This window comes from Cetorhinus maximus, chromosome 1 (genome assembly GCF_964194155.1).
Source record: "Cetorhinus maximus chromosome 1, sCetMax3.hap1.1, whole genome shotgun sequence".
Taxonomy (NCBI): Eukaryota; Metazoa; Chordata; class Chondrichthyes; order Lamniformes; family Cetorhinidae; genus Cetorhinus; species Cetorhinus maximus.
This window is the reverse complement of record NC_135879.1, coordinates 170,080,884-170,152,972: the sequence shown is the minus strand read 5'-3', so window position 1 is coordinate 170,152,972 and position 72,089 is coordinate 170,080,884. Positions and strand designations below refer to the sequence as shown.

The 72,089-nt window shown below is 43.9% G+C and overlaps 1 protein-coding gene across 1 annotated transcript; it reads left to right on the top strand.

The window, feature by feature from the left end:
• Positions 1 to 27,768: 27,768 nt before the first annotated feature.
• On the top strand, positions 27,769 to 71,871 carry LOC144675316 (transmembrane protease serine 9-like). Its single transcript, XM_078536353.1, has 10 exons — positions 27,769 to 27,888; positions 27,970 to 28,114; positions 34,481 to 34,628; positions 38,897 to 39,172; positions 41,931 to 42,126; positions 49,289 to 49,348; positions 65,585 to 65,729; positions 67,180 to 67,330; positions 68,666 to 68,941; positions 71,569 to 71,871. Exons 1-10 carry the CDS (start codon positions 27,825 to 27,827, stop codon positions 71,764 to 71,766), a joined length of 1,659 nt encoding a protein of 552 aa, XP_078392479.1. The 5' UTR covers positions 27,769 to 27,824; the 3' UTR covers positions 71,767 to 71,871.
• Positions 71,872 to 72,089: the final 218 nt, after the last annotated feature.

Sequence of the window (72,089 nt, the reverse complement as noted above, 5' to 3'; positions counted from 1 at the left end):
AAAAATCAAACATGTCTTTTGCCCAAAAACTGCTTCCTTTCAACTCAGTTTATGTCCACAGTCTGGGCTATAACTCATAGGAGATGGGTTCTGCTGAAATGGCAATCAGCCTTCATTATCCCCACAACCACAGGAGATTACAGTTCAGTTTTTGCATTGCATCTTTTCCTTTGAAGTGTCTCTGCCTGAAGTAGGCTTGACACCTTTTTTAGGTGTGACATTCCATTCTCTGGATTAGTTGGTCAAGTGTAATCCACATAGGAATTTTCCAGCAAATGGTTACGTTACCCTCTCAGCCAGCTTTTGCTTGTATGTCCTTTTTTAAAAAAAAACACATGTCTTACTTCTAAGTTCAATAATGAATTCCATAAGTATTTTGGGGCTATGATCCATGGTCATGACAATGGCGAAGAAGATGTGAAGAGATGATTCTGAAACCAAAGCACTAAATATGATCCAGAGTGGAATCTTTATGATGATGCCATTGCCAAAGTGACTCAGGGTGAATTTGATGAGCTCCTTGCATTGGATGCCAAAGGCAATGAATTTGACGGTTTTGAAATCATTGTGATCGAAGGTATTCTTGTAGGATTAATTCGTGTAACATTGATTTAATTTGAATTAGTGGTGTTATGTTTTATTAAACTTTCAAAATGGCAACTGTCTATACTTGGCCTATATGTGGAGTCCTGTTTTTGGAAGGATTTTTTGAGGCTTCAAAGGTCGATTTATACGCCATGATCTATGATACCATCATAATCATGATTAATATGTTAAAGAAATCCATCAATTAAGGGTACAGTAGCTTAGTGGTTATGTTAGGATTCAGAGATGTAGACTTCTAGACAATTTGAGTTCAAACCCACCAAGGCAGTTTGAGAATTTAAATTCAGTTTAAAGGAAATCTTGAAATATAAAGCTGGTTTCAGTATAACTGGCTATGGCATTGTAGGATTGTCATAAAAACCCAACTAATTCACTAGTGTCCTTCAGGGAAGGAAACCTACTGTTCCGTCTTAGATTTGACCTGTATACAACTCTAATCCAAACCTATATGGTTGACTCTTAACTGCCTTCTGAAGTGGCCTAACAGTTCAGGGCAACTCAGGATGGACAATGAACTCTGGCCTTGGCAGTGAGGCCCACATCCCGTACCAGAATAAAAGAATGAAGGAATATCTAGTGTGTTTCCTGTTCCTCTTGGTTCCCCTCTTTGTAAATTATAACGCAAACAGATCTGAACCTGTAATGCCCAAGATCAATACAACTGAACAATAGGAAGCCCGATAACAACTAACGTATAAATAAGGCTGAAGTTACACTGGCACAACTAGGTATTTCCCAATAACATTAAAACTGAAGGAACCCTGAATCCTGGAACAACATAGCAAGGACTGAGTAGACTTGCGACTTGATCAAGTGAACACCGCTTGGTGGAAAGTGTGAGGTTTATATTCCATTAAACCTTGTCTTGTAATTTCCCATTTTGGAATAAAGAACTTCTGCAGTTAATTTGTTGTACAGTTCAATTGCACAACTGTTTTAAAGATCAGTCAGAAGACATGTCTGACATTAACAAGTTCACCATGGACAGGGCCAGTAAGAAACTCAGTAAAACAACAGTGGAAATCAACAGAAGTGAATATTACAAACAAAGATTTAGGGCAGAAATTTTCACTTGGTGGGTGGGCGTGCACCCGACCCGCTCGAGCGTGAAATGATGTGCGTTGATGTCCGCTAAGCGTGACGATGTCAATGCGCAATTGCGCGATAGTTCGGTCAGTGGGCATGCCCGCCAACAATTAGAAGGCCTGTTAAGGCCATTAAACAATCAGTTAACCTAAATTTTTCACTGCCCGCCCAATCTAATGGTTGGCAAGCAGGTGAAAAGGCCAGGCGGCCTTTGCACTTTTTTGGAAACCTCATCCGTGGACTGGATGAGATTTCCAAAAGCAAATAAAAATAAAATCAAAGTTTTACAATTGAATAAATAACATGTCCCTGATCATTTGACCGAGTCACATGAGGGGACATGTTTCATGACATTTTTATTTCTTTATTTTCTTTTTCAAACAGCGCTTCTCTCTGAGGCAGCTGTGTGTTCAGGGAGACTATGAAGCGCTCACTGGCGCGCATGCGCAAAGGTTGTGCTCAGCCCACTTGCCCTCCTGTCCCCCCCCCACCACACAGGCAGCAGTGAGCGCTGCCATTTGCGTTTTACGCTGGGCGGGCCTTAATTGGCCCGCCAGCATGAAATTGCAGCCCAGTGCCGATCGCGGGCAGTGGTCGGCTTCTTGACCGCCCCCGCTGAGCCCACCCACTAAAGGCAAAATCCTGCCCTTAGGAATCTAGAAGAAAAATCAAAATTCAACTATAAAAATTGGTTTAATGTTTCCTAAAGCAAACAAATATATATGCAAGGAAAGTAATAGAAATGAACTAAATACAAAATGAATATGAAGGAGAAATATACAAAACAATGAAGCAAAGATTGAGGAATATATTAGCGTTTCTTTCACTAGGGCTAAGAGAGATTAAAGATGGCCTGATAGAGATATTCAAGACTCTGAAGACTGCGAAGGTTATGATGAGACAAATAGTGATAAATTGTTTCCACTTGTCAGGGAATCTATAACAAGAGGACACAAGTCACAATAATAATTAAAAGGGAGGATGGCAAAAACACCCTTTGTACAGAATGAAGTAACTAGGAGATATGTTAAAAGTAGAGTTCACAGAGACATGTGGAAAATCATTGGGGCTTACAAAGGTCATCCTGATTGTCAGATATTTTTGAGTTACTTAACTTGCATGAGCTACAAATACTAGGCATTGCTTCTTTTTACAATTAGGACTTGCAACCATTCTTTTAGAAATAAGATAACTGATTGTAAGTATGATACATTTACTACAAAAAGTGATGACTAGTGTCTATATCACCTCCAAGTTAAACAGCTTAAAACTACCCAACAATCAGAAACAAGAACAAAAATTGCTGGAAAAACTCAGCAGGCCTGACAGCATCTGTGGAGAGGAAGACAGAGTTAACGTTACGAGTCTGTATGACTCTTCATCAAAACTAAAGAGAAATAGAAATGTGGTCTTCTTCTTATCGTGTCCATGGACAGTCTATACATGGCCCAGCCAGAACTGGACACATTTTTTGCGTCTTGTGTTGAATTCGGCAAGATCTGCAACAGTTCTTCTAGCGATAGGCATTGCAGGAGATGTTGCATAATCTGTGGCTCAGTTCCACATTCACAAGTTGTCGAGCTGGTTGTATATCCCCATTTGCTTAGTGACACCTTTGAACGACCTACACCAGTACTAAGTCTGTTAAGGCACTTCCAGGTTGCCCAGTTGCAATTAGCTCCTGGGAGAAGGCTTTCATCCAGTAGAATTTCCATCGCTGGGGGTTGTTCGAGACTAGCGAGCCGGTCTTTCCACAAGGTGATGCGGGCTTCAGATGGGGTTGATTGTAATGGAACAACACTGTTCATGAAGCTCTTCCTTGACTTTAGGCGGCTGAGTGTAGGTGTATGACCATCTAGAGGGTGCTTCTCATCTGATGTTTGACGGAGTCGCTCTTTCTTGCTGGCTGTCGTACTTCTTATATCAAGGGGAGTGATACCCGCCAGGATATATAGGCTGTTGGTGTTTGTTAGTTTTAAACAACCTGTGATAAGTTGGCAGCTTGCATTCAGAGCAGCATCCATCTTCTTAGCATGAGTAGATCTTTCCCACGCAGGGCAGGTGTATTCGGCAGTGGAATAGCAAAGAGAAAGTGCACTGGTTCGCAATGTTTTCTAGTTTGCTCCCCTTTTTGTGTTAGTGAGCTTATTCAGGATGTTGTTTCGTGCGCTCACTTTTGCCTTTGTCTTTTCAATGTGGTTCTTGAAGGTGAGGCATCTGTCAAGGGTGACTCCTAAGTAGATAGGGTGCTCACCATGCGTCAGTGTTGCTCCACACCAGGTTACTTTAAGCTGGCGTTTGGCTTCACGGTTTCTGAGGTTGAATGCACAAACTTGCATCTTTGATGGGTTTGCGCGAGGGTGGTTTTCTTCCACCTAGAAAGTAGGATGTTAGTCCCTCCAAGGCCTCAGAAAGCATTTTCTCCACGGTGTTAAAATCAGTGCTTTGGGCAGTGACGCATAAGTCCTCAGCATATATAAAATGGCATGTGACACCGTCTATAGGTTGGTCATTCGTGTAGATGTTGTACAGCAGCGGTGCAAGAAATGTGGTGAAATGTAAGCTGTTTAAGCGGGGTGGGACAGGTGGAGCTGGATAGAGGGCCAGTGATAGGTGGAGGCAAAGGAGAGATTGTCAAAGATGTTATAAACAAAAGATCAAAGGGGTGTTGATGGCGGTGATATTAGCTAAAGGATGTGTTAATGGTGACATTAGGGGTAAAAAGCAGGATGAGCAATCGGAATTGCCTTCCTGACACTTTAACATCCTAGTAACTTCATCATCAACATACATCGAGGCCCAGGTCCATCCAATGCGGAGGCAGAAGGAACTCACAGAACATTGTCCCTATAAGAACTTAACATGTTGCAGCCTTATAAGAACTATATCATTATAAAAACTCTTGTTTTGGCAGCAGTGTCATACTGTTGTTCTCTATTATGAATTTTTTTCTTTTTAAATTCGATCCTTGGAAAAGTAATAAAAATGCCACCTCCTATCTTTTGAATTAGTTATTATTTTGATTAGTTGCTAAAACTTTGTTGCTTTTTGTCAATGTCATCTCCTTGTTGTTATGGTCAAGTAAGTTTAGTATCGATTTTCCTCGAACATGCTTTCTTGTTTTGCTCAGAAAGGTTTCTTGCTATGTTGAAGCATGGATTGGTCGTTGTCTGCTCTGATTTCTAAGCTGTACATTCTTCAGATGAACAAGAGTCATTTTCAATTTCAAACAATTAGCTCTATAACTATCTCCACCGATGCTGCTAGATCTGCTGAGTATTTCCAGCATTTTCTGTTTTTATAACTATTTACCATCACCCAACTCACGGCTTAAAGCTTCAAAATTTGATAAAATGGGGTGAACTTTAACACTCCAGCCCACAGGCAGTGGAGGAGACTGGCAGCTGGTCGGGAAACCCCGTTAGCATGCATTTATTAGTGCCTCTTTGACTGAGCCACGCCATTTGCATCTGACTTCCCAGTTGCCTGACCAATTGGAGTGGGTGGGTGTGATGATGACCTGCTGCCATTGTTTTATCGCCTCTATTTAAAGGGATGCAGCGAGGGTCTTAATGGAATCATTCTAGAAGTGCCAGAACAGATCCAACAAGCGGATAAATTGTGGGTAAACATGGGAAGGCTGCACCAATGTTCTCAGGTGCACCCCTGGACATCATATGGTCAGCTGTAAGCAGCTTACTGACCTGCTCAGGGCAGGAAAGGTGAGGAACATGCCACATTCAGGTACAAACCCCTCACTCTGCCTTCCCCAGCCTTCACCTCCACACCATTCCTCAAACTAGCACACCTTGCAGGTGAATCTATCACTCCCTCTTGAGCTATCTGTTCAAATCCCCTTCTGATCAGCTATCATCGACACTCACCCACAGCTTAATACAATGTCACATCCATTCCTCACAGTGAGTTGCCACAAATGCTGTCTTTCCATCCTTTCTGAACATTCCACAGCTCACACTCATAGGTCTCTTTTTTCACCCCTTGCAGGAGAGGACAGTATGGAACACCAGGGAGAGGCAGGGAAATAGGGGTGGCCCTCCGGTCAAAGCCCCATGACAACGGCAGAGGAGGCAGCCTGTCTCGAGCTTTGCTGAAGCTTCAGGAGAAGCAATAGGTCAGAGAGAGAGGAAAAGAAAGAAAAAGGATTTGTAGTTGCACATGCATGTTCAGTTGAGTGTTTAAGACAGCTAAAATGACACATAACAAAAACAGAATTACCTGGAAAAACTCAGCAGATCTGGCAGCATTGGCGGAGAAGAAAAGAGTTGACGTTTCGAGTCCTCATGACCCTTCAACAGAACTGAGTAATATTAGGAGAGGGATGAAATATAAGCTGGTTTAAGGTGGGGGTGGCGTGGGGGGAGAGAAATTGAGGGTGGGGGGTGGTTGTAGGGACAAGCAAGCAGTGATAGGAGCAGATAATCAAAAGATGTCACAGACAAAGGAACAAAGAGGTGTTGAAGGTGGTGATATTATCTAAGAGAATGTGCTAATTAAGAATGGATGGCAGGACAATCAAGGTACAGCTCCAGTGGGGGTGGGGTGGAAAGACTGACCGGGCATTAAAGGTATAGATTTAAAAATAATGGAAATAGGTGGGAAAAGAAAAATCTATATAAATTTTTTGAAAAAACAAAAGAGAGGGGGAAGAAACGGAAAGGGGGTGGGGATGGAGGAGGGAGTTCAAGATCTAAAGTTGTTGAATTCAATATTCAGTCCGGAAGGCTGTAAAGTGCCTAGTCGGAAGATGAGGTGCTGTTCCTCCAGCTTGCGTTGGGCTTCACTGGAACAATGCAGCAAGCCAAGGACAGACATGTGGGCAAGAGAGCAGGGTGGAGTGTTAAAATGGCAAGCGACAGGGAGGTTTGGGACCCCTCTCCTAATATTACTCAGTTCTGTTGGAGGGTCATGAGGACTCAAAACATGTCAACTCTTTTCTTCTCCGCCGATGCTACCAGACCTGCTGAGTTTTTCCAGGTAATTCTGTTTTTGTTTTGGATTTCCAGCATCCGCAGTAGTTTTTTGTTTTTATCTCTAAAATGACACATTTCTGTTCAAAGTTAATCAAACATATGCTTTATTTCAAAGCATGATTGTCTGCCAACTGCCAAGTGGCCTTCTACTTGGTAAAAAGCAGACAAGAGTGAAAAAACAAGCACATGGGTGTCCTTGAGAGGGATGGATTATTGGCTGGGGCACTGCTATGTGCTGGGGCAGGGAGTGCATACTCAGTTCAGAATTGTTGTGCCTGGTGGCTGCATTGCCTCAGATTATCTCTCCCCGGCATCCCAGGCAGTTAAGTGAGTGGTTACAGTTGTCCTCACCACATCAGGCTCCTCCTCCTCCTGCTGCTGCTCTTCCTGTTGTTGCTCTTCCTTTTGCTCTTCCTCCTCTGTAAAATGCAGAGCAGTCATCACTTTCTTCACCCTGCAGTTCCAGTCCACTCTGCTGTAGAATATAGTTCGAAGTGCAACATGCCACTATCATTCCAGACACCCTTGATGGTGCATACTGAGGGGAATCCCCAGATCTGTCCACAGGCAGTGCAATTGCAGCAACATTCCCTGCCAAATTCAGGAACTCACCACAACACGCCACAGTACTTCCAGAGACTTTGCAATAACAGAAGTTTTTCTAAATACTTTATCAGCAAATTAGGTGCCTGGCCCTTTAAATAATGTTCATGCAGGACTTCTCTTGCAGTTGAATGCATTCTTTGGTGAGTGACAAGCAAATACATAGGATGAAGCCTGTGTGATCTAAGTTTGTAAATTGAGCATTAGTTCAATAGATCCAGCTGTCTGATATCATGATGCCAGCACATGCATGGGACACCCATTCAAGTGCCTTTCCAAGCATGGGATGCCACGCAGGCTGATCTGAAATTGGCTGGAATTCCTGTGTGCGCTGCTCAGGCATCTTCAGTGGTGCTCTGGATCAAAATTCCACACTCATAGAATTCTATTTTGTCCTTGTGCAAGACCTTGGAAAGGCTTCAGTAAGAACACTGTGTCCAATTCTGGATAATGAGGCTTTGGAAAGGGTGCAAAGAAGGGTCACTTAATTAATTCCCAGTTTGAAGCATCTTAATTAACAGGATGGGCTAAAAGAACTGTGAGTCTATATTTGCGAAAAGCATAGACTTAAAGGTGATCTGATTGAGGTTAATAAGAAACAAAGGGAGCAAGTTGTGTTCCAGCTGACAGTTTGTTCCAGTTAAGTGAGTTAGGGAGGACTAAGGCCACAATTTTAAGTTGTATGAGGCTAGGCCGAGGTTAGATGTCAGGGGCAATCTTTTCCCAGAGAATAATGGGCTCGGAAACAAGTTGCCAGCTCAAGTGATGGATGCTGATTTGCTAAATTTCTTCAGTTCAGCACTGAATCTGATTCCAGCTGGAATTGCAACTGCTTCTTACATAAGGTACGTGTGCGTAGAATTATCAGGGTCAGTGTGATCGCCTGATCTTGTTTTGCTCGCCTAGAGGAATCAGAAAGGAGTTTGTTAATAGGGTCCAAACCAGTTGGTGAAGCCAAAACCAAGACAGAAACTTTTCTCTTATTGACAGTATTTATTGACTTTTTCAGCCACACATCCAATGTCCCAGCGATCCTCTATTTGTATATGCTGAAAAACAATTAATGCCCATCACCCATTTCTATTAACCTTGACAATGTAATTGACAAGACAATAACAGAATTTCTCAATTTTTTTTCAACTAAATTGATCTGGGTTGTTAATCTGATCTCTCTCAGGAGAGCACATGGTTTCAGGTAGAAAAAGGAGTGTATATGTTGTGATTTATAACTGTATCACAATTGTGTGGGATGCATCAGAGGGACTTTACCCTCTGACTTTTACATCATTGCTTATATGTTTGTAAATTTAACTTATTCAAAGTCCTGCTTTGGCAGCCATTTTGGTGTACCGATTCAATAAGTTCCAGCCCCCCAGCAATAAGCTCAGCTGGACATGATCCCAACCAACATGCCTTAACCACGGCATCTGCCCGCTCCTCCCCCACACACTGCCACCCCTCAGACTCAACTCTCAAGCTGACACAATTCTCAGAAACCAATACCAAACAAGTTGTCTCAATCCCCTGGTAGATAGCAACACAGGAAAAGCAAATGACATGTGGTTTATGTTGCCGTTCTGCCTGCAAGTTATCTTCAATGCAAAGATACAACCTTTGCTAGGGTACTTCAACACTAAATTCAGCCAATGCCATAAGAATGAGGGCTTTCCATAGCTTTGATGCCTTCTATGTTTTTATTAGGATTAAAATGTTATAGCGGTTTCTACGACTGCAACTTGTTTGTGCTTCATTTTATTCTAAAATAATTTTTCTTTTATTCATTGTTGGAATGTGAGCATCGCTGGCAAGGCCAGCATTTGTTGCCCATCCCTAATTGCCCTCAAGAGGTGGTGGTGAGCCGACTTCTTGAACAACTGCAGTCCATGTTTTGTAGGAGCACCCACAGTGCTGTTAGGGAGGGAGTTCCAGGATTTTGGATCAGTGACAGTGAAGGAACGGCGATATATTTCCAAGCCAGGATGCTGTGTAGTTTGGCAGGGACCTTGCAGTTGGTGCATCTGCTTCTTGCTCTTCTAGGTGGTAAAGGCAGAAGAGTTTGGAAGGTGCTGTACAGGAGGCTTGATGTAGCCATTGTGTGCCAGTGTTGGAAGGAGTGAATGTTTAAGGTGGTGCATGGGCTTTCGGTCTTGTGGGCTGTTTTTCGTGTTATAGTTATCACATTTAGAAGGTGTAGTCAGTTACTGAGTTTACTAATGACACAAATTGCTATCTCAGGCTGCAGGTGTGAAAACAAGTCTTACTTTGTGAAAGTTGTGTTTTTTAAATTGAGCTGCTGTATCCTTTAATTGTGTTTTGGTATTATAAGCTGTGAAAAGAAGTGTTAAATAAAAAGTTTCTCAAACACACATAGTGCATAAGGGTCTCACATGACTTCCACATCATTCTGTAAGAACTTGTTATAACTACAATTATCCCTAATGCTAAAAATATTAAGCTTGTGAAACAGGAAAAAAATAGTTTTCTGTAGGTAGTAGTGTTTCTAATCCTTTTCTTAAATCCACCAACGGTAAGTATGTAAGTGATCTCTTTTTCCCATGAGAGTAACAAGCCCTCACAAAAACCAGGATTCCTCATTTTCTGTTACAGTTGTCTGACTGGAGATAAACCGGGTCAAAATATTAAACCTCATTCAAGATCTTACATGGTATTTTATGCATTATGTGTGTTTGAAAAACTTTTTTATTAAACACTTCTTTTTACAGCTTATAATACTGAAACAGTTAAAGGAAAGCAAAACTCGCTTTAAGGGAAGTGCACCATGTGATTTAGCCTGTTTCACTTTGGCCTGGAACAGAACACAGATCCACTGCTCTGCAGCTCTGATGTCTTCAAGCTTTTGTTCATGTATATCTGTTCACTTGTGCCTAGAATTAATAGAGAAACTCACAACATGCTTGAACAATCCGTTATGAGTGTTTGGTGCCTTCATATCATTACAACAGTGTATAGCAGTGGTTCCTCCTAAACGACATGGTGCTTAGCCTGGCAGCAAGATTCAGTATAGGCACAACTTGGTGAACAGTTTAGGATCATGCTACATGGCATGAAATGATCCTTTACGCTCTGGTCAGACTGTAACAAAGCCACAGCTTCATTGAGTGTTGCAGTCGCAGTGTGGTGACTGCACAGAAAAGCTTTGAAGACACAGTGCAGAGATAATGCTGAAATAAAAAGCCAGTCAGCAGATGGTACCCTCACGGTGAGTGGGACAGTGCGTTGAGAGGATCAGCACCGGATTAGCTCAGCTGGGAAAAGCGAGTGGCCAAGGTGTGGGCTGGATCGATAGCAGGCGAGGGAGAGTCAAACAAAAAAATAACCAAACAAAGCCGTCATAAAAATCGGGCCAGAGAAGGTTACGATTATGAAGGGCTGAGCTTCGGAAAAGCGCATGAAAGCGGCTACAGCAAAATTCAACCCAGGTACTATAGGAGAAGAAAGGTCAAAGGGATATTATCAAAATGTCCACAGAATTCCCCAGTCTGAATTGGGAAGCAGCTGTCCTACAATTGGAATTCAAAATTTTAAACAGCGTACAGAGTTATCGTTTCTTGATTCAGGTGTATCTTGAGCCAGAAAAGCAAGCCATAAGGAGCTGCCTAGCAATTGGGAATGAAAGTCTACACAGGCTGAACACATCAGGATTAGCAGCAGAAGACATGAAGGATCCCCAAAAGATATGAACTACATTGGAAGACCAGTTCAGAATCGGCCTAAACTTCCATATTCATCGACTAGAATTCATGTCATTTTGACAACAGCCTACAGAATCCATAGACCACTTCATCAGCAGATGCAGAGAAAACCATGTACTGTGGTTTTTCAAATTAGGGCTAGCAGACAGAATTATTGAGTTGGTGACCACATCCACTCCCATGGAAGGATTCCAGAAAGATCTGCTAGCATAGCATCAGGGAGCTTCTCAAGGATGGATGTAAGTATAAGTGATCTTCGCAGGTTGATGAAGCTTACAAGTCCTAGGCACAATCCCAATTGTTGACACACTTACTACAACACCTAAACCTAGCAAGCCATGTGGAAGGTGTGGCCTTCTGCATGAACCAAGGAAATGCCCAGCTTTCCACCAATTTTGCAAGGCATGCGGCAGATAAAACCATTGGCAGCAGCAGTGCACTAGAGCAAAGGCTGATGCAACTATGAAGAGGCGTGTCCTGATCCAAACAGACAGTACACGATGGGTATCTTCAAGCAGTAAGAATAATTGTCCACTGTCTCATCAGAAACATATACATGAGGCGATTGACAAACCATGAAAATGACAATGATGTGCATGACGAAACGAAGAACGGTGAACACAGGTTTCGTGCCATCAAACTCATGGAAAGAATAGTCTCCACCACATCATCCAAAGTGTTTGCCAAGATTCGAATTATTTGTCCTAAAGAAAGTTGGTAACTATTCGTTTTTGGCCAAGATTGACACAGGGGCAAGTGCCAACATATTACGTCTGTGAATTCTAAAAGACATGTATCCACAGACATGGAAGGCCATAGTGAGACCTACTGCATAAAATGGTTCACTAATTCCATGCGCAGGATCCTTAGTCCTAGAGTGCAATGACAATCAGTCTTCCTGGGTGCCACATATGTTCTACATCATGGAGACTAAAGGCCCAGTAAGCGCAGGCCTACTGGCATGCCATGACCTCATACTAGTGACAACTCATGGAATTAGTCAGACATTACAAGGCAGGTCAACCTCAGAAACTACTCTTATCACCTCAGTTCATGTTCATAAAGAACACGAGAGGGAGAGAGCAGCGAGACTTTAAAAAGAGCACGAGAGATAGAGAGCAGTGAGACTTCATAAAGACCATGAGAGGGAGAGAGCAGCGAGACTTCATGAAGAGCATGAGAGGGAGAGAGTAGTGAGACTTCATGAAGAGCGCTAGAGGAAGAGAGCAACGAGACTTCATAAAGAGTGTGAGAGGGAGAGGAGGAGACAATTGGTGAGTGACAGGTGAGTAAATACTTTATATAAAGTTTAAGGTATGTCAGTGCAACTCGGCCATGTGAATGTGCATTTTGCAGGATGGGAGATGTCAAGGAGGCACAAAGTGCCCTCGATGATGACACCTGCAGGAAGTGTCACCAGCTGCAGAAACTTGAGCTTCAGGTTGTGGAACCTGAGTGGTGGCTGGCGTCACTGTGATGCATCCGCAAGGCTGAGGATTATATTGATAGCACATTTAGCGAGGTGGCCACACTGCAGCTAAGAAGAACACAGGCAGTGAGGAAATGGATGATCGCTAAAGTATCTAAGAGAAACAGGCAGGTACTGCAGGAATCCCCTGAGGCTATCTTGCCCTCTAACCGCTTTTCCATTTTGGATACTGGCGAGCGAGATGGTTCCTCAGAGGACTGTAGCAAGATCCAAGTTCATGGCACCATGGGTTGCTCAACTGCACAGGAGGGGAAGAGGAAGAGTGGAAGTGCTGAAGTGGTAGGGGATTCCATAGTTAAAGGAGCAGACAGGCGTTTCTACAGCCATAGGTGTGACTCCAGGATGGTGTGTTGCCTCCCTGGTGCCAGGGTCAAGGATGTCACGAGCAGCTGCAGGACATTCTACTGGTGGAGGACGAGTAGCCAGAGGTCGTGGTCCACATTGGGTCCAATGACATAGGCAGGAAAAGGGACGAGGTCCTGAAAGCAGATTTTAGGTAGTTAGGAAGGAAATTGAAAAGCAGGACCTCAGAGCAGTAATCTGAGCAGTGTCATGTGCTGGTGAGCGTAAGATTAGGAAGATTGAGCAGAGCTCTGAAGAAGAGTCATAAGGACTCGAAACGTTAACTCTGTTTTTTCTCTCTACACAGATGCTGTTAGACCTGCTGAGTTTTTCCAGCATTTTCTGTTTTTGTTTCTGTAATCAATAGTTCAGGACAAAGTCAATTGTCACTTAGACAGGTGTGAGATAATTAAGGAAAGCCAGCATGGATCCATTAAGGGAAAATCATGTATAACTCACTTGCTGGAGTTCTATGAGGTGATAACAGAGAAGGTTGATAAGGGCAATGTTGTTGATATGGTGTATATGGATTTTCAAAAGGCATTTGATACAGTGCCACACAACAGACTTATGAGCAAAATTCTAGCTCATGAAATAAAAGGGAAAGTAGGCACTTGGATAAGAAATTGGCTGAGTGATAGGAAACAGAGAGTTGTGATAAATGGTTGTTTTTCAGATTGGAGGAGGGCCTGTAGTGGAGTTCCCCAGGGATCAGTGTTGGGACCCTTGCTCTTCTTGATATATATTAATGACTTGGACTGTTGTGTGCAAGGCATGATTTCAAAATATGCAGATGATACGAAGATTGGAAGCTTTGTCAACTGTGATGAGGATAGCCTTGAATTTCAAAAGGACATAGAAATATTGGTGGATTAGGCAGACCAATGGCAGATGAAGTTCAATGCAGAGAAGTGTGAGGTAGTACATTTTGGCAGGAAGAATGTGGAGGGACAGTATAAAATAAAGGGAGAAACTCTAAAGGAGAAGCAGGAACCAAGGGACCTTGGGTGTATATGTACATAAGTCATTGAAGATGGCAGGACATGTGGAGAGAACAGTTAATAAAGCATATGGTATCTTAGGTTTTATTGACAGGGGCATTGAGTACAAGAGCAAGGGGGTCATGTTGAACTTGTAAAAGACACTAGTTAGGCCTCATCTGAAGTACTACGCCCAGTTCTGGACACCATACTTGAGGAAGGATGTGAAGGCATTGGAGAGAGTACAGAGGAAATTCACCAGAATGATTCCTGGGATGAGAAGAACTGTACCTATGAGGATAGATTGAAGAGGTTGGGTCTGTTTTTCTTGGCGAAAAGAAGGCTGAAAGGAGACCTAATGGAGGCATTCAAGATCCTGAGGGGTATGGACAGGGTAAATAGTGAGAAACTGTTCCCTCTCAAGAACAATGGGGTACAGATTCAAAATAATGGGCAAAAAGAGTAGAAGTAATGGGAGGAGAAACTTTCTCACCCAGAAGGTGGTTGGAGTCAGGAATGAACTTCCTGAGAGGGTGGTGGAGGCAGGTTCAATCGAGGTATTCAAAAGGGAATTGGAATGCTACCTGAAAAGAAAGAATGTGCAAGATTAAAGGGATAAGGTGGGAAGGTGGGACTAGGTAAATTGCGCTTTTAGTGAGTTAGTGCAGACTGGATGGGCCAAGTGACCCCCTTCTGCACAGTAAAGATTCCGTGAAAGTCAGCTTAAAGGAAGCTCAAACATTACACTTGCAGGAGAATGGAAGTCCCTCAACTGATCTAGTACATTTTGCATAATGCAAATGCTAAGAGCTACAAGGAGAAATGGCAAAAGATTCCACATGAGAGCATTTTGGCCTTACTGGGACGAGCTGGGCATCTCTAGGGGAATCATTTTTAAAGGCAGGCAGGTAATCATACCAAAATCTTTGTGACCTGATATTCTTCAGCAACTTCATCGCTCACATATGGGCATTGATCGGATAAGAAGACTCACAAGAGAGACAGTCTATTGGCTTGGTATGAACAATGACATTGAAATTATCATCAAGAAGTGCAAGAATGTCAAGAGCATTGTGCCAAGTCAGCACAAAAAAAACCATTGATTCTACATGAAGACCCATCCTTGGTCCAAAATCGCACCTGACCTCTTTCATATCCATGGCACTGACTTCATCGTCATCGCCAACTACTTTACCAAGTGCCCCATTATTCAACAATTGCACAATATGTCAAACACAACTGTCGCGCACACGCCACATGCTGTTTTCAGTTTATTTGGTGTGCCTAGAGAGATCGTTACAGATAAGGGTCTACAATTTATTGGCAAGCCATTTCAGGATATGTGTGAGAAGTGGAATATCGATCACACTACGTCTTCTTCTCATTACCCTAGACTTAGTGCCCAGCTGGATGAATAATTCGCATGGTGAAATCCTTAATTCTCAAATGTAGACAGACCAAGCAAGACCTACAAGTTGCAATGTTACATCTGGGAGCGACACCTTTAAGTGCAACTATCCCATCGCCAGCAGAGCTCATGTTTCACAGACCAGTGCATACCAATTTACCTACTCTTACCCGTTCTACTCTCTCAGAAACTAGAGAGCAACTTTTAAAACTGCAAGAGAAGATGATGAACGTGCACAATAGAAATTCGGGTAAAGAATTTTCAACTTTACAGTTGGAACAACAGTTTCGCACCAGGATCCCAAAGAATGTACATGGCAACCACCACCAACCAGGTGACAAGGATTTGTTTGGAACTAAGGTCCTATGAAGTCATTACGCACAAAGGCGCAATAGTGTGGCTTAACCAAGGACAAATCAGACCCACTCCAGCTCCTCAACCACCATATAAACCTATTGCACCGAGAACTAGATCCCAAATGTGACCAGGAACAATATCCAAGAATGACAATCCCATAGATCACTGTGAGCAATTAAAGACACCTCCAGCAGATTACTTTTATGCTTTAGAGATTCATAGATTCATCAGTCGTATACACTTAAGTAATGTAACTAAACATAAACATGTACTGTAAATAGTTATATTCATTAGAAGAAGGGATGTATCTTTAAAAAGAAAGGGGGATGTTGTAATATGGATTTAAGGGACAACAGCATGCCATCACTTTAAGGGATGCCATGTGATGTAGCTTCAGTTTCACTTTGGCCTGGAGCAGAACACAGATCCACAGCTCTGATGTTTTCAAGCTTTCTGTCCATGTATATCTGTTCACATGTGCCTAGAATTTATAAATGAAGGCACAACATGTTTGCACAATCCTTTATGAGCGATTGGTGCATTACAATAAGCATGGCAGTATCTATTCAGATTAATGACTAGCCTATGTGCATAAGAACTTAATTTGGGTCCTCATTGAAACTCACTGTGAAACATAAATTAAGTGCATCCACTTAAATTTGTTCTAGTGAAGGAATCATTTCCAGATTTGGTCTGAAGTTACTTTTTTTTGGAGCTTTTAAAAACCAATAAATGCTTCTTTGAAAAAACAATGAGCAGCAAAGTAATAGTTGATAATTAGACAGGGCGCATGGCGTGATACTGAGTAATAAAGACCAAAAATGTCTCATAGTCAACCTCCGTTTTGTAGTGAGCCAGTTGGTCTCAACCAATTGTTAACATTGTCCTCTGTACCTTATGTTAGAAAGAGGAAAAACAGCCAGGGTTTCCACTCTTGATAGTCACCCAGTGATTCCTGCTGAGTACCTGTGTGTGTGTGTTTAGATGTTTGGTGAGGATAGGACTCAGCTGAGATACCCTTGTGGTGAACAACCTGCTAATAATTCCCTCCCTATTAGCACTGTGGGTGTACCTACACCTCATGGACTGTAGCGGTTCAAGAAGACGGCTCACCACCAGCTTCTCAAGGGCAACTAGGAATGGGGAATACATGCTGCCCTAACCAGTGACACCTACATTCTGTGAAATAATAAAAAAAATTCCCTCTGTCAGGTTATGCATGCAGAATGTTCACTTGGGCGGGGCACCAAACAGCTGATGGTGACAGCTCTACTGTATCCTAACAAGGGAAAGGAAGGGGTTGTTGAGGGAAACAGACCCAAAACCTGGTAGCAAACAAAAAAATCTGGAAGTACTTTTCTGTTTGTTCTAAAATGGGCCACACTTGGTGAAGTATATGCACTAGTATGTGAATGCTTTGAGAATGCTTCACCTAATGAATTGACAAGGTGCTGCAACAAGCACTGCAAAGCCAGTAGAGATCCATTGGATCATTAGAAACCATGTCAATATTTAAGAAGGGGTTAGGTAGGTGTTTGAAAAGAAAGGCAGTAGAGGGTTATGGGAAAAGAATTGACAAATAAGGTTAGAATTCCTGCTCCTGTGGAGAATAAACATCAACATGGACTAGTTGGGCTAGATGCTTGTTTCAGTGTTGTTGTTTCTATGTAATATGTAAATAGGATATATTCTTTGTTCCATAAATAAAGGAAACTTGGTAGTTCACAAGAAAAATTGCAGTGAATACTGAGGCTGCTGATCTCATTATGTTTGTGCTGCTTGTCTGTCCAGTTAAATACTCTGTGACAGGCACCTTTAAAAAAAATGGAGATAAGCATTTTAGAGCCTAGATTACAATTTCCAAACAATAAACTTACAACTAGTAGTTTGATAGTACAGAACTTGACTGTTGCTGAAAAAAGACACATTTTGTTGAAGCTTTTCTTCTTGCACTCATCAGGTCAGTTCACAAGAACACCAATTGCAAAGGGAACAACAGTTTATACTGCATGAGAAGAGAGTGATGATTGGTTGGCAACTAGGCTCTGATTGATAGAGGGGTTGCTATGAAGAATGCAATGGGGAACAATTAACTGCCAAGCTTTTGTTTAAATTCAATTTTGTTTAAATTGTTTAAATTAAATTTGTTTAAACTCTACTAATCAGATTCTAGTTTTCAATTAATCAGCAGTCTCTTCTCATGCAGTGCAACTTGTTGTTCCCTTGGCAACTGGTATTCTTGCAAGTTGTACTGATCAGTTCAAGTCAAAAAGCTTCAGCAAAATAGACAGAATATTGCGCTCGTTGGGCGGGCACATGCCCGACCCGAAAAAGCATAAAATGACATGCGATGACATCGGGCAAGTGTGCTGACATCATCGTGCGCTCGCGCAATATTGCAGTCGGCAGGCTTGTGCAGGAGTTGGCAGCGCACCCGCCGACAATTAGCAGGTCTATTAAGTCCATTAAAGCTCTAATTAAATTAAATTTTTCGCTGTCCATCCAACCTTACAGTTGCGGGCAGGCAATAAGGCCAAGCAGCCTTTGGATATTTTGCCAAACCTCATCCACGGGTGGGATGAAATCTCGATCAGTGATTTAAAAAAAAATTTAAAATTTTCGTACTAATTTCTAATATGTCCCCTGTTCATGTGACAGAGTCATATGAGGGGACATGTTATTAACATTTTTAAATTCCTTATTTTTTATTTTCAAAATTCCTCAGTTCCCTGAGGCAGCTCTGTGCCTCAGGGAGCTTTTGCTGCGTGCATCCCCATGTATGCGCACATTTCTGTGCTCACGATCCTCCTGCCCCCACCCCAGCAGCGCTGAGCGCTGTAGCGCGTGTTTCATGCTGGCTGGCCATTAATTGGTCAGCCAGTGTGAAATCCATGTTGCGGCCCAATCGTGGGCAGCAGTTGGCTTCGCGACCGCTCCCGCACCCGCCCGCCAAGCCCACCCGACGACATGTGCCGCATGTCTCTTTTTCAGCATAACTTACAACTACTACTTAACACTCAAAAGCTGAGGCTTGACAGAATTGTTGGTTTGCTCTATGTACAGACTGGTATTTGAAAAAAAGATTTAAAAGTGAAACAAACGTGACTTTCTCCAAATCTTCCGAAACCTGAATTTTGGCAGATTCCGGTAAAGCATTTTTGCTGAAAATATTTAATGTAATAACTACAGAGTAGAATCTATGAACTGTGGGGGCAGGATTTTCCCTGCCAGCCTCTGAACCCCTCCATCAGGGTCAAATAGGGGTCAGAAGTCAGCACCATGTAGAAAAGAGTCACTTAAACTGATTTTCCACATAATGGCCAATTAATGGCCAAACAGCAGGATCGGATTCTAATTAAAGATAACAAATGGGCTCTCAAAGCCAGAGAGGCCTTCCAGCTTGAAAGCAGCAGCAGGATCTTAATTGGCAGAAAAGTTATTGATGGAGCCTTTCAACAGGTCTTTCATTTGACTGTGATGCCTAAAATAAGCATGTTATACCACAAAAAAAAGCTATAATGCACATGGTTTCTACCTCTATATTTCTCTCTCACCTCTTTTCCTTTTTAGATGTCTTTCTCCCTCCTTCCTTTTTTGTGTCACCCTCTCTCCTCCTCCTTTTCTGCATTCATCTCCTGGTGCATTCTTTCCTTCCTCCCCATATCATTCACCACATTCCTTTCTGTCTCTGCTTCTTCTTCACTTGTGTTTCTTTTCTTTTTGTCTCTCTTTTCCTTCCCTCCTGTGTCTTTCTTTCCTCCATCCGTTTATCCTGTGTCTCTCTATTTATCTCTCTTTTCCTCTCTTTATTCTAGTTTATGATCTCCTTCCCTTCTTTCCTTTTTCCTTCTGCCTGGTATCTTCTCACTCTTGTGTCTCTCTCTTCCCTTCCATGTGAGCCTTTCCTTCCCTTTCACTCTCTCATCTCCCCTTTACCACTGGCCTTCTTTGCCCCTTATCTATCTCTTTCTCTGTTATAGAGTTGATCTTCAGACAACTTTTCTTAGTGGAAACATTTAACTTTATTTACAAGACAGCAAGCAACTACACGTGTGCATCAAACTCCATAACTAAAGAAGAACTCCCTTGTAGAGGTTCCCTGTGCTGTTAACTCATTGGTTTACACAGACCAGGTAATCTTACAACACAGGATTATTCTTAAAGCTACAGTCCAACATTTCCAAAACTATAATTACTACATTCTCCTTCCCTTCTGCCCCTTCTATTTTCCTGCCTTTTCCTCTCCCCCTTTATCCCTCTTTCTCTTCTCACTCTCTTGCTTCATTTTCCCTTCGCTTTTTCTCTCCCCCCTCTTCCCTTCTTTCTGCCCCTTTCCTCCAGGCTTCTGTGCCATGTGCTATTCTCTTTTCTTGGCTTCTCTGTTATTTTTCTGCTACATTTTTGGCTCTCTTCTTTTTCTCTGCACTCCCCTCTTTTGATTCACCCTTCCTGTTCCCTGGTTTACTTTCTTTCCTTTTCTTGTTCACTTGCACTCTGCTCTTTCTACTCCCTTTCTCCACTTCTCTCCATTCTATCTCTCTGTTTTTTGTTGTCTTCTTTCCTTCTACCCTATTTTTTTTTCCTCAGATGCCTTATCTTTTCAGAGAGATTATTAACTAAAAGGAAAGTCATGTCACTATTCAAGAAGCTCAGAGAATAGGCCAAGGCTATAGTAGAATTGGGAGGAATCAGCTTGGGTAATTGCACTGCGACGGGAAATGGGAGGAATCCGGCTATGGACATGGCCAGGTTTATTCCAATGGCAGTGGGACCATGATGGATTGGGCTGGGATCACCACAGAAGCAGTCTGAGTGCAGGGAGTTGGGCCTGCTAGGGGTCAAAGCTTTTGCAAAGTTGGTGGCTTAACCTCACCATGTTCAAAATGATTTAGGAAGAAACCTAACATCTGCAGCTGTGCGGAGGGAAGGGCTGGCTGATTGACTCCAACTACAGCCAGTCAGATGATGGCTGGCACCCCTACATACGCCTGCTCAGATTTTCAATCCACCTCTCTCTGAGTGAAACAAAAGCAAAATACTGCGGATGCTGGAAATCTGATTGTTTCCAGCATTTTCTCTTCTTGTCTCCCTGAGTGGAAAATATTGGCTTTTTTCTCACCCACACCTTTAGATGGGGCAGTGAAAATCTTTTCCTTCATTTCATCAGTTTCTTTATTCTTTCAGAAGTCCCTTTTAAAGGTTCGCCTTTAGCTCACTATCATCTGTTGGCATCCTCAGAGGATAACTTTACTGTCAAACAGAACTTCCATTTCCACTTCAGGACTAGAGACAGCTTCAAAAATCTTGGTTTCCCTTTCTTTCCTGTCTAATTTTCTTCCTTTTCATATGGGGTAATGTTTGATCTTTGCTCTGTTTTTCCTCATGACAGATTAGCAGAGAGCAAAAACTCATGAAGAAAACATATGCACCAGAAGGGAAGTGGTGATATCAAGATGTCACATCGCCCTACCAGCTGATATGATGCCTATTTTCCAAATTGTTCATAAGTCCCTGATTTACATATTAAAAGAGGCCCATCACCTAAAACAGGCGAGCAATTTCCCTTTTCAAAGTAACTCTGTCTGCACCTTCAGTGTTAACAGGGCAACAAGGCTACATTTTGAGGCCATTATAGCCCAGTTACCTACAGACAAGGTTACTCAAAATCGACCCTACTGTTCTTTGGTTCATGATGCAGTACATGGGACATCTCCAACTGGCTGTGTGATGCACTGAACAGTTCTCCATTATGACTGCTGAACTTTAAATTAGTTTTATTTGCAATATTTTGAGAGTAGATTAAGAATACTTTCCCTCGTAGTACTGCTCTCCTTCAATTATTTTTTATAAAGTCAGACTTTAGAATAGTTATCTTCATTACTTAAAGTAAAATTCAGAATTATAATGTTGTTAAGTTCAGGACAACATTAAATGACAAGATTGTGTCTGTGGTTTGAAAAATATCAGTTGAAATTCAGTGCGAACATGCTTAAAGTTTTCATAGGTGTGAAAGACTCTGTGGTTTACATATTGGGCTTGGAAACTGTGACACAAATGCAACTATATGTTGACCAGCACCTTGTGCAAAATAAATGTGGCCAATGAGGCAGCACTTAAAGCAATTCTTTGAAGATAAGTAACAGTTTTCTTTAAAGTACAAAACCTGTATCCACCCATTCTTCAGCTCATCTGCTGCTGAAAACCTCTTCCATGTCTTTGTTACCTCTAGATTCGGCTGTTCCAGTTTTTGCTGATTCCCCGCTTTGCACCGTCAGTAAACTTGAGCCCATCCAAACTTTGCTGCCAGTATCCTGAGTTGCACCAAATCCCTTTCACCCACTCCGCAATGCCTTGAAAACTTTTATCCTTATTTTCAAATTTGTGTCTTAAGCTGCCAAGGCCCTAAGCTCTGGAATTGCCTCCCTAACCCTTTCCTCATCCTGCCCTCACTCTTCTTTTAAGATGCTTTTTAAAACCCATCTATTTGACCAGGCTTTTTGCCGCATGCCCTCATGTCTTCTCATGTGGCTTGGTGCCAAATTTTGCTTGATAAGAGTCCTGAAAAGCATCTTGGGACATTTTAGCATGATTAGATAGCTAAGAATGAAATATGTGGGATACAGTCCAATTCAGCTGGATGATGGTGGAGACATGTCAAAGTCTGCAGATATGTCAAAAAGGATGTAGTGGGATAATTTACTGTTGTCACAGTCACTTAGGGTACCATCTGTGACTTTGATAAGAGCTTTCTTTTTCATTCATTCACGGGTTGTGGGCTTCGCTGGCTGGGCCAGCATTTATTGCCCATCCCTATGGCCCTTGAGAAGGTGGTGGTGAGCAGCCTTCTTGAACCACTGCAGTCCATGTGGTGTAGGTACACCCACTGTGCTCTTAGGAAGGGGGTTCCAGGATTTTGACCCAGCGACAGTGAAGGAACGGCGATATATTTCCAAGTCAGGATGGTGAGTGACTTGGAGGGGAACTTCCAGGTGATGGTGTTCCCATCTATCTGCTGTTCCTGTCCTTCTAGGTGGCAATGGTCGTGGGTTTGGAAGGTGCTGTCTAAGGAGCCTTGGTGAATCCCTGCAGCGTATCTTGTAGATAGCACACACTGCTGTTGGTGGTGGAGGGAGTGAATGTTTGTGGATGTGGTACCAATCAAGCGGACTGCTTTGTCCTGGACAGTGTTCAACTTCCTCAGTGTCGTAGGAGCTGCACTCATCCAGGCAAGTGGGGAGTATTCCATCACACTCCTGACTTTTGCCTTGTAGGTGGTGGACAGGCTTTGGGGAGTCAGGAGGTGAGTTACTCGTCGTACGATTCCTAGCCTCTGACCTGCTCTTGTAGCCAGAGTATTTATATGGCTAGTCCAGTTCAGTTTCTGGTCAATGGTAACCACCAGGATGTTGATAGTGGGGGATTTGGTGATGGTAATGTCATTGAACATCAAGAGGTGATGGTTGGATTCTTTCTTGTTGGAGATGGTCATTGCCTGACACTTGTGTGGCGCGAATGTTACTTGCCACTTGTCAGCCCAAGCCTGGACATTGTCCAGGTCTTGCTGCATTTGGACATGGACTGCTTCAGTATCTGAGGAGTCGCGAATGGTGCTGAACATTGTGCAATCGTCAGCAAACATCCCCACATCCGATCTTATGATGGAAGGAAGGTCATTCATGAAGCAGCTGAAGATGGTTGGGCCTAGGACACCACCTTGAGGAACTCCTGCAGTGATGTCCTGGAGCTGAGATGACTGACATCCAACAACCACAACTACAACCATGCTAGGAATGACTCCAACCAGCGGAGAGCTTTCCCCTGATTCCCATTGACTCCAGTTTTGCTAGGGCTTCTTGATGACACACTCGGTCAAATGCTGCCTTGATGTCAAGGGCAGTCAGCCTCACCTTACCTCAAGGGTTCAGCTCTTTTGTCCATGTTTGAACCAAGGCTGTAATGAGGTCAGGAGCTGAGTGGTCCTGGTGGAACCCAAACTGAGAGTCAGTTAGCAGGTTATTGCTAAGCAAGTGCCGCTGGATCACACTGTTGATGACCCCTTCCATTACTTTACTGATGATGGAGAGTAGACTGATGGGGCAGTAATTGGCTGGGTTGGATTTGTCCTGCTTTGTGTGTACAGGACATACCTAGGCAATTTTCCACATAGCCGGATAGATGCCAGTGTTGTAGCTGTACTGGAACAGCTTGGCTGGGGACGCGGCAAGTTCTGGAGCACAAGTCTTCAGTACTATTGCCGGAAAGTTGTTGGGGCCCAGAGCCTTTGCAGTATCCAGTGCCTTCAGCCATTTCTTGATATCACGTGGAGTGAATCAAAGTGGCTGAAGACTGGCAATTGTGATGCTGGGGACCTGCAGAGGAGGCCGAGATGGATCATCCATTCGGCACTTGTGGCTGAAGTTTGTTGCGAATGCTTCAGCCTTATCTTTTGCACTGATGTTCTGGGCTCCTCCATCATTGAGGATGGGGATATTTGTGGAACCTCCTCCTCCAGTAAATTGTTTAATTGTCCACCACCATTCACAACTGGATGTGGCAGGACTGCAGAGCTTAGATCTGATCCATTGGTTGTGGGATCGCTTAGCCCTATCTATCACTTGCTGCTTATGCTGTTTGGCATGCAAGTAGTCCTGTTTTATAGCTTCACCACCTCATTTTTAGGTATGCCTGGTGCTGCTCCTGGCATGCCCTCCTGCACTCTTCATTGAACCACGGTTGATCCCCTGGCTTGAAGGTAATGGTAGAGTGGGGGATATGCCGTGCTGTTCGATTGTGTTTGAGTACAATTCTGCTGCCGCTGATGGCCCACAGTGCCTCATGGATGCCCAGTCTTGAGTTGCTAGATCTGTTCGAAATCTATCCCATTTAGCACCATTGTAGTGCCACACCACACGATGGAGGGTATCTTCAATGTGAAGCCGGGACTTCGTCTCCGCAAGGACTGTGCGGTGGTCACTCCTTCCGATACTTTGGACAGATGCAACTGCGGGAAGCAGGTTGGTGAGGATGAGATTGCATATGCTTTTCCCTCACCACCTGCCGCAGACCCAGTCTAGCACCTACGTCCTTTAGGACTTGGCCAGCTCGGACAGTAGTGGTGCTATGGAGCCACTCTTGGTGATGGACATTCAAGTCCCCCACCCAGAGTACATTCTGTGCCCTTGCTACCCTCAGTTCTTCCTCCAAGTCACATTCAACATCAGCTGAGGGAGGGCAGTATGTGGTAATCAGCCCGTGTTTGACCTGATGCCATGAGACTTCATGGGGTCCGGAGTCGATGTTAAGGACTCCCAGGTCAACTCCCTTTGGGCTGTTTACCGCTGTGCCGCCACCTCTGCTGGGTATGTTCTGTCCCATGATGGTGGTGTCTGGGATATTATCTGTAAGATATGATTCCGTGAAGGTGACTATGTCAGGCTGTTGCTTGATTAGCCTGACACAGTTCTCCCAATTTTGTCACTAGCCCCCAGTTGTTAACAGGGCTGACAGGGCTGAGATTGCCGTTATCGTTTATGGTGCCAAGGTCGATGCCAGTTGGTCCGTCCAGTTTCATTGCATATTTGAGTCAACCACATTACTGTGGATCTGGAGTCACAGCAGATTTCCTTAGTGAAGGAGATGGTTTTTGCAACAATGATCATCATCAGATTTTTAATGAATTCAAATCCCACCATCTGCCGTGGCAGGATTTGAACCCGGGTCCCCAGAGCATTACCCTGGGTCTCTGGATAATTAGTCCAGCAACAATGCCATTGCACCATTGCCATTATGGCAGGACTTTCCTCCACTTCAGTCATATTTAATGGAACTCTTTCTATAAAACTCTACAGATCTCTCCACCTTTCAAAGCCTCCTCAGAAACCAATTTTTCAACCAAGCAGACAGTTACCCATCCTAATCTTTCCCTCCCAGGCTCAGCGCTGCTTTCTTAACACTTAATTAAGAGGCATTTTAAGAAGTTTCTTTATATCATAGGTGCTATCTAAATTCAGATTATTGGTCTCGCATATAGTACGACAGCTTGGTTAAAACTTGACAGATGTGAATACCCATGTTTAATTCTGAGTAATTCAACAAGAAAAATTATACAGTAATAAAGTTAATGTTGGCGTTGGGCATCATGGCGGGTGTGAGCGGACAATATGGCAGATAGGCCATATATTGGTTTAACGCCGTGAACACCGAAATCATCCCCCAACACTGGATCATCCAGGCATGTCGGCCTGATTGTACACCGAAGTGTTTTCACAACAGCATTATAAGGCATGCACCTGGCAAGCTGCATTTCGAGGGGAACTCAGAGGTGAGTGCAAAGTAACGTAGTGCAGGGATCACGAGGGTCGTCTTTTGGACCTCAAGGCTGAGGCGCCGCTCATTCAGGCAAGGGCACATGCAAGTCACTTTTGCCCACTTGACTAACAGTGCAGTGCCGGGGCAGGGCTGCATTCTGGTTGGGGCGAGTTGGGAGGGGCAAGGGCTGCACTGCGGCTGGGGTGAGTTGGAGGGTCAAGGGCTGCACTATGGTCGGGGTGAGTTGTGGGGGAGCAAGGGCTGCACTGCAGTTGGGGCGAGTTGGGGGATGAGGACTGCACTGCGGTTGGGGCGAGATGGGGGGTCAAGGGCTGCCCTGCGGGTAAAGGTAGTGCACAAGCACTTGCAGGGTGGAGGGGGAGGGAAGTGGCCATGCATTAGTGAAACCTTGTATAAAGTGACCATTCCTCTGCAGCTGAGACAGTTCAGATGCAGCCACATTGACATGCATGGAGTCGGGCCTCACGCTTATCTGCTCACTCAAGCAACGCAGAGGCCTGAAAGTGCCACCAGAGCTTTTCACCCCTTGGGCACTGACTGCAAACTAATGAGCGTTTTAGTGGACTGCAGAACCAAATCCTGGGTCAAAATCCTGAAACTCCCTTCCGACCAGCACTGTAGGTGTACCTACACCACATGGATTGCAGCGGTTCAAGAAGGCAGCTCACCACCACCTTCTCAAGAGCAATTAGGGATGAGCAATAAATGCTGGCCCAGCCAGCGATGCCCACATCACGTGAATGAATTTTTAAAAATTGGACGACTGGGCATGTTGTACAATCTCCTTGCGAAAGCTGGCCATGGAGCCGTCACTGGTGGAGGTGCTTACAGCTCCTTTCAATGTCATCATTAAGGTTTGGACCAGTCTCCCCCATGGTTCAAGTTAACAGTGCAGACTTGTGCAGTGTGGGTTAGGAAAATGCCTGCGCCTGAGCTGAGAGCACAGCCTGCAGTCCAGTGGCTGAAGCTGCTGCCAATTGGTCAGGTGTAGTAGGGTGGAGTTGAGTGGGGTTTCGGGCAGCCATACAGCGCACCACACACTGGCCAGCACTCTCCAGGATGTGTTAAGGGGCCTTCAGGCTTAACCAAGAGAGGTTTTTAGTGAACTCAAGCTAACCCATGCATCTCTCTCTTTCATCCTGCAGGAGGAGCACATCAGGAGCATGGAGCGTGGTGACCTAACTGTATGCCTCATGGCGTACAGAGAGCGGAGACGAAGGAGAAGAGAACGATGGAGGCACCTGGCTCACTTGGGGATTCCTGCACTACCTGTGTCTCAGAACTGTTTCTGATGGAGAGTATATGTTTCAAAACATTAACCTGCCTTTGTCTTTACAAATCCTGATTGAGCTGCTGGTGTTTCCAGCAGATTCAGATATTTTTCTTTTTTGTTAGATCAGCGATATACTGGAATGCCAAAATGAACAGCAAATACTGCAGTGCATTAAAGAATGAAGGCAATAGACACTGGAGTATTTCCCAGTAAAAACAAAGAATTTGCATGTATTTCATGGTCAGCAAGGACATTACATTTTAGTATTTGATATCTTGGTGTCAGCCAATCTTAATAAACTAAGACAAATAAGAATGGAATGAAAAATCTAAGTTCAAATTTAAATGTAACTTCCTTTGTTGTGTACAACATTTATGCCATCCTCTTTATATGCCCTTGGATAGCAAGAACGTTGCACGTTATGGTAAATTGTGAGTTGCTATCATTTTCAAATGTGAGCGTTGGTGTAATGTTGTTTCCAGAGCTATATCTTTATGACATTAAAAATGTTGATAAAACTGGTAAGAAAAATAACAGTTTATCGCTACAGGAACACAAAGTGTCACTTCAGTCTAAACCTGATAAACCACATCCTCCACGAACACTACAAGAGCTGCTCGTGGACTAAACATCTGCATTTGAACACAATGTTCAGAATGCTTCAGGTGGCATTCTCTGTTTTAGTAATCAGTGTCTTAGCTGACCAGGGCTGTAAGTATATGAAAAATTGGGTTTGAAACTTCACGAAAATGAATGTTCTTTGTGATAGTTATGTTTTTTCCCCTCCTATAGATGATTGCATGGAAATCATCGGTGGTCGCGATGTTAAACCTCATTCAAGACCTTATATGGTGTCCATCCAGGCTAACAACGAACATGTATGTGGAGGAACTTTGATCCAAGCAAAATGGGTAATGACTGCAGCAAACTGTCAACAGTAAGATATTTTGTTCATTTTATTCTCAATTGATGTATTGTTTTGGACAAATTAGAGGGAACAATACACATTTTCAGACTGTAAATTAGTGGTTTAATTCCAGTGTGCTATCAAACTGGGTTTACAAATTTAATAGCCAAGACTATGGTTTACTTTAATGGTTAATGGAACTTTACTGGTTAATGGATAGAAAGCAGAGAGTAGGCACAAATGGGGCTTTTCCAAGTTGGCAGGCAGTGAATAGTGGAGTGCCGCAAGGATCAGTGATGGGGCCTCAGCTATTTACAATCTATATTAATGACTTGGATAAAGAGACATAGAGTAATGTATCAAACTTTGCTGATGATACCAAGCAAGTTGGGAAGGTAAGTTGTTGGGAGGACACAAAGAGGCTGAAAAGAGATATAGAAAAGTTAAGTTAGGAGGCGGAAGATGCAGTATGATGTAGGGAAGTGTGAAGTTATTAATTTTGCTCGTAAGAATAGAAAAGCAGAACATTTTTTAAAGGTGTGAAACGTGTAAGTGTTGACACCCAAAGATACTTGGGTGTGCATGCACAAGAAACACAGAAAGTTATCATGCAGATGCAGCAAGCTATTTGGAAAGCAAATGGCATGTTGGCCTTTATTACAAAGGGATTGGAGTATGAGAATAAAGAAGTCTTGCTAGAATTGTGCAGGATTTTGATGAGACTGCATCTGGAGTACTGTGTGCAGGTTTGGTCTCCACATTTAAGAAAGGATATATTTGCATTGGAGATGGTACAGCGAAGGTTCACAAATTTGGTCCCTGGGATGAGGGGGCTGTCCTATGAGAGGCTGAGTAAATTGTGCTTATATTCTCTGGAGTTTTGAAGAATGAGAGGCGATCTCATTGCAACTTACAAAATTCTGAAGGGGCTTGATAGGGTGGATGCTGAGAGATTGTCTGAGATGAGGTGAAATTACTTCACACAAATAGTAGTGGATCTTTGGAATTCTCTACCCAGAGTGTTGTGGATGTGCCATCGTTGAATACACTTAAGGCTGGGATAGACAGATTTTTGGTCTCTCAGGGAATTCAGGGATGTGGGGAGCGGGTGAGAAAATGGAGTTGAAGCCCAAGATCAGCCTTGATTGTATTGAATGATGGAGCGGGCTCAATGGGCCGTGTTGTCCACTCCTGCTCCTATTTCTTGTGTTCTTGTGTTTGCACATCTAAACGTGCTTGATTTGAGCTCCCAATTGGATCTGACAATCCAAATTGCTCCCAGGAATGTGAACAAGGTGCAGCCAGCTGAAAATACATACCAGAGTCTCCAACATGAAATCAGTTGACACAGTGAAACTGCAACTTCTGACAACATGGGTTTAATTATTTTTTATAAAAGTAAAAGATAGTGGATGCTGGAAATCTGAAGTAAAAACAGGAAATGTTGGAAATCCTAGACAGACCTGGCAGCATCTGTATAGAGAGAAACAGAGTTAATGTCCCAGGTCGTTGACCTTTCATCAGTTTTTTATTTTGTTTTATGTCAGGTGACCTTTAACTAGGATTTTTAGTTTTATCTGTTCACCTCATCTGTAAGGTGAGAGTGACTGCTCTTAACATCAAGGCAGCATTTGACCGAGTGTGGCATCAAGGAGCCCTAGCAAAACTGGAGTCAATGGGAATCAGGGGCAAACTCTCCGCTGGTTGGAATCATACCTCGCACAAAGGAAGATGGGTGTGGTTGTTGGAGGTCAATCATCTCAGTTCCAGGACATCACTGCAGGAGTTCCTCAGGTCAGTGTCCTAGGACCAACCACCTTCAGCTGCTTCATTAATGACCTTTCTTCCATCATGAGGTCAGAAGTGGGGATGTTCGCTGATGATTGCACAATGTTCAGCACCATTCGCGACTCCTCAGACACTGAAGCAGCCCATGTCTACATGCAGCAAGACCTGGACAATATCCAGGCTTTGACTGACAGGTGACAAGTAACATTTGTGCCACACACACAGTGACCATCTCTAACAAGAGAGAATCTAACCATTGCCCCATGACTTGCAATGGCATTACCTTTGCTGAATCTCCCACTATAAATGAACAGGACTAGCCATATACTGTGGCTACAAGAGCAGGTCAGAGGCTAGGAATCCTGCGGTGAGTAACTCATCTTCTGACTCCCCAAAGTCTGTCCTCTATCTACAAGGCACAAATCAGGAGTGTGATAGAACATCCTCCATTTGCCTGGATGTGTGCAGCTTCAACAACACTCAAGAAGCTTGACACCATCCAGGACAAAGCAGCCCGCTTGATTGGCACCACACCCACAAACATTCACTCCCTCCACCACCACCGAACAGTGGCATCAGTGTGTACCATCTACAAGATGCACTACAGGAACTCACCAAGGCTACTTAGGCAGCACCTTCCAAACCCATGACTGCTTCCCTCTAGATGGACAAGGGCAGCAGATAGATGGGAACACCACCACCTGGAAGTTGCCCTAGAAGCCACTCACCATCCTGACTTGGAAATATATTGCCGTTCTTTCACTGTCTCTTCGGTCAAACTCCTGGAACTCCCTCCCTTACAGCACCGTGGGTGTACCTACACCACATAGACTGCAATGGATCAAGAAGGCAGCTCACCATCACCTTCTCAAGGGCAATTAGGGATGGGCAATGATTGTTGGTCCAGCCAGCGATACTCACATCTCATGAAAGAATTTTTTAAAAATCAAGATTTACCAGGTCCTGGGCATAAGAGGACTTCACTGCTATTGCAACTGTAACTTTGGCATATATAATAATTGCATTTCTGTATATACTATAATTCCATGCTGTTTCTAATAATATCTCGCTATCTATTATGGTACAAGGAAGTGATTTGAAAAAAAAGGCAAGAAGGCATGGGATAGTTGCTGGCAAATTAAACTACCAAGAAGTTACAGAGCATATTTGCTCCACTTATTAGCATTTTAATTTTACTTACAGACAATTTTAAGGTACTAGCATTTTACCTCTCATTACCACTTAACATTGGAGAATGTTTCCAGTTGGTCACTGTAAAGCTAGTCTTCATAATGGGAAGTGTGCAGCTGTGCTCTGCTCCCAGGCACTTTAAAATAGGTTGGTGATTTAAGTGAAATCAGCAGCGGGTGGAGAAACTAACTGGGCAATCACTTTGGAAGGTCAAAATCATGGGATTTGACATGGGAAGTCATACTGCAACAAATTGCATGCCCTAATAATGGCGGTAAATTGTGTCATTTAGACTAATAAATTGGCAGAGGGCTCAGGCAGAAATAATAAGTGAAAAAAAAGTATGAAAAAGAGATGAGAGTAAAGTCCAGCTCAGAAGTAGTGTTAAAGATCGTATAGGTAGTTCATGCTCATGTCAGTTAAGATCAACAGTGAGATCCTGGCAAATATGGACCATTTTCCCTATCTTGCAAGCCTCTTCAAAGGCAGACATAGACGATGAAATTAATCGCCAATGTGCCAGCTCGGTTTTTGGGTGACTGAAGAACGGAGTATTTGAGGAATAAGGATCTCAAATGCGAGATGAAGGTCATCGTTTACTGGCCAGCAGTGATCCACATGCACCTATATAGTTCGGAGACTTGGACAACCTGCAGCAGGCACCTCAAAGCACTGGAGAAGCACCACCAGCAGTGCCTTCACAAGATCTTCCAAATCCTGTGGTAAGAAAGATGGTCCAACAGCAGTGTCCTCTCCCAACTCAACATGTCCAGCATCAAAACCAGTTCTGCTGGGCAGAACACATCATCCCTGTGCCTTACACCAGGCTCCCAAAACTCGGAACTCGGTAGTGGCAGGAGACTCCCAGGTGGACAGTGAAAACGCTTTAGGGATTTTCTTGAAACATCACTGAAGAGGCGAAATATCCACGCCAATGAGAGTCCCTGGCTTGTGACTGGAGAAGGTTTATTTGGAAAGGCACTGAAAACATCCAGAGACTTCGTCAGGAGCATGCAGAGGCAAAGTCGAGGCATCAGAGAGAGCAAACCTCCAAACGCCTCATCTCCCTACCCTTCAAGCACCATCTGTCCGGCATGCGACAGAGTCTGCAGATCGCACATTGGACTTATCAGCCATCTCAGAACCCATCGAAGCAGAGTGGAAGCAAGTTACCCTCAATCCCAAGACTGCCTAAGAAGAAGTTCAAGGTCAAAAAACAATATAGGAAATAACAATAAAATTACTAATAAAATACAACAGGGGTGATGAAAAACAAGACATGTGATCAGTTAAAATGTATGAGAAAAAATATCAGGGCAAAAGAGAAAGGCAGGTTTGCAATGAAGAATGCTGTACACAAATGCACACAGTGTAAGAATCAAAACAAATGAGTTAGAAGCTCAAATTAAACTTGAAGGTATGACATAATGGTCATCACTGAAATCTATGTACAAGCTGGGCATGATTGCGAGATAAATATTCCAGGTCATAAGGTTTTAAAAAGTATATAGAAATTGGAAAAGGGGGAGGAGTAAACATGTTAATAAAATACACTATTACAGCATTAGGAAGAGGGCATATCCTTAAGAATGAGCAGACTGTAGGAAAACTCTCGGTAAAACTGAGGAATGGAAAGTTGCAAGAGTTTAGTGGGAGTTGTCTATTGACCTGATAGTAGTGATGAAGTAACAGGATGCATAAATACAGAGATAAGTAAGTAGCATGGAATCCAGTTTTACAGAGCACCTCTTCTACAATTTAGTAAATGAGGGAATTCTGTACAGTGAGGGAAAAGGTACTGTTCGGGCATTTTATAAAATGAGCAGTCCAAGAGAGGGAGCAAAGGCAATGAACATTGTGAGCTGACGTTGAAAGGCACTAATTAATATTAATAATTTAAACAAAGTACTAACTAGATCCTAAAAGAGGGAATAGATTTGGGCAGCTGAGACCTGTTGCAATTCTTGAGCCATATGGGAGCTTCAGGACATTTTCATGTTTCTTGGGGGAACCGTGTGTATAGGATGTGTCTCTTGAAGCTTGAACTTGAGCTTGAGCTCAGGATTTCTGAGCCTGAAGGGCAGCTAGAGTCACTGCGGAGCATTAGGGAGGCTCAAAGTTTCCTGGAGTGTATGTTCTAGGAAGTAGCCACCCAACGGAGAGAGTGAGTTCAGGATAGTAGATGGGTGGCCATTCGGAAGAGTAGGAAGAGGTAGGAAGTGCAATGCAGGATCCTTCAGGGTGTGCGCCACTTTTAATCAGTTACTCAGTGTTGGAGACTACTGGGACTGACGACACCTTGAAGGAGTGCAATGCAGACCATGGGCAAGGGACTAGCTACACAGGAGAGAATGGCAAAATGTGGAAATGCTGTTGTTATAGGAGATTCCATAGTTAGGGGGACAGACAGGCATTTCTGTAATCACCATTATGAGTCCCGCATGTTCTGTTGCCTTCCTGGTGCCAGGGTAAAAGATATGGAGAGGGAGCTGCCTCAGGGAGCTGAAGAATTGTAAAAACAAAAATAAAGACTCTGCAGGGGGTAGGGAATGAGCCAGAAGTTGTGGCACACATTGGTATTAATAACCGAGATAGAGCAGGTATTATGGTCCTACAGTCAGACTTTCAGGAGCTAGGGAGGAAGTTAAAACGTATCTAGATTACTCCCATCACCATAAACTAGCCAGATTAGAAATATAAAGATATGGAGGATTAATGCATGGCTTGTGGCATGGTGCAGGAAGGAAGGCTTCAGATTCTTGGTACATTAGGACCAGTTCTGGCACAGGAAGCTCCTATTCAAAAGGGACAGGTTGACCTATGCCCTTGCGGGGGGGAGGGGGGTGGGATTCATTGGTTGGTTGGTTGGGGAGAGTTTAAACTAAATTGGCAGGTGGGTGGGCATCAACATATAGAAATAGAAAAGACGTGTAGTGGTAATAACACTGGACTAGTACTCCAGAGGCCCAGGCTAATGCTCTGGGGACCGGGGTTCAAATCTTAACATGGCAGCTTATGTAATTTAAATTCAATTAATCAATGTGGAATATAAAGCTAGTCTCAGTAAATCCATGACTATCATTGATTGTCATAAAAACCCATCTGGTTCACTAACGTCCTTTAGGGAAGGAAATCTGCCATCCTTACCCAGTCTGGCCTACATGTGACTCCAGATCCACAGTAATGTGCTGACTCTTAATTGCCCTCTGAAATGGCCTAGCAAGCTCCTCAGTTCAAGGGTAATCAGGGATGGGCAACAAATGCTGGCCATGTCAGTGACAGTCACATCCCACAAAAGAATAAGGAAGACAAAAACTTTGTGAAACCTCTTTGGATGATTTTCTACATTAAAAGTGCTATTTAAATGGAAGTTATTGTTGATTCACCAAGTAATATTTCACGATTCAAAACCTACAGGTTGATCAACAAAAAGAAAGCCACGGTGGTTCTTGGAGCTCAATCACTCCAAAAGAAAGATAAGGCTGAACAAAAAATTTTGGTTAAAAAGTATTTCGTACACCCTGAATTCAAGAATAAAATAGACAATGACATCATGCTCCTTGAGGTAATTATTGTACAAGAAACTATCTGTAAATATCTTCAATGGGCAGGATATTCGGGTTGTCGGGCAGGCACGCCAGGTGGGCCTGGGAATGGCCGGGAAATGGTTCGCTGCCTGCAATCGGCCCCCGACCGCATTTCACGTTGAGAAGCTCAGCGCTGCCGGGGTGGGGAAGCGAGAGGGGTGCAAGAGCAAAAGTCTGCGCATGTGTGGGAAAGCATGCGCTGAAAGCTCCCTGAAGGCAGGGAGCGGCCTCAGGGAGCTGAAGAATTGTAAAAGCAAAAATAAAGATTTTGAAAATGTGAAAAAATGTCCCCACGTAGGTACTCAATCACATGCACATAAACGTAATAAAAGTAATGGCCGGAGTTTTCCCCGCGTCGGGTGGGCTCAGCAGGAGTGGGCGGGGGCGGTCGCGGAGCGATCATCTCCACACCGCCATTTTACATGGGCTGGCCAATTAAGGCCCGTCCAGTGGAATACGTGAGCGCGTGAAAGAGCGCTTCAATCTCCCTGAGGCATGGAGCTGCCTCAGGGAGGTTGAAGCGCTTTAGAAAAAAATAAATAAATGGAATAAAAATTTAGTGAAACATGTCCCCTCATGTGACTGTGCCACACGAGATGGGACATGTTTTTATTTTTCAGAATTTTTAAAAATTTAATTCGTAAAAGCTTAAGGAAACCCCATCCCATTTGTGGATGAGGTTTCTTAAAAAATGTAAAGGCCGCTTCGCCTTTTCACCTGTTCGCCAACCATAAGGTTGGACAGGCAGCGTAAATTTGATATTAATTACTTTGTCAATGGCCTTAATAAGCCTATCAATTATTGGTGGACGCACAGCCAACTCCAGCGCGTGCCTGCCGAACAAAACATCGTGAGACAGCGCGATGATATCGGAACGCACGCCCGACGTCATCACACAGCATTTTACGCGCCAGTGTGTTGGGCCCACCCCCGCACACCGACTGTAAAATTCTGGCCTATGTCAAAACATTTGTAAAAATTAATTTTGGAAACCTCATCCCGCCCGCTGCTGACTCTCGCGCGTGCCTGCCAACTGAAATATCGCGCAAGTGCATGATGACGTCAGGACACTCAATCGGATCGGGTGCATACCCGCCCGTGGGACGTAAAATCCTGCCCAATGTGTTGGAACTGGTGACCAACCTGACTTAAAAAGAAAGGGCTAGGATTTTTGCACAATTTTCCTCATGTGACTTTGGCAGATCATTGGGGGAAAAGGTATAAATGAATAGTCTTGATACCATTATGTTTGTATTCATTTACATTGTAAACCGTATTAGATTTATACTTCATACTATGTGATATTCCCAGCAATTGATGCTTGACTCACACTTTACTGTCTAGGTTCACACATCCAAAATTGTCCACTTAGGCCCTGAACTAAAGGACTGGAGGGACATTTTGGAGCGACACATGAGCAACAACTTGTATTTCCTGACTGGCCTTTCCAACTTTTGCATATGGCCAGAATTTTCCCGTTGGCGTGTAGGGGTGGGCCCCACACGCCCGCGTGTAAAATAACTTCCCAACATCATCGCATGCCATCGTGATATTTGGGAAGGCAGGCACACTATAAGTTTAGATGCACGCTCGCCATCACTTAACGGGCCAGTTAAGGCCCTCGAGGCAGCAATTGATCTTGATTTTTCGCAGCCCGTGCAATCTTCAGGACGTCACACGGGCGCAATGGGCAGGCGGGTTGGAGACATTTGTATAAACCTCATCCACGGGCAGGATAAGAGGGATGAGTGGGGTCGCATATATGATGTTTGAGGTACTTATGTGTGAAAGTAACTTATACTTGCCTGACAGAGCGGGAAGAGTTCAAAACTTGTACCAGCTGCTAGGACAGGAATAAGAGCCTTGGTCAGGCCTCTACAGTAGAAAACATTTCTGGGGCCTGCAGCTTTCAGGATGCCTCCCCTTAGCCTGGGAATGAGAGTTGTGCTCTCCAATGGAGGCATCTCCTCTGAGGAGGAAGAGAGGGCCAGAAGGGGGAGGAGGCCAGGAGTCCATATTCAGCCTCCAGGGGAGCCACCTTTGGGATACTTGGTGCCCAAACCATCTCCCACACTGGCACAGACCAGCTGTGGCCAATGCCGCTGTGAGGGCTTGCAGGTCCAAGTGCAACCCCAGAAGGACCTGATTGTTCTCCTGGAGGTGCCTCTCCACGAGAGCCACCACTCTCTCCATGGAGGAGGCATGGCGCTCAGCCATGAGGCTCATTGCATTGGTAATGCTTCGTGTGGACTCCTCCAGCATGGGCACCATGCTACGCATTGCCTCATGTATCTCCGCCAGATTGTCTCGCATACCCTGCTGTACGTCCAGCATTCGCTGCCTCACGGATGACTCCAGAAGCACATCATCAGCCACTGACTGAGCATGTACCTGGTCCCCAGCAGTCCTCCGACTGTCAGTGCCCTGGGCACTCTCTACCCGCACCTCAAACGAGGGTGAAGTTCCCTCACTGCCGTGCCCGGGACACTAGTCGAAGATCTAATTCCCACCGAGGCGCTAGTATCTACGCTAGTACCTGCTTGGCTGTGATGATGTGCCACTGGTGAATGGATTTGCTCTAGGGCTTCAGAGGTGAGAGGTGGGCCCTCTGCCTCCTCCTCCTCGCTCTGCTCCGGTGATGCTGAAAGGAAGAAAAAGGACATTTGATTAGTTACAGTGCAGACAATGTCAACTTGCATGCTGCTCTCCCGGACCACTATGCACCCATCTTTCCATAATCAATGGCCAACCCATATTGCAAACTTCAATCACTGAGCTTTCAGCAGTGACATGGTTTCTGGGACACACATGGTGACCTGAGTGTCCGCCAAACATACCTCCCTGTGGCACCCCAGCCTCACCGTAACCGGTGGACCTGGGGGCATGGTGCCTCTCAAGATCCATGGCCTGCTGCTTGAAAGCCATTAGGATGGCCAACTGGGCCTGCCCTCTGCCAGTCCGCATTTTTTCCGATACATTGTGCACGGTCTTTTCCATTCATTAGTCCAGCCTGCACCTGGATTCCCATCGCATCCCTGCCAACCCAGCCAGAGTGGGACATTGTAGGACTCCAGTTCTTCGTCACCCAGCAGCTGGCGCACACTCACCCAAACAAGCCAGGACTGATCCCACCCCCCCCTTGCCCAAATGCTGCCTGCTTCACATATGGCACCACAAGGCGTCATTTTGCTAAGCAAGGAGGCACAAGCACGTGGAGCGCAAACACCAGAATTGGAAGCTCCCCTCCCAGCATGTTAGCACCCTGACTTCAACATGCTTCCCAGTTCCAGCACTCTGCCTAGGTGCAGACCCTTGACTTTCAACCCCATTCTATACACTGGGTGTCAGAGTCACACAAGCTGTGGATGTAGAACACATCCTATCTTAACCCTCTCAGGGTGAACTGGGCATGGGCAATCTCTGCTGTCACTTCCAGTGAGGGATCCTTGCCGTGAGGGATTCAATGCCGTTACTGTACTCAGAATTGGTGGGTGTTGGAGGGGGTGGGGTTGGGGGAAAGGGTGGCGGCTGCATTAAGTGCCTTGAGGCAACATGACACTCACCCTTCCCAAGTGCAGGAGACCATTGAACCTCTTGCGGCACTGGAGCCATGTGCATCTCACCACATCATGGGAGCTCACACTCTTGGCCACCTCCTCCCACGCACGTTTGGTTAGGTGGAAGGCCCTCCGCCTCCCGTCCCTTGGAAGAAGGACCTCCTGCCGCGCTGCCACCTCCTCCAGGGGGGCAGCTAAGCACCCATCTGAAAAACGAGGGGCACATTGCCCTGCTGGCCTACCCTCCGGCCTGGCCTGCCCCGATGGCCTATCCTCCAGACTTGCGTCACCAACATTGCCCCTCTGCAGAGCCCTCCTCCCAGCCATTGTGAGCAGCCTTTCCAAGGCTGCCAGGCCTTCACTTATACAGGCCTCCGGGTCGCCATTGGACCCAACAGTCTGAGCGTGCCCTCTGCCGCCTGCCCACTCCCACTATGCAAGGGAGTCGTGAACTACGCTGGGCGCGCCTTAATTGACCCGCCCACGTAAAATGGTGGCGCGGACCCAATTGTGGGCGCTGATCGGGTCCGCACCCGCTCCCGACCAGCCTGCCCGACATGGGGAAAATTCTCCCCTTTGCATTTGAATAGAATAAATGACACAATAAAATTAATTACTTGCATTTTACGTGCTTGACTGCAGCTACTCAGAAGCAAGGAGAGACAATAACATTTTTCTTATTGTTCCAGTTAGCACAAGGTGCAAATATTAAGAAGAAGGAGATAGAAATCCTGAACCTGCCAACTTCCACAAAGGACCTTAAATCTGGAGTAAAATGCACCATCATTGGATGGGGACAAACCAGTCCCAGCGATAAAACACAGTCTGACACCTTGAAAGAGGCACCTGTATCTGTGATTGACCGGAAAGCCTGTAATAGTAAAAAATATTACAATGGGAACCCAGTTATAACAGACAACATGATTTGTGCAGGCGATAAAAAGGGCAAAAAAGATTCCTGCCTGGTAAGTTACAAACTCTCATTTGAAGGATTTTTAGAAATAGATATTTCTGGAGAATTTTCTCCCCAATGGGGGGCTGGGCAGGAGCGGGCATGGCCGGGCGGGGGGGCATGCAGCCAAACGCTGGCCGCAATCGGCTGCGTGCAGCCACTTTACGTGGGTGGGCCAATTAAGGCCCGCCCAGCATGACGTGACAGTGTCACATGAGCTGGGACATGTCCATGAATTTTATTAAAAATTTTCATTGAAGTTCAAAAACCTTCATGAAACCTCATCCCGCCCGTGGATGAAGTTTCATGAAAAATGTGAAGGTCGCTTGGGCTCTTTGCCTGCCGCCAACCTTAAGGTTGGACGGGCAGCTCAGTTTATTAGTTTAATTGATATTTAAATGGCCTTAATAAGCCTGTGACAGTTCGGCGGGCGTGCAACTGACTCCGGTGCGCGCCCGCCGAACTGAAGATCTGAATGATGCGCGGTGACATCGGGACACACACCTGATGTCAACGTGCATCATTTTACATGTCAGCAAGCAGGGCCCACCCCCACACGCCGACCTGAAAATTTTGGCTAATGGTTGGAATCCTATGTTGAGTGGTAGTCACTGTCGGATTGCCACTCTGCTCCTACTTTCTTACCTTAGACAGGAGCTCCACGTTTCTCACCCAGGCCTGCTGAGAAATGTGGAGTACCTGGTCCTGGAGTGCTTCTTGCGGAGTGTAGGATCGTTGTGGGAAACAAAGCCCTTTTATGGCACGAGCTGCTGTATTCCGCAAAGTTTAAATGTCCCAGCACCTTTGACAAGCTAGGAGAGAAGATAAGTGGCAAGGTAAGTGGGTGTGGGGTGAGTCCAGTGGTTGGGGGTAGGGCCGGGTGGGTTGGTTGGTAGGGGGCCGGGGGGTAGTCAGGGGTTGGGGGTTTGGTAGCCCGTCGGGGGGGTGTCAGGGTGGAGAGGAAAGTCAGGGATTGGGGGCCTTGTGGGGTAGTCAAGGGGTGCGGGGTGGTCGGGGGTGGGGGGATAGTTGCAGCTATCTGGGGTGGGGAGGTAGGAAGTATTTGGGGGCATGGGAGCAGTTGGGTTAGGGGATGGGGGTATTTGGGGTGTGGGTGGTAGTGAGGGTGCATGGGTAGTCAGGGGGGTCAGGAGGATAGTCAGTGGTTGGGGGGGCCTAAACAGGGGGCTGGGGGTGCTGTCAGGAGGGTAGTCGGGGTGGGGGGAGTTGTCGCGGGGTCCAGTGCGGGTTCAGGCGTTCAATAGTATAGTTACCCAGGAGTTAGAACTGGTTTTAATCCTTCTAACTTTTCCTGGATAACTATTCTGCCAAGTAAGTCAGAACCACCCAAAGTCTCGGACTTCAAATAGGAGTTTTGGAAGGTTCCAATGTAAGTTGAAACTTTCCGTGCAATTCCCATGTAGTCAGTGCATGGGAACTTTCAAGGGGTCCCCCAGCTCATCTTCCGGGATACCTCTGGGGTATGACTACCCGGAGACCAGACTCTGCACTGGGATACACTGTGATATTTAGCTTCTGTGATAGAGACCATATAGAAGGAATAAAATATCTAAAAACTGGCATTTATATACTGCCTTTCACAGCCTTAGGATATCCCAAAGTGCGTTATAATGTAGTATTTTTGAAGTGTCTTATGGTCTTATGTTAGAAACACAGCAGCTAATTTTTGTACAGCAGGATCCCAAGATGCCAATGTGATAATGACCAGATACTCTGGTATTGTGATGTTAATTGAGGGACAAATATTGGCCAGGACACCATGGATAACTTTCCTGCTCTTTGAATAGTATCACGGAATTTTGATAGTCATCTGAGAGGGCAGGCATAAGTAACTTGTTCACCAGACATGAATCACATATTATAGAAAGGATGTGAACGCATTGGAGAGAGTGCAGAAGAGGTTTACAAGAATGGTTCCAGGGATGAGAAACTTCAGCTATGAGGAGAGGTTGGGACTGTTTTCCTTGGAGAGAAGACAGAGAGGAGATTTGATAGAGATGTTCAAAATCATGAGGAGGCTGGACAGAGTAGATAGGGAGAAGCTAATCCCACTTGTAAAAGGATCAAGAATGAGAGGGCACAGATTTAAAGTGATTTGCAAAAGAAGCAAGCGTGAAGTGAGAAAGAACTTTTTCACACAACGAGTGGTTAGGGTCTTGAATGCACTGCCTGGAAGTGTGGTGGAGGCAGGTTCAATAGAGGCATTCAAGAGGGCATTAAATGATTATTTGAATAGAAACAATGTGCAAGGGTACGGGGAAAAGGCAGGGCAATGGCACCAGGTCAGAGTGCTCATTTGGAGAGCCGGTGCAGACATGATGGGACGAATAGCCTCCTTCTGTGCCATTAAAATTCTGTGACTGAGATATGCACTTGCTATTAAAAAAGTCAAGCAAGAGTCACTGTAGTCTAATTTTCTGTGTTACTACTTTGCTGTTGGAAGTTTCTGGATGTGGCCCTTAGCCACTACCCTTTTAGATAGCTGCTGGCACCATTTGTGGTGCCAATGAGAACAGGGTGCTTATATGTAATTAGAACTATTTGCACGCATGGAGGGTAATGCACCAACATGGTCTAACTGGATCAAATGATTTGTTCATGTGTTGTAAATTTCTATGTGGCTCGAAGTAAGTGATTTGATGAAAACTGTGTGCAACCCAAACTTTGTCATTAACATTAGTACATTTTGTGAATTCTTACATATTTTATAAAAGTATTTTAAGCATAACTTTTTAATTCTTTTTCCGCAGGGTGACGCAGGAGGCCCATTAATGTGCAAAACAAAGACCCTGAGTCGGAAGCAGGTGATTGTTGGAATTTCTTCAGCTGGGAAGGATTGTGCGATTGCCAGACACCCTGGCATTTATACCCGGCTAACAGACAAATATTTAACCTGGATCAAGAAAACAACTGGTGTTGTAAATTTTAATGAAACAAATGAACAAATCTAATGGAAAGTTACTGCACTTTTGTTTGTCGCTATTTAGATTGCAATTTGCTTACTTGGATCAATCAATGGGAACCTGACACATGAAATATATGTTACTGAAATTGTTTGGTCACTTGAAATTTTAAAGAAACCCATGTTTATTTTTAGTCATACATGTAAAAGGCTACTCAATATCCTCAGGTATACTGGTGGCTTGTGTTTTTGAAAGTCCTGGTTGCATAAATTTACTGTTCATTTTTTCGAGCAGATTTTATAATTATCTCTCTCCTACACAACTGTTGTTTCTATGTTATATCAATATTATTTTCATTCAGTCCGGCTTGTGGACAAGTCGTTGGACATTTTTGATTTTATTTCTGCTGGTGATGTCCCCCAGATGTGTTATTAGCAATGTGGCTTCATTAGCTATTGTTGACAAAGAGACAGAAATGCTGTAAAGTTTTAATTAACAGCAGCCAACACAAACTGCCGTAAACGCATGTCAAACCCCACCACTCCTGATTGTGCAGCTGGTTAGAGATGTGAGTGGTCAGGAAAAGGCAAATCGTGCCTGATTCTTGCTCACAGAACAATAAATGGTTGCACGATGGAGATTGAATGGGTTTCATGTTTATGCTACTTTTAATGCAAATTCACTTTTTTTGTAGCTATAGAAACTTTTTTTTGTCAATTTAAAAACATTTATTTGTGGAAACTTGCCTGATACACAGTGTGAAAATTGACAGTGATGATAGAAACCTATGTATATTTTTTTTGTTTATTTGGCAATCCACATGCTCATATTATTTGGAACATACTTTAAATTGTTACAATATCTTTTTTACCGAAAAGTGACAATGTTGATTGAAATGGTTTAATTGTAATTTTGTAGGAAAACTGAAATTCAACCCTTAAAATTTTGCTTATGATGAGCTTTGATGATTAACGCATAATAACATTTTAAAAATATGCTGAATACTAATTTTTGCGATGGTTTAATTATTGACAGACACCATTGTGAAATTCTGGAAGAAATAACCAAAAAAAAACTAGAGTCAATTCTGACTTCCTCCGGTGAGAACAGGGATGTGACACCCTTAAAATCAGAGTGCTGCGCTTATTGTTTTGTTCCTGGAACGATCCCAATCTCTGCTATTTTGCCCAGGGTCATCCATGCAGCGGCATTATTAAGGCACGAGCCTAATCTGTTTGTGCAGATTGACTTTCTTTGCAGTTTCTTCCATTTCACCCCTGTATCTTCTGCAGAAACCCATTTAGGTGTATAAGTAGGCCAGTGAGTAGTCTACTTAATGGTTCATAAACAGTTGGCCAGAGGGCATTCACAAATAACTACTTATTTTGATGTGGCTAGGAGGACCATGAGTGGGTCCACAAAAAAATCCATGTCACTGAATACCATCCCATGCTGCAAGAGAGAGAGACTCCCACCCCAGGAGCTGCATTTTACAAAGTGGGGGAGGGGGGTCGGGGGGTCGGTGGGGAGCGGCGGCTGTGGAGAGTGGTGGGGATCAGATGGCTTGCCCACCTCCCCTGGATTTGCCCACCTCCCCTGGAAGGAAGTTCGCCTAGACACCTTCGAATTCAGGGACACCTTCAAAATAATATTTCGCACATGTACTGGTAACATCCAACTCTGTCTTTCTGTGCTCACATTGGACTGAAGGCTGGCACAATTCTAACTGATCCAGAAGAGCAGTCACCTCTCCCAGTTTAACACCAGCAAAGTCAACAACATCTTTTTTCAGTTCCAACAGCACTTACGATTCTCTAGTATTGGTTCTAACAACTATCCCAGCTACTTGCTGCATGCATGTGACACCTTTAGTGTCTTTTGTGACTCAAGCTGACTTTTATGCCCTCATCAGTTCACTTTCTAAGAGTGCATTTTTCTATCTGCCCTCATTTTCTGCGACTGACATTGTACTCTTTTCCTATCAGAATATTAAGGTTTGACTCCTGCGTTATTGTATTGTTGGACTGGAATAGTTTCAAAAAATTCTCAAACACTGCTGGTTGTAAAACACTCTAAATTTATTGTAATATATTTACAGTTATGAGAATTTGCCACACCAGCTTTTATTTTTTTTAATTCATGGGATGTGGGCATCGCCGTCTGGGCCAGCATTTATTGCCCATCCCTAAACGCCCTTGAGAAGGTGGTGGTGAGCTGCCTTCTTGAACTGCAGCAGTCCATGTGCTATATGTACACCCATAGTGCTGTTAGGGAGGGAGTTCCAGGATTTTGACTCAGCAACAGTGAAAGAACGGTGATAGAAACATAGAAACCTAGGAGCAGGAGTAGGCCATTCAGCCCTTCGAGCCTGCACCGCCATTCATTATGATCATGGCTGATTATCCAACTCAATAGCCTGCTCCCGCTTTCTCCCCATACCCTTTGATCCCTTTCGCCCAAGAGCTATATCTAACTCCTTCTTGAAAACATACAATGTTTTGATCTCAACTACTTTCTGTGGTAACAAATTCCTCAGGCTCACCACTCTCTGGGTGAAGAGATTTCTCCTCATCTCAGTCCTAAATGGTCTACCCCATATCCTCAGACTGTGACCCCTGGTTCTGGACTCCCCCACCATCGGGAACATCCTGCATCTACCCTGTCTAGTCCTGTTAGAATTGTATAGGTTTCTGTGAGATCCCCCCTCATTCTTCTGAACTCCAGCAAGTATAATCCTAACCGACTCAATCTCTCCTCATACATCAGTTCCGCCATCCCAGGAATCAGTCGGGTAAACCTTCTCTGCACTCCCTCTATAGCAAGCACATCCTTCCTCAGATAAGGAGAACAAAACTGCACACAATATTCCAGGTGTGGTCTCACCAAAGCCCTGTACAATTGCAGCAAGACACCCCTGTTCCTGTACTCAAATCCTTTGGCTATGAAGGCCAACATACAATTTGCCTTCTTCACCGCCTGCTGCACCTGCATACTTACCTTCAGTGACTGGTGTACAAGGACACCCAGGTCTTGTTGCACATTCCCCTCTCTCAATTTATAGCCATTCAGGTAATAATCTGCCTTCCTGTTTTTGCTACCAGAATGGATAACCTCAGAATTATCCACATTATACTGCTTCTGCCATGCATTTGCCCACTCACTCAGCTTGTCCAAATCACACTGAAGCATCTCTGCATCCTCCTCACAGCTGACCCTCCCACCCAGCTTTGTGTCATCTACAAATTTGGAGATATTACATTTAATTCCCTCATCTAAATCATTAATATATATTGTGATTATAAGGTCCCAGCACCAATCCCTGCGGTACCCCACTAGTCACTGCCTGCCATTCGGAAAAAGACCCATTTATTCCTACTTTTTGTTTCCTGTCTGCCAACTAGTTTTCTATCCATCTCAATACACTACCCCCAATCCCATGCGCTTTAATTTTACACGCCAATCTTTTATGTGGGACTTTGTCGAAAGCCTTCTGAAAGCCCAAATAAACCACATCGACTGGCTCCTCCTCATCAACTCTACGAGTTATATCCTTGAAAAATTCCAGTAGATCTGTCAAGCATGATTTCCCTTTCATAAATCCATGCTGACTCTGTCCAATTCTGCCACTGTTTTCCAAGCGCTTAACTATTAAATCTTTTATAATGGACTCTAGAATTTTCCCCTCTACTGACATCAGGCTGACTGGTCTATAATTCCCTGTTTTCTCTCTACCTCCCTTTTTAAATAATGGGGTTACATTAGCTACCCTCCAATCTGTAGGAACTGTTCCAGAGTCTATAGAATCTCGGAAGATGATCACCAATGCATCCACTATTTCTAGGGCCACTTCCTTAAGTACTCTGGGATGTAGATTATCAGGCCCTGGGGATTTATCAGCCTTCAATCTCATCAATTTCCCCAACACTATTTCCCTACTAATACTGATTTCTTTCAGTTCCTCCCTCTCACTAAACCCTGTGTTCCCCAACATTTCTGATATGTTAATTGTGAAGACAGAACCAAAGTATGTATTTAGTTGGTCAACCATTTCTTTATTCCCCATTATAAATTCCCCTGTTTCTGACTGTAAGGGACCTACATTTGTCTTCACCAATCTTTTTCTCTTCACATACCTATAGAAACCTTTACAGTCAGTTTTTATGTTCCCTGCAAGTTTACTCTCGTACTCTATTTTCCCCTTCTTAATCAATCCCTTGGTCCTCTGCTGAATTCTAAACTGCTCCCAATCCTCAGGTCTGTTGTTTTTTCTGTCCAATGTGTCTGCCTCTTCCTTGCATCTAATACTATCTCTAATTTCCTTTGTAAGCCATGGTATGGCCACCTTTCCTGTTTTACTTTTGCACCAGACAGGAATAAACAATTGTTGCAGTTCACCCATGCGCTCTTTGAATGTTTGCCATTGCCTATCCACCGTCATCCCTTTAAGTAACATTTCCAATCCATCATAGCCAACTCATGCCTCATACCATCGTAGTTTCCTTTATTAAGATTCAGGACCCAAGTCTCAGAATCAACTACGTCACTCCCAATCTTGATGAAGAATTCTATCATATTATGGTTGCTCATCCCCAAGAGGCCTCACACAACTAGATGGCCAATTATTCCTTTATATTTCCAAGTCAGGATGCTGAGTGGCTTGGAGGGGAACTTCCAGGTGGTTGTGTTCCCATGTGTCTTCTGCCCTTGTTCTTCTAGTTGGTAGTGGTCGTGGATTTGAAAGGTGCTGTTGAAGGAGCCTTGGTGAGTTTCTGCAGAGTATCTTGTTGGTGGTACACACTACTGCCACTCTGCATCGGTGTTGAGGCCATGAATATTTGTGGAAGCAGTGCCAATCAAGCAGGCTGCTTTGTCCTGGATGGTGTCCATCTTCTTGAGTGTTGTGGGAACTGTACTTATCCAGGCAAGTGGAGAGTATTCCATCACACTCATGACTTGTGCCTTGTAGATGGTGGACAGACTTTGGGGAGTTAGGATGTGAGTAACATGCCGCAGGATCCCTAGCCTCTGACCTGCTCTTGTAGCTACAGTATTTATATGGCTAGTCCAGTTCAGTTTCTGGTCAATGGTAACCCTGAGGATGTTGATATTGGGGGATTCAGTGATGGTAATGCCATTGAATGTCAAGGGGCAATGGTTTGATTCTCTCTTGTTGGAGATGGTCATTGTCTGGCCTTTCTGTGGCGAGAATGTTACTTGCCACTTGTCAGCCCAAGCCTGGATATTGTCCAGGTCTTGCTGCATTTGGACATGGACTGCTTCAGTATCTGAGGAGTCATGAAAGGTGCTGAACATTGTGCAATCATCAGCGAACATCCCCACTTCTGGCCTCTTGATGATATGACGTTCATTGATGAAGCAGCTGAAGATCATTGTGCCTAGAACACTACCCTGACAAACTCTTGCAATGATGTCCTGGAACTGAGATGATTGACCTCCAACAACCACAACCATCTTCCTTCGTGTGAGGTATGACTCCAATCAGCGGAGATTTTCCCCCTGATTCCCACTGATTCCAGTTTTGCTAGGGCTCCTTGATGCTACACTCAGTCAAACGCTGCCTTAATGTCAAGGGCAGTCACTCTCACCTCACCTTTGGTGTTCTGCTCTTTTGTCCATGTTTGAACCCAGGTTGTAATGAGTTCAGGAGCTGAGCTGCCCTGACGGAACCCAAGCTGAGTTTCAGTGAGCAGGTTATTGCTAAGTGCCACTTGATAGCACTGTTGGTGACCCTCTCCATCACTTTACTGATGACGAAGAGTAGACAGATGGGGCAGTAATTGGACAGGTTGGATTCGTCCTGCTTTTTGTGTACAGGATATACCTGGGCAATTTTCCTTTTGGCCAGCTGATGCCAGTATTGTAGTTGTATTGGAACAGCTTGGCTAGGGATGCGGCTAGTTCTGGAGCACAAGTCTTCAGCACTATTGCCAGAATATTGTCAGGGCCCATAGCCTTTGCAGTATCCAGTGCCTTCAGCTGCTTCCTGATATCACATGGAGTGAATTGAATTGGCTGAATGATGCTGGAAACCTCTGGAGGAGGCCACGATGGATCATCCGCTCGGCACTTCTGGCTGATGATTATTGTTTCTTGTGCTACCATTGAGTCGACCTCTTTGGTGTGGAACCTTTCCTGGTGTACATAAGTCTACTGGTTTTGCTTCTGGGCATAGCGTTATATGATACACCCTTCTCAGCTTTCCTAATGCTGTAAACAACTTCGGTAATTCTGTTCTGAAGTCTCCTGATTGACCTTCACCATTCTTTATTTCTCCTATTCTGTGATTCTGATTCAATTCCATATATGCCTTTCTACTTAAGAGCAAACTATTCTGATCTTGAATTACGTACAATACTTCAGTAATTACTTTCTCTTTGTGCTTTAAAGTAACTGTGAGTTCTTCCAGAACCTTCAGCTCTGTTCTTCCTGGTCTGTGAAACTTTCTCAAGAAAGGTATCTCAATGTCTTGTGAACCTTCTACTTCATGGACTCTGTTTATTGCTGTAAAAAGAGACATGTCTAAACTTTTTGCTTTGTACTCATCAGGACACTCACAAGAATGCCAATATAAGAGGAAAACAACCATTTATACTGGATGTGAAGATAGCGTTGATTGGTTGACAAGTGGCGTTGCCATGGATAATGCACCAGTGATGGTGACTAACAGTTAACTGCCAAGCTTTGTTTGAAATTTAAACCAGGCAGTTTAACCCTGATTGGTCAAAGCATTGCCCTGAGGAAAGAGTCAGCAAATGGCTGTCACTTATTTTGTTTAGTTGAAACAGTCACATTGGGCTGAATTTTCCCCCCATTGGGGGGAAGTTGATGGGCGGGTGCATACATTCCAATCGGCGCCCCCAATCAGAGGCGCGCCGCCATTTTATGTGGGCAGGCCAATTAAGGTCCGCCCAGCGTGACGTCTGCACGGAGGCACTATGCACTTCCTGTGCGGGCAGGGGGGGAATCCCAAAATCGGGAGTGTGCTCTTTTGCGCATGCGCATGAAAGAGCGCACTCATCTCCCTAAGGCTACGTGCAGCCTCAGGGAGATCGTCTGTAAATGTAAAAGAGACAAAAATAGAAAAATAAAATTTCCCTTACATTTCCCCTCATGTGACAATGTCACATGAGGGGAAATGTAAGGGAAATTTTATTTTTCTATTTTTGTCTCTTTTACATTTACAGACGATCTCCCTGAGGCTGCACGTAGCCCTAGGGAGATGACAATGTCACATGAGGGGAAATGTAAGGGAAATTTTATTTTTCGATTTTTGTCTCTTTTACATTTACAGACGATCTCACAATGTCACATGAGTTGGGACATGTCCATAATTTTTACAAAATCTTTATTAAGATTTTTTAAAGCCTACATGAAACCTCATTCCACCCGTGGGTGAGGTTTCATGTTTTTTCTAGTTCCCACCGGGGCTCCTGGCCTGCCCGCCAGCCTTAAGGTTGGACGGGCAGGTCATTTAATTACTTAATTGACCCTGGCAATGGCCTCAATTGACAGGTTGGCGGGCGCACGCCCACCTTCCTGAAAATTTAAATCGGGCACAGTGACGTCGGGAGTTCCGCCCGACATCACCACGCGCCATTTTACGTGTCGGTGAGCAAGCTCCGCCCCTGCTCGCCAACTCATAAAATTCTGCCCAATGTGTGTACATGTTCTTTATGTCTGCAAAAAACAGGGCCTTGTGTATTAATGTATGTAGCTTCCAGTACCATGCAAATGAGCCACACTGCAAGCCCGACTGACAATCTTAAATTAGTTGTCAGTGTAATTCTTAGCACACCAAAAGACTGTTTTCTTTAAAAGTTTACTCCCTTTGAGTTTTCTTCCCATTTTTCTACTGTGACATACTGACTGAAAATGCCCCATCTTTTTAAAGCAATGGCATTGCACGCCTTTGGTGGGACAATTCTCATGCCTATGTCTTCATCTGCCCTACCAGCAACAGCTAGCCTGAGCTGCCACTATTAACTACTTTTCTTGACGCACCTCTGTCCTTCTTTCTATTTTCCCTTTTTTATGTCAACCAAATTCAACTGTACTTATTACATTGGGATTCGGGCACTCTCTCTCTCTCTCTCTCCTTTGACTACCGATCAGTTTTGCCTCCTGATCTTGGTTTGTCAATTTATTTGATTTGCCTTCGCCAGTGTCAAGTCATCTCAGGTTTGCAAATTATCTGATAATGCTTCATCCACTACTCCAACAACCATTCTGTTGCAAATTAGCTCCTCTTTCAGATTACTAAACTCACAGTCTTCTGCTAATCAGTACAATTCATTAATAAATGTGTTGATAGTTTTTCTGTGTCTTTGGGTGTGTTTATTGAATTTTGCATGTTCCATGATGGTATTCTTGCAGAGTTTTAAATATATCTCCAAAGCATCAATAACTTTGGCATATGTGTTGATCTCATTGATCATTGATCGCCAGGGTAATTAGGATGTCGTCCACACAGTTGCCCATTGCATACAAAAGTGTGCTGACCTGCTCACAGTCTGGATTGACTGCAACACCCGATGCAGTGCGAAATTGAGCAAATCTCCTGTGCCACCTTGGCCATGCTTCAGCCTGATTTAGGCCTGCAATTGTCTCAAAGCACTCTGGTAGAGGTAGAGATTTTTCTAGTCCCTTCTTTTTCACCACTGTCACATTGTATTATTGTGTTGTTGGGTTGGGGTATTTGCACTAAATTCTCAAAAACTGCTGGCTGCAAAACACTCTAATTTTATTATAACATATTTACAATTATGAGAACGCTGTAAACTAGCTACCGACCCTGCTTACTACCCTCAAGTCCATCAAATGAGTGTCTGTCACTTCTTTGCTTGACATTACAAACTGTTACAGTTAACTCTTAATGGGACATAGTCTATCATACTGCATTATACTACAGCTCCTTAAAAGTCCTCCTCACCAGTGCCTCCTCTTTCACCCTTCAGTTCATCAAAAGCTTTGCACTCAAACCTTTTAATGGGCCGCATGTTCATTCCCATTACTCCAGTTCTTGCAAAGCTCTAATAGTTCCCTATTTTCTAACAAAGGGGGAGATGCATAAAATTCACTGGATGACCTTTCTGCCATCTACCCGCCTGCCTCCAATCTGTCAGAAAATTAAGGGGGTGGTGGGGGGGCTGGTTTGCACATGAGGCCTAGGGTGGAACACCTGACCTTGCCCTAATGCCCTTAAATGGCTAAGCAGTAGGAGGAGGCCAGGGATGGGAGGAGGCCTGGCAGGTAAATATGCTCAGACCATGGGCAGGAAGTGGGAGGGGATGATTCCATCACTGGACACCTTTCCTGATCAGGGTGCACCATCTCAAGGTCTGGTCTCGCCAGTCAGATTGGCCAGCAGCTCTCTGAGGCAGAACTTACTCCTGAGTGAGGGACAGAAGTCCTATCTCTAACCAATTAATGCTCATCAGAGTGAAACCTTGCCATTTGAAAATTTCTGTGCACCACATATTTACATAGTTCTGGCATAACAACAACCTGTATTTGTAGAGAGCCTAGCCAAGCTGTTCCAGTACAGCAACAACACTGGCATCTATCTGGCTATATGGAAAATTGCCCAGGTATGTCCTGTACACCAAAAGCAGGATAAATCCAACCCGGCCAATTACTGCCCCATCAGTCTACTCTCGGTCATCAGTAGATAATGGAAGGGGTCACCAACAATGCTATCAAGCGGCACTTGCTTAGCAATAACCTGCTCACTAATGCCCAGTTTGGATTCCGCCAGGGCGAATTAGCTCCTGACCTCATTACACCGTTGGTTCAAACATGGACAAAAGAGCTGAACTCCAGAGGTGAGGCGAGAGTGACTGCCCTTGACATCAAGGCAGTATTTGACTGAGTGTGGCATCAAGGAGCCCTAGCAAAACTGAAGTCAACAGGAATCAGGGGCAAAAATCTCCGCTGGTTGGAGTCATACCTAGCACAAAGGAAGATGGTTGTGGTTGTTGGAGGTCAGTCACCTCAGCTCCAGGGCATCACTGCAGGAGTTTGTCAGGGTAGTGTCCTCGGCCCAACCATCTTCAGCTGCTTCATTAATGACCTTCCTTCCATCATAAGGTCAGAAGTGGGGATGTTCACTGATGATTTCACAATGTTCAGCACCATTTGCGACTCCTCAGATACTGAAACAGTACGTGTCCAAATGCAGCAAGACATGGACAATATCCAGGCTTGGGCTCACAAGTGGCAAGTAACATTCGCATCACACAAGTGCCAGGCAATGGCCACCTCCAACAAGAGACAATCAAACCATCGCCCCTTGATGTTCAATGGCATTACCATCACTGAATCCCCCACTATCAACATCCTGGGGGTTACCGTTGACCAGAAACTGAACTGGACTAAACATGTAAATACTGTGGCTAGAGGAGCAGGTCAGAGGCTAGGAATCCTGCAACGAGTAACTCACCTCCTGACTCCCCAAAGCCTGTCTACCATCTACAAGGCACAAGTCAGGAGTGTGATGGAATACTCCCCACTTGCCTGGATGAGTGCAGCTCCCACAACACTGAAGAAGCTTGACACCATCCAGGACAAAGCAGTCTGCTTGATTGGCACCACGTCCACAAACATTCACTCCCTCCACCACCGATGCACAGTAGCAGCAGTGTGTACTATCTACAAGATGCATTGCAGGAATGCACCAAGGCTCCTTCAACAGCACCTTCCAAACCCACGACCACTACCATCTAGAAGGACAAGGGCAGCAGATAGATGCGAACACCACCACCACCACCTGGAAGTTCCCCTCCAAGTCACTCACCATCTTGACTTGGAAATATATAGCCGTTCTTTCACTGTCGCTGGGTCAAAATCCTGGAACTCCCTTCCTAACAGCACTGTGGGTGTACCTATACTACATGGACTGCAGAGGCTCAAGAAGACAGCTCACCACCACCTTCTCAAGGCAACTAGGGATGGGTAATAAATGCTGGCCCAGCCAACGAAGCCCACATCCCGTGAATGAATTTTAAAAAAGCAGGATGCCTGTCAGGCCAGATGAGTAGAATGTCTGGTGTGTGTGGGTGCTGAGTGTTGCCATGGGCAGGATGAGGACACGATCCGCAGGGCAAATGAACGTGCGAGTGAGAGAGTGAATAGTGATGTCCCTTGAACTGGCAGTGAGTGAGAGCCCTGTGTATGTCTGATGGGTTTGTGAGTGTGTGAGTTGAGAGTGATGAGAAGAGTGACTTACTTACTCTGAGGGGAGGCGGTGGGGCATAGGTGTAGTGGTATTATCAGTGAATCGGTAATCCAGAAACCTAGGGGTAATGCTCTGGGGACCAGGATTCTAATTCCACCATGGCAAATGGTGGAATATGAATCCAATATAAATCTGGAATTAAAAGTCTAGTGATGACTGTGAAACCATTGCTGGTTGTCATAAAAACCCAACTGGTTCACTAACACCCTTTAGGGAAGGAAATCTGCTGTCCTTACCTGGCCTGGCCTACATATGACTCCAGACTCACAGCAATGTGGTTGACTCTTAAATGCCCCCTGACCAACAGCAATAAATGCTGGCCATGCCAGAGACACCCACACATGATGAGCAAATAATTTTAAAAACTCTGATAGAACAAAGGAGATCATCCATCCTCTTTTCAGCACTGGGTGCGTGCCCTCATTTGCAGGGTGTTGGCACTGACCACTGCTGCCACTGCCTCCCATGATTTACTGGTGACCTTGCTTGCTGGTCTTCGCCCAGAGTTGGGGGATAGGATTCGCGGTGGCCCTTCACTGCATGCAGTAGGCGCTTGAGGGTGGAATCACTAAATGTGGGGGCAGCATGTTTCCTCCCTTTGGCAGCCATGACCTTGCAGTGGCCTCCGATCCCTTAGGGAGAGCTTGCTCTGTGCAGGGGCGCCCTTTAAATATGGCGCCCAGATTACTGAAGGCCTGAAGTGACGGCGGGGCAGACGAATCGGAGGCCGCCCCACCAGTGTTCCGATGTGAAACACATGCTCTTGTACTTTTTTAAACACATTACAATATGGCAGGAAAAGCCGCCATTGCAATCGACGGGTCAAATGCCGCTTTCCCGGCCCGATATCGGACATTGCTGATTTTCGGGATGATTCTACCCATAATTTTTTAACAACTGTTAAATGTTTAATTTTCTGCTCAACAAATCTTTTCACCTGTACTAGTGTTATCTCCACCTGGACCTCTCTGTTTGGCTTCTTATCCTCTCTTGAACTTTTACATTGAGAGCTACCAGTGTGAGATCAGCCATCTCAATTTCTCTCTTCCTGTCACCCACTCCAACCCGTCTCCCTCTGAACCTGCTGCACTCTGTTCTCTCAGGTCCAACCTTGACTTTGTCACTCAAGACAGATGCAGTCATATATTGTGTCACAGTTGCAGGATTGTGCTGAAGTTTCTTGGACATCCGAATCTTTGGAGCACAATCCACATTGCCTCTTGGTTTACCGAGTCAAATGCAGGTCAAAGAACGCAATGAAGAGTTCCTGGTATTGTTGTCGACATTTTCCTTGGATTTGTCTGGCAAAAAATACCATGGGCAGAATTTTCCTGTTGGCTTGCAGGGGCAGGCCCCACACGCCGACACGTAAAATGACGCGTGATGATGTCGGGTGAACGCCCCAATGTCACCATGTGCCATCGCAATATTTCGGTGGGCGGGCACACGATGATCTCCAATGCGCGCCCGCCATTAATTACCAGGCCACTTAAGGCCCTTGAAGCACCAGTTGACACCGACTTTTCAGGGCTTGTGCGATCTTCAGGTTGGCACACGGGCACAACGGGCAGGTGGGTAGGAGACATTTGTATAAACCTCATCCACGGGTGGGATAAGAGGGGTCAGTGGGGTCGCAAATGTGCACTGACAGATATTTATTTTTGAAAGTTAATGATACTTGCCTGTGTGATTGGTAATACTTCAAAACTCACATCAGCTGTTTGGACTGGACTCACAACATTCAGGTCAGCACCCTACAGTGAAGATCCTTCTGGAGGCCCGTAGGTTTCAGGAAGCCTTCCCTTAGCCTGGGAATGGGAGCAGAATTCTCCACTGGAGGCAAATCCTCTGAGGAGGAAGGGAGGGCCAGAAGGGGGAGGAGGCCAAGAGTGCGCATTCAGCCTCCAGGGGAGCCATCTTTGGGAGGAGAGGCGCAGGCACAAGGGGCGCAGGGCCAACAGGAAGGCGGAAGGGGCCGCAGAAGACGCCACTAACCTGCTGCCAGGATATACAGGCAGCGAAGCAGCTACCTCAATATGTCTGAGGTGCAGTGACAAAGGAGGCTCCATCTCTCAAGGGAGATAATCAACTATATCTGTCAGATGATAGGCCCTGAGATCTCCGCTAACTGTGTGGATGGGCACCCCATGCCAATGGCTCTAAAGGTCACAGCTGCCCTCAACTTCTATGCTTTTGTCTCTTTCCAGGGGTCGGTGGGTGATCTTTGCGGTGTCTCCCAATTAGCTGTCCACACTTGTGTCAAGCAGGTCACAGACACTCTGTTCAGACGGGCATTGACATTCATCCAAATCCGTTGGGACCAAGCAAGCCAGACACAGCTAGCCAGAGGCTTTGCAGCCATTGCTGGCTTCCCTCGTGTCCAGGGCATAATACACTGTACACATGTGGCCATCAAGGTACCAGCAGGTGAGCCCGGTGCCTTCGTCAACAGGAAGAGCTTCCACTCCATGAACGTACAGATAGTGTGTGATCACAGGATGCTGATTCTACAAGTCTGTGTAAGGTACCCAGGCAGCTCCCATGACGCCTACATCCTCAGACACTCCCAGGTGCCGGGGCTCTTCAGTGCTCCAGCCCGGCTGGATGGTTGGCTGCTGGGTGACAAGGGCTATCCCCTCAGAAGGTGGCTCATGATGCCTCTCTGCCATCCAAGAACAGAAGCTGAACAGTGGTACAATAGGTGCCACGCCTCCACAAGGGCTGTGGTGGAGAGAACCACCACAGACAGTCTTCTCAAGATGCGCTTCTGATGCCTGGATCGTTCAGGGGTCTTACTCCAGTACCCCCCCCCATATTGTGTCTTGGTGATAGTGGTTGCATGCTGCACTCTCCACAAACATCTGCTGGAAAGAGGGGACGCAGTGGACGATGAAGACATCAATGCAGTCGCTGCGATGAGTCCAGCAGTGAGTCCGAGGATGAGCATGCACAGGGAAATGCTGAGGGGGTAGACGCTGACCCGGGCATCCTCCAGGGAGGTAGGGACACCCAAGAGGCTTTAATCCAATGAGACTTCAGCTAGTACACCACAGATGGACCTCCAGGACAAGCCTGGGCTGCAGGCTCCATATTCGATACCTGAGTGTTAAATCTGGCTGGATAGGAATATTAACTAAGGGCGTTGTCAATAAAGCTCAATGTGACACAACTCACTCATAACATCATAGGTAACCATTCACCTGCAGAGGAAAAGAGTCACCCTCAGCCACGGTCACATGTGTAAATTTAATGATATAACAAAATGATCTTAAGTAAACAAAATGACTCACGACCCTCAGAGTGAAAAAAATTCGCCTCATCTCTGTTTTAAATGGGTGACCCCTTATTTTCAAACAGTGACCTCTAGTTCTAGATTCTCCCACAAGAGGAAATATCTTCTCCACATCCACCCTGTCAAGGCCCCTCAGGATCTTATGGGCAGAATTTTCTGCCTGTCGGGCGGGTGGGCCCTACCCAATCTCCGGCGGGCACGGGGCCAATTGCCGCCAGCGAAGCAGGCCACACCGCCATTTTACATGGGTGGGCCAATTAAGGCCCACCCAGCGTGACGTCCGCCGGGAAGTGCTATGCGCTCCCTGTGCAGGAGGGGGGGGATTCCCTGAAATTGAGAGTGCGCTCTTTCACGCATACGCACGAAAGAGCGCACACCTCCCTGAGGCTAAGTGCAACCTCAGGGAGATCGCTTCGAGTTTTAAAAGTATTAAAAATAGAGAAAAGAAAAATCCCTTACATGTCCCCTCATGTGACAATGTCACATGAGTTGGGACATGTTCATAATTTACAGAACAACTTTATTACAATTTTTAAAACCCTACATGAAACCTCATCCCACCCATGGATGAGGTTTCATGTTTTCTCTATTTGCCGCCGGGGCTCCTGGTCGACCCGCCAACCTTATGGTTGGACGGGCACGACCTTTAATTGATTAAATGATCCTGTCAATGGCCTCAAATGGCCATTGACAGGTCGGCGGGCCTGCAGCTGATTTTGCTGCGCCCCCACCTTCCATAAATTTAAATGGGGCGGGATGATGTTGGGGCTTCCGCCAGATGTCATCCTGTGTCATTTTGCACGTCAGCCAGTGGGCCCTGCCCCCTGCTTGCTGACGGCAAAATTCTGCCCTATATGTTTCAATGAAGTCGCCACTTACTCTTCTAAACTCCAGTGGATACAAGTCTTCCTAGCATGTCCAACCTTTCCTCTTAAGACAATCCACCTATTCCATATATTAGTCTGGTAAACCTTCTCTGAACTGCTTCCAACACATTTACGTCCATCCTTAAATAAGGTGACCAATATTGTACACAGTACTCCAAATGCGGTTTCACCAAGCGCTGTAGAACTGAAGCTTAACCTTCCTACTTTTGTAATCAATTCCCCTCACAATAAATGAGAACATTCTATTAGCTTTCCTAATTACTTGCTGTACTTGTATACTAGACTTTTGTGATTTATGCTGTAGGACACTCAGGTCCCTCTGCACCTCAGAGCTCTGCAGTCTCTCACCATTTAGATAGTATGTTTCTCCTTTATTCTTCCTGCCAAGATGTACAATTTCACATTTTCCCACATTAAACTCCATCTGCCAGATCTTTGCCCACTCACTTAACCTATCCATATCTGTTTGTAGCCTCCTTAGGTTCTCTTCACAACTCACTTTCCTACCTATATTTGTGTCATCAGTAAATTTGGCAACCGTCCCTTCAATCCCTTCATCCAAGTCATTTGTATAAATTGTAAACAGTTGAGGTGCAAACATTGATCCCTGTGGCACACCACTCGTTACATCCTGCCAAACTAAAAAAGACCCATTTATGCCTACCCTCTGCTTCCTGTTAGCCAGCCAATCTTCTATCCATGCCAATATGTTACCCACTATACCATGAGCTTTTATTTTCTGCAATAAACTTTGGTGTGGCACTTCATCAAATGTCTTCTGGAAATCTAAGTACAATACATCCGCCAGTTCCCCTTTATCCACAGCATGTTACTTCCTCAAAGAACTCCAATAAGTTGGTTAAACACGATTTCCCTTTCACAAAACGATGTTGACCCTCCCTGATGACCTTGAACTTATCCAAGTGCCCTGCTATAACTTTGGAGTTTTGGTTCAAAAGTTAGCCAAGGAAATGGTAGCATGCAGCCATTCATTTAGAATAGTATCAGTAAAAGTTATATGATAATTTAAATTAGTGGTGTCAACTTTGGGACAAGGTATTTTTTAATAAAAAGCAGAACTGAGACGCATGTTTGTCTGCATTGAGCCTACGGCAAATTGTACCTGCTTGAGTTGGGGGAGCATAATCATTGACAATCTGCAACATCCAGCCATGGATTTTTTATTATTCGTTGGAATGTATCTACTCTATGCATTCTGAAATATCCCCTTAAATATTAGTCACAGCATCTCTATTGACCTATCCCTTAACCTAATTTGCCAATTCACTTTCACCAGCTCAGCTTTCATGCCCTCATAATTAATAATAGCTTCTATCATTTTCCCTGCGACAGATGTTAAGCTAACAAGCCTGTAGCTTCCCACTTTTTATCTCCCTCCCTTTTTGAATAATGGAGTCACATTTGCTATCTTCCAATCTAATGGGACCTCCTCTGAATCTAGGGAATTTTGGAAAAGTAAAACCAATGCATCAACCATCTCACTATACACTCCTTTTAAGACCCTAGGATGAAGTCCATCAGGACCTAAGCTCTTGTCAGCCCACAGTTCCAACAATTTACTCAGTACCACTTCTCTGGTGACTGTAATTTTCCAGACTTCCTTCCCCACTTCTATTCCCTGGTTTATAGCTGCTTCTGGGATGTTACTTGTATCCTCTATAGTGAAAACTGATACAAAATAGCTGTTCAGTTCATCTGCCATGTCCTTGCTTTCCAATATCAATTCTCCAGACTCACTTTCTGTAGGACAAATGCTCATTTTGTTAACTCGTTTCTTTTTTAAATATTTATAAAAACCCTTACTATCTGCATTTATATTTCTGGCTAGCTTCCTCTCCTACTCTAATTTTTCCCTCCTTATTAATCTTTTAGTCATTCTTTGCTGTTCCTTATATTATGTCCAATCTTCCAACCTTCCAGCTATATTTGCACAATTATATTCTTTTTCTTTAAGTTTGATGCTATCTTTAACCTTTCTAGTTAACCATTGATGGTGTGTCCATCCCTTGGGTTTTTTTTATTATTCGTTGGAATGTATCCACTCTGTGTATTCTGAAATATCCCCGTAAATATTAGCCACTGCTTCTCTATTGACATATCCCTTAACCTAATTTGCCAATTTACTTTTGCCAGCTCAGCTTTCATGCCCTCAGAATTGCCCTTACTTAAGTTTAAAATCTTAGTCTCAGACCCACTCCTCTCTCCCTCAAACTGCATTTAAAATTGAATCATATTATGATCGCTGCTACCTAGGGGCGCCTTCGCTATGAGATCATTAATTACTCCGATTGCATTGCACAATGCCAGGTCTAATATAGCCTGCTCTCTGATTGGCTCCAGAACACGCTGATCCAAGAAACTATCCCAAAAACATTCAATGTACTCTTCATCTAGACTATCTTTGCCCATCTGACTTTTACAGTCTATAAGTGAATTAAAATCTCCCATGATTATCACTGCGCTTTTCAGACAAGCTCCAATTATTTCTTCCTTTATGCTCAAACCTACCATGTGGCTACTGTTAGGGGGCCTGTACACAACTCCCACAAGTGTCCTCTTGCCTTTACCATTTTTTATCTTGACCCTAACTGCTTCCATATCCTGGTTTCCTAAACTTAGGTCATCTCTCTCTATTGTGCTAATACCATCATTAACTAACAGAGCCACCCCTCTGCCTTTTCCTCACTTCCTGTCCTTCATAAATATCCTGTACCATTCAATATTCAGGTCTCAATACATATCCTCCTGCAGCCATGTAGCAAGCAAGCAAAGCAGCAAGCCTGAGGATTGGGAGCAGTTTAGAATTCAGCAAAACTGGACAAAAAGATTGATCAAGAAGGGGAAAATGGAGTATGAGAGTAAACTTGCAGGGAACATAAAAACTGACTGTAAAAACTTCTATAAGTATGTGAAGAGAAAAAGATTAGCAAAGACAAATGTAGGACCCTTACAGTCAGAAATGGGGGAAATTATAATGGGAAACAAAGAAATGGCAGAAAAATTGAACACATATTTTGGTTCTGCCTTCACAGAAGAGGACACAAATAATTTCCCAGAAATGTTAGGGAACCAAGGGTCTAGTGAGAGGGAAGAATTGAAGAAAATCAGTATTAGTAAAAAAATGGTGCTACAGAAATTAAAGGCGTTAAAGGCTGAAAAATCCCCAGAGCCTGATAATATACATCCCAGAGTACTAAAGGAAGTGGCCCTGGAAATATTGGTCATCTTCCAAAATTCTATAGACTCTGGAGCAGTTCCTATGGATTAGAGGGTGGCAAATGTAATCCCACTAGTTAAAAAAGGAGGGAGAGAAAGAAACAGAGAATTACAGGCCAGTTTGCCTAACAACAGTAGTGGGGAAAATGCTGAAGTCTATTATAAAAGACATGGTAACAGAACACTTGGAAAGCATTAATGGGATTAGACAAAGTCAGGATGGGTTTATGAAAGGGAAATCATGCTTAACTAATCTACTGGAGTTTTTTGAGGATATAAGGTGTAGAATAGATAAGGGAGAACCAGTGGATGTGGTGTATTTGGATTTCAAGAAGGCATTTGATAAGATCGAGTGGGCAAAATTAAAGCACATGGGATCGGGGGTTATGTCCTTGCATGGATTGAGGATTGGTCGACAGACCGGAAACAGAGAGTGGGAATAAATGGGTCTTTTTCTGGGTGGCAGGCAGTGACTAGCGGTGTACCGTGGGGATCAGTGCTTGGGTCCCAGATATTCATGATATAACTAAATGACTTGGATGAGGGAACCAAATGCAATATTTCCAGGTTTGCTGATGACACAAAACTGGGTGGGGTTGTGAGTTGTGAGGAGGATGCAAGGATGCTTCAGGGTGATTTAGACAAGTTGTGTGTGTGGGCAAACACATGGCAGATGCAGTATAACATGGATAAATGTGAAGTTATACATTTCAGTGTGAAAAACAGAGAGGCAGAGTATTATTTAAATGGTGATATATTGGGAAATGTGGATGTACAAAGGGATCTGGGTGTCCTTGTACACCAGTCAATGAAAGTAAACAGGCAGGTGCAGCAAGCAATAAGGAAGGCAAATGGTATGTTGGCTTTCATTGCAAGAGGATTTGAGTTCAGAAGTAGGGATGTCTTACTGCAGTTATACAGGGCCTTGGTGAGACCACACCTGGAGTATTGTGTGCAGTATTGGTCTCTTACCTAAGAAAGGATATACTTGCCATAGAGGGAGTGCAGCGAAGGTTCACTAGGTTAATACCAGGGATGTATGTGCGCTCTCAGCTCATCTGTTTTGTTTCAAATGCTACATGCATTCAGATACAGAGCTTTTAGCTTTATTCTTTTATTCTTTTTATAACTTCAAGTTTCAACTGTTGATTTACTGCTATATTTGTGCTCTGTCATGGTCTGTTTTTCATTTCCCGTAATAATACCTTTCTCTTTTGCCTTGTCTCTGCTTTGATTTACCACATCTTCCCAAATTTGATCCCTTGCCCCACTATTTAATTTAAAACCCTCTCTAGTTCCCTAGTTATGCGGCTCACAAGAACACCAGTCTCAGCACGGTTCAAGTGTAGACCGTCTCAACGGTACAGATCCCACTTTCCCCAGTACTGGCACCAGTGCCCCACAAAAGGGTACCCACTTCTCCCACACCAGTCTTTGTGCTACACATTCATCTCCCTCATCTGATTTGTCCTATGCTAATTTGCACGTAGCTCAGGTATTAATCCCGAGATTATGATCTTTGAGGTTCTGCTTTTTAATTTGGTGCCTAGGTCCTCACACTGAACCTCCTTCTTTGTCCTGCCTATGTCATTGGTATCTACATGGACCACGACAACTGGGTCCTCCCCCTACCACTGCAAGTCCCTCTCCAGCCCCAAGTAGGCATCCTGCGTCCTGGCACCGGGAAGACAACACAGCCGTCTGGACACTCGCTCTTTGCTGCAGAGAACGGTGTCAATTCCCCTCACTATACTGTCCCCTACTACCACTACATTCCTTTTTGCTCCCCCCATTCGAATAGCTTCCTGTGCCACGATGCCATGGCCAGTTAGCTCATTAACCCTGCAGCCCCCACTCTCATCCAAACAAACTGAAAAAAACTTCAAACCTGTTGGACAATTACAGAGGCACACAGTCCTGCGCTCCTGCCCTCTGAGACCCCTTACCTGCCTCACTCGCAGTCACACTCTCCTGTCCCTGACCACTGACCAAATTAGAAGACTGTCCTAAGAGGTTTGACTGCCTCCTGGTACCAAGAATCCAGGTAACTTTCCCCCTCCCTGATGCGCCACAGTGTCTGAAGTTCAGCCTCCAGCTCATAAAATCTGAGTTGAAGCTGCTCAAACTTCAAACGCTTACTGCAGATGTGTTTTCCCTGGATCAAACTAGCATCCAGGAGCTCCCACATGCTGCAGCTGTGACACATCACCTGTCCTGACATCCTTAGTGTGGTCTAACTAACTATTTAATTGTTTTATTCAATTATATGTTTTACTTTTGTTTTTATATATTTTATTAACCTTACCACCAGTTGTTAGACTACTTTGAACGTTAGGAATAGAATAAACCTTAGTCACTTACCAGATACTCACCAAATAACTAGCTTCTTCTCCTGTAGCAGAGTATAACCACTTCCTGAAGGCTGACAAAGTTAGAAAGCAGAAAGCAAGAGAACACTTCTTTCCCTCCCTTCCCTAACTCGCTTAATTACCTTCACAGCTCTGAAGAAGGGTCATACGGACTCGAAAAGTTAACTCTGTTTCTCTCTCCACAGATGCTGCCAGACCTGCTGAGTTTTTCCAGCATTTTCTGTTTTTGTCCCAAATATACTCACTCGGTCTCTGTCTCACTCAGGCCAAAGTCTCCACTGCCTCCCAAGCCTAGTTGGTAATGCCGCTGCACATCCTGTAGCCAGAGCCGGGGTAGAGGACGGGCAGGCCTCCACGGCATCCAAAAGGCATTCCAGTGACGCGTTACTAAACTTGGGGGCTGCAGTCTTCTTGCCTTTCATGGACATCTTCCCTGCAGTAGTCGTGACCTGGAAGCACTGAGATGCATTGACTTTAAATATGGTGCCCGGCATGAAGAAGTGGCGAGGTAAGAGCCCGCCCACCATCAAAACGGCATGTTTCCCGGGAATGCTCAAATAATATGATGGGATTGGGATGATACGGCATGAATACCCACCATCGTGGCTGGTGAGTAAAACGTCGTTCTATCCGCCCGCTACAGCATGTAGTGCAAATCTGGGACAATTCTGACCTGTATTTCTGGGATGATTTCATCAGCCAACGAAAATGGGAAATTCAGGAGAACGTGTTTCAGAACATCCACTGCTATGGGGAAGAAGGAAATTTCCATTAACGCACATGTGAACTGTGGAGCCCTCTCTCTTCCCTGGTGCTCCATTTTCCTTCTCTCCAATTGCAACAATGAGAGGCAGCAGAGCCCCCTTTCATTCAGTGACCCTTCCCTTTAAGAGGGACAGACTTTCTTTATGCTGGAGGATAGCTGGAACGCGTATTAGCCTGCACACTGTCAGGCTCCCTTTTGAGCATGCAGCCAGCTGGCAGGTGTGAATTAAACTGGGCTGCACCACAAGATCATGCAAATGAAAAGGCAGAACAAAGTTTGCTTGCTGCCTGCTTCAGTGGGAGACGCTACAGGCAGATCATGAATTCTAACATCTGTGTCCAACAACGGCTGCTGAATAATTTTTAGCCCAATATTCTCTCTATAATAGTGCCAAAACTGTGCACAGTACTGCTGGCGAGGCCTAACCATTACCATTTAGCATTACTCTTATGCTCTATACCCCTATCACTAAACTTAAAATGCTATTGGCCTTCTTCTGGCTTTATCTGCCTAACCTAATTGCATTACTGTACTATGTGTCGATATAGCAAGGGTCAATTTTGATGTCTTACTGGTTACAACTATTGCTAGCAAATCATTTTACCTATTAACAAAACAGCTCAAAAACACATTCCTCATGGTAAAATTAAAGCTAATGACTGTGATACTGAGGGTCCAAGAATTATAGAAAGACCTTTTATTTATTTAAAACCTTTTTATCTTCTTCATATGCCCTAAAGTGCTTTAGATCCAAAGGCTTATGTTTGAAGTAGTCAATGTTATATACACCAATTTGTACCTCGCAAAGTTCCACACATTGAATGAAGATATAACCAGGTAGGTGATGGTGTTAGTCAAGGGAGCAAATTTTGGCCAGGACAAATCCCTGCTGCTCTTTTAATTGTGCCAGGGGAACTTTTACATCCACTCCAACAGTCAAATGTGGCCTTGGCCCAGCACAACATTCAATGTGTGGCAACTCTGACAATGCAGCATTTCCTCTGGTCTGTTAGCTTGGGTTAAGTTAGTATTAGACTTGAAAGCAACTCTTTTGACTTTCAGTGGAATTAACTGGGCTAAACTGAGGGTGAGAGAAGCTACTGGTGATTAAACTTTTCCCCAGGAGGACTGAACTTTTCTTCTCTGCTTTTCTGAATTGTGGTAATATTCACTGGTGGTCAATTTACTATTTGTCAAATTGTTAGTCTTACAAAGAAAACATATAATGGAATTATTCTGCATGATTGAAAATATTCAAATATAATGTAGCAGAGCTCTTTTTCAGGTCAAAATATATTTCTTCCTTTTTTTGGCATGGCCCTTGGGAATTAAACATTTTAGTACAAATAGATTCTCCTCATTGCGTGGGTGCAATTTTGAACTTTTGTGTTATGACAATAATGGCAAAGCTGTTAAAAAGTTAGGTCTTACAAGGCTGAGAGCATCATTTTTATGCTTTAGCCTGTAACTTGTTAATGCCACATCCTCCCCTAACTGCTATAAAACAAAGCTGCTTTCACATAGTTGGTTAAAATAGCAAAATGCTTCAAGTGGCCTTCATTGTTTCAATAGTCAGTGCCTTAGCAGGTCAAGGCTGTAAGTATATATAGTGGTAGACTCATTATTTGAGTATAAATAACTTGGTTTTAACTTCACAGAAATTTGAATTTGTAATAATAATACATTTTTATTGTAGGTATCTGTGTAGAAATCATTGGCGGGCAAGATGTTAAACCTGGTTCTGGGACTTACATGGCATCAATCCAAAGTGCAAAAAAGCATATATGTGGAGGAACTTTGATCCATGTCCAATGGGTTCTGACCTCAGCAAACTGTGCAGTGTGAGTATTGAAATATTTGGTGTTTATTAATATCTTACTTCTTCTGAAGTCATAGAATCAGAAATCACAATCATGGAATTAGAAATTACAGTGCAGGAAATGGCTATTTGACATCCTACTTCACCTATACTATCCCTTTGTATGAACTATCCTGCTTAACTCTGTTCCCTCACCTTTTCTCTGTAACCTTTTATAAGTCCCTTTTCAAAATGATTTACTTTTCATGTTAAACCATAGAAAATTCAGAATTCTGTGTATCCTATGCAGTTTTTCAGAATTGCTTTTAGAAGAGTTTGCAGAATTGTACTTGAACGATTGGCTCCTTTACACCTTTCAGATCTGGTTTTGGATCCAGTATGGACTGATAGTTTCAAATCTATGTGCAATAGCTGTTTAGGGTTACATAACACCTAATTTGAGCATCCTTCACCTAAATCCAAGCTGAGTGCAGTAGGGTTAATTAGTACAGGTAAACAAAATCATAAGGGAAACAAATATGGAGAATAGAGGAGTCTTTATATGATGCAGGCTTTGTTCAAGTCAGTGTCCATGCTCTTAAAATTCACAACAGAACCATCAGTAAAGGTACATACAACCTGCTGTGTGTCTCTAGCATTTTTAAAGTTCACTTAGTACTTTCACACACTTTGTTTCCTCTTTACAGGATAGTGTAGATTACCAACATGCTGAGCTGCATCACAAACACTTCTTCCATATCTAAGTTTTAGCATGGGACTTGAACTCAAAGCTGCTAGCTCAAAGGTAGGGGCACAGCTTACTGAGCCACAAGGCCTCCATAGCTAAGGGGTGCAAGGTTGTGATAGGTTTTGGGAAGGTAGACAAGGAAAGGTTGTTCCCATTAGTTGATTGTACAACAGCCACAGGACACAAATTTAAGGTTTTGGGTAAGAGATGCAGGAGAGATGTGTAGAAGAACTTTTTTAATGCAGCGAGTGGTAATGATCCAGAACTCACTGCCCACAAGGGAGGTAGAAGTGTGGGCAATCCATAATTTCAAAAGAAAATTGCATGGACACATGAGGGAAATTAACTTACATGGCTACAAGGACAGAGTGGGGGAATGGGAATGACTGGACTGCTCTATGGAGAGCCAGTATGGACTCAATGGGCTGAATGGCCTTCTCCTGTGTCATAATGACTTTATAATTCTATGGCTTGCATATTTTTATTTTTAAAAACATGAATATGACAAAATTGGCTAGTTTTTGCTATGCTTTTGGGTAAGTTCTGTGCTAGTTGAGATGTGTAACAGTAATCCTAGGAAATATATATTTTCCACATATTTTTTCAGTGATCGCTTAAAATCAAATTTATAGTTGTAATTTTTTTCATGTTACCAGGAAAGTTAGGGTTAGAAATATGCAATTTATTTAAAATAAGGATGTTTTTAATCCCAAGATTTCATAAAGTTAATTTACCTGTTATATAGTGACTTTTTTCTAGGGAAACACGTCACAGTTGTTCTTGGGACCCATTCCTTGAAGAAAAAAACGGGAGTGCAAGAATTTAAAGTGATTAAGGCTATACCACATCCTAACTATAACAATAAGACAGAACGAAACAACTTGGCACTATTCAAGGTATGAAGTGCTAAATGTGTGTTAAAAGTCTATGGCTTAATCATTAAAATGAAATAGAATGATAGGCCCAAAAAGTATTTTAGGTTTTTGTACAGACTCTTGAAGGGAAATTGTCCCTAATCATTGTAGAATTATCGATGTTTGCTGTAGGTCATGGAATCATATATCACAACAGGAGGCCATTTAGCCCATCGCACCTGTTTAACAACCCAGTTAATCAACCACTCCCCTGCTCTTTTCCCAAAACCCTGTAATTTTTTTCTCTTCAAGTATTTATCCAACTCTTTTTCAAATGCAATGATTAAATCTGATACCATCACTCTTTCAAGCAGTTGCTAATCATCATAAACCTGTGTTCTCTGATTACCAAACTTTTGACCACTGGAAACAGCTTCATTTACTCCATCAAAACCATTCATAATTTTGAACACATTGTCAAATTTTCTCTTAATCTTCTTTGTTGTAAAGGGTACAATCACAGCTTGTGGGTAGAGTGGAAGGGTAATAATGTTGCTGGGCTAGTAATCCAGCAATCCAGATTAATGTTCTGGAGGCATCGGTTCAAATCCCACCAGGACATCTGGTAGAATTTAAATTCAATTAACTAATGTACCTGGAATAAAGTGCTAGTCTTATTAATAATAATCATGAAACCACCAAGTTGTTGTTAAAAACCCATCTGGTTCACTTCTGCCCTTCAGGGGAGGAAATTTACCATCTGTTCACAGCTTGGCCTACATGTGACTCTAGACATACAACAATGTGGCTGACTCTTTGCTGTCACCCAGAGGATAATTATGGATGGGCAATAAATGGTGGCCTTGCCAGCAATGCCCACATCCCAAGAACAAATATAAAAAAAATGTTCCTTCAGTCTCTCATCCCTGGAGCCATTCTAATATATACCTTCAGCACCCTTAATAAGGGCTTAACGCCCTTCTAATGTGTGGTGTCCAGAATTGAACATAATATTCCAACTAAGACCTAATCAGTGTTTTATAAATATTTAGCATAGCAAATTCACTTTTGTATTCTATTCCTCTGTTGATAAAGCCGGGGACCTCTAATGCTTTTTTTTTTAACAGCTTTGCCATCTTGTCTTGCCACTTTCAAAGGTGTATGTTCATCCACGCCCAAATCGCTCTGTTCTTACAATCTTTTTGTAACACAATGAAATGAATACATTTGAAAAAATAAACTCAGATCAAAACTTGCATATAAATATGCACGTAGAGGTTCAAGCACTAGGGATTTTATCAGCAACCGTACATTTTATATAAGTTCTTGCCACAAAAATCTGTCACTTAATACTAACCTTCCTTCTCTGTGTTTTAGTTGGATCAACCTGCAAAACTGAACAAGCTTGTAAAGGTCCTCACACTGCCAAAATCCACAAAAGATATCAAATATGGGGCAAAATGCAAAACTCTAGGATGGGGACAAACAACTGATAATAATGATGATGATCTATCTGACACTTTGCAAGAAATAAGTCTAACTGTCATAAAGCAGAAAATCTGCAACAGTGATAAGTATTACAAACATGATCCCGTCATAACTGACGATATGATATGTGCTGGTGATGAAAAGGGTAGAGCAAAAACATGTAGGGTAAGTTACAAACAATTTTAAAAACTCCATTAATATATATGCATTAAGTGTATGTCATGTGCATAATTGATATGAGTAAAATAATGACTTGTCCTTACACGCAAGAGGAAGTGGTCACCGCCCTGACGGCAAAGCAGCTGAAGTCAATGGGGTTTACCCAGAATTCCTGATGAACAGCAGGGAAGGAAGTGACTAGCAAAGCTGTTTGCCAACATCCACACCACTGGCAAAAGTCCAAACACCTGGTGCCAATCCAAGATAGTGGCCATTGCCAAGCTAAGGAAGGCACTAGATGGTTTACACAGCTACTGCCCCATTGTCCCACTCTCAGTAACAAGATCCTGGAATACCTCCTGCTAAATAGACTGAGCCCCACCCTGGAAGCAGTAATGCCATCACCACCACCCCCCACCCCCCACCCATCCCCCCCCACATCCCGGCTTGCCCTCACCCTCCCCAACAGGCAGGTTTTTGCACAGGCCGCAATTGGTCCTGTCTGAAGACAGGAACCACCATTATTGACTTACCTTGTGCCTGTGACACACTGTGGTGCACAGGCCTGCTACTGAAATTCTCCAAGATCAACTGCTGCTTGAAAATCTAACAACTAATCCACTCCATGTGCACCTTGGAGATCAAATCAGCCCCACGCATAACCAACAATGGGCTCCCACAGGGATCAACTCTCACAGCTGTTCACTGTAACATAAATACCAGTGACCCCCCCTTCCCAAAAAGTCATGGCTCTTCGTACACCCAAGCCTGGGTCATTAAAATATATCAAGAAAAGCAGTGGTCCAAGTATTGACCCTGGGGAACCCCACTGTATGCTTCCGCCAGTCTGAGAAACAACTGTTCACCACTACACTTTGTTTTCTGTCACTCAGCTAACATCATACTTATGCTGCCACTATCCATTTTATTCCATGGGCTTCAACGTTGCTGACACTTTAGCTTTTGGAAGTCCATGTGCCCTCATCAATCCTTTCTGTTACCTCACCGAAAACCTCAGCCAAGTTATTTAATGACTTGTCTTTAACAAATCTGCATGTGCTGGCTTCCCTTAAATAATCTACACCAGTGACTGTTAATTTTGTCCCAGATTATTGTTTCTAAAAGCTTTCCCACTACCAAGGTTAAACTTACTGGCCTGTATTTGCTGGGTTTATCCTTACATCATTTTTTGAACAACAGTGTAACATTCACAATTCTCCAGCCCTCTGGTATTGATTGCTGTATCTAAAGAGGATTGGAAGATTACAGCCTCCTCTCTTACCTTCTCTTTACCAATTTTTAGCCTATCTAGTATCTCAATTATCCCCTATATTTCAGGTTTAACTCATTTATGCTTGTGTCCTCTACCTCTATGCAGACGGTCTGATTTAAAAGCTCAGTTCACTTTAACTTTTTCTATACCTCGCTGCAGTTTGAGTTGATGTGATATGATTTTCCTATCATACTGATACATGCAGTGCAATACAACTCTAATTCAGAACTGTTGATTTGGATTTGACTTGGATTTTTAAGTAGTTTGTAGGGAAATTTAGGTAGGGAGGTTATGCTTCAGTGATTCAGGGCACTAATGAGGCCACATTAGGAGTACTGTGTACAGTATTGGTTACCTTATTTAAGGAAGGATGTAAATGCTTTGCAAGCAGTTCAGAGAAGGTTTACCAGATTAATTCCTGGAATGGGTGGGTTGCCTTATGAGGAAAGGTTGGACAGGCTAGGTTTGTATCTGCTGGAGTTTAGAAGAGTGAGGGGTGACTTGATTGAAATATATAAGATCCTGCGGGGTCTTGACAGGATGGATGTGGATAGATGTTCCCTCTTGTGGGAGAATCTAGAACTAGGGGTCACTGTTTAAAAATAAGGCGTCGCCCATTTAAAACAGAGATGAGGTGAATTTTTTTCACTCAGAGGGTTGTGAGTCTTTGGAACTCTCTTTCTGAAAAGGTGGTGGAAGCAAAGTCTTTGAATATTTTTAAGGCTGAGATGGATAGATTCTTGGTAAGCAAGGGGGTGACAGGTTATCTATCGGTGGTAGGTGGGAGGCAGATCTCAGGTTACTACCAGATCAGCTATGATCTTATTAAATGGCAGAGCAGACTCGAGGGGCTGAATGGCCTACTCCTGCTCCTTGTTCGTATGTATTGTCAGTGCTCCAATAGTGATAATGCTAATTAAAATACTGATAGTAGTAAATGTACAGCCATAATGGTGGGTTCACCATCAGCTGCAAAAATAGGCTCACCATCAACAACATATGAAATTTAAATGTTTGGCTGTAAGCTAACGACTGTAGGGCTTTGTTCTTTAGGTATATTAGTACTTTAAGGCTGGGGGATGAAAGTTGCATGAAATATTTTCAACATCGCCTCATTAATAATCTACATTTGTCAGTTTGAAGTATTCTCTTGATCAGCAAGGTATCCTCACTGCCCTTCAATGACCAGAACTGTAAACAGCACCCGTACAGGCCATTGATTTGAATAAGCTCAGCACAAGCTGGAAAATAGTTGCTGCATTGAGGCATTTATAATTATTGCAACAACCTTGTTTATATCATATATATATATATTTATATTATATATATAGATAATATTTTTTTATCTACTTTGTCGCAGGGAGATTCAGGTGGACCATTGATATGTAAAATCACCTCAGTTCGGAAAAAGCAGTTTACTGGTATTGCTGCTTTTCAAAAGGGATGCGATATAATGAACAAACCTGGAATTTATACACGTTTATCAAATCATTACCTCAAGTGGATCAAGAAGAAAATCAAAGGCAAACTCGGCAACTTCACATTTGAACAAAATTGATGAAGAATAACAGGCCACTTAGCTGAATGAGTGCGCGTGTGTACTTTAAACAATGATTTTGAAAATTAAACAAAAATAGTTGGCCATAAGTGATCACCTGTTAAACATGTTAAAATGTCTCTTCATTTGTTGAAGGTATAGGCCTCACAGCACCCAGTTTTTTGAGCACTAACCAGCAAGCTCCCAGAATGCTGCAATGAAAAAAGAAGCTAATTAGCATCAAATTTAGCATTCTAAAGAATTGAGATAATACTATTTTTTGGTAAAATACATTGTAGTAATATTTTTTTTACACGGGGATCTCTCCATTACTGTGGAAAGAG

Coding starts and splice junctions, on each gene's coding strand:
- LOC144675316 (XM_078536353.1), top strand. CDS start 27,825: ATGTTCAGAATGCTTCAGGTGGCATTCTCTGTTTTAGTAATCAGTGTC. Junction 34,629..38,896: donor ATGACATCATGCTCCTTGAG/GTAATTATTGTA, acceptor TTATTGTTCCAG/TTAGCACAAGGTGCAAATAT. Junction 68,942..71,568: donor GTAGAGCAAAAACATGTAGG/GTAAGTTACAAA, acceptor ACTTTGTCGCAG/GGAGATTCAGGTGGACCATT.